Source organism: Pinus tabuliformis, chromosome 8 (assembly GCF_031772625.1).
Source record: "Pinus tabuliformis cultivar Carrire ecotype Pingquan chromosome 8, CPIR1, whole genome shotgun sequence".
Classification (NCBI taxonomy): domain Eukaryota; kingdom Viridiplantae; phylum Streptophyta; class Pinopsida; order Pinales; family Pinaceae; genus Pinus; species Pinus tabuliformis.
Window position 1 is genome coordinate 325,592,335 of NC_142294.1, and position 72,089 is coordinate 325,664,423.

Here is a 72,089-nt window from a genome sequence, read left to right on the forward strand (position 1 = left end):
GGAGGAACTAGTAGAGGTCTAATAGTGGATTAGTGCATAAGTGCATCAACCAGTACCACACTAGTTAACTAAATATTCACTCACAAATAATTCATGCATGTCAGTTTAGAGGAAGACCCAGTTGATACTAGAGTGCAAGGACAATGTACTATCAGTTCTATAATTTTCCGAGTTGTATAGATGGTGCATGCAATCAGTTGAATACCTAAGTCTGGATTGCGAAATTATGGAGGAAGGATTTCCCAATTAAATATAGGTTGATTCTCTCAATAATTGCACAAGGAAGTAGGGGCTTGGCAGGCAGCATAATTGGCTAAGTGTTGGCTTGTGAGGCAGAGAGTTAGATAATACTTGTGCAGGGATTGTTTTATTGTGAACAAGAATTGTATTTTCTTCTCAGATATTCTAGTTAATGCAATATAGATAGTTAGGGATTTGAGCAGGTTCTTTTCCTAGAAACATATTATGTTATGTGCGATTTATATCCTTCCTTTTTCTGATTATTTTTTTCATCGATCATTTTTATTTTCCACTATAAAGAGTAGAGTATATTCTTTTATTATGTTTTAGTATATTACATGAGTTGTTGAATATACAGAAAAATATACATAGTATCGAAGTTGAAGACATTATAGAAGAGGAGATTTCGAGTTTGTTGTGCATGTGAAAATCGAATTTGCAGTTCATACTTCAAATTAGCAACATGTCTTTCTACAAGTTGCGACTTGAGTATACTTTGGAAGGTAGCTTGAACTACATAACGTGGAAGGACAAGATGGAAGCAGTGTTAGAAGACTGTGGCCTCAAGGAATTCATTGATCAAGACATTCCTAAGCCTTTAGCATCAGATGCTTAAGATCTGGTTGAATGGAGAAAGAGTGTGGAAAAGTCAAGGCAGATTATCCTTAAGGGTGTTCAAGACCACATTGTCTCAAGTCTCCGTGGAAAGGAAACTCCATACTCAATGTGGAAGGCATTGACGAAGCTGTTGCAGAATAGTAGTGACCATAGGAAGGTGGCACTGGAGGACAAACTCAAAAAGATCAAGATGGTGAAGGGCGACTCAATTCTAAAATACTTTACTAATTTCACTCATTGTCGTGATGAGCTTGGAAGTGTTAGGATTACTGTTGTCAAGGATGATATGGTGAGCCTAGCTCTTCTAGGACTCCCCAAGGGTTGGCATAGTTATCAAAACTATGTCAATTGGAGGGAGAAGTTTCCATATTGGGAACGACTGTGGTTGGATTTGGTATAGAAAGAGATTCGGAGGAGCACCAAAGATGGATCCTCATCAAAGACTGATGATGAGGAAAATTATGCCTTAGCAGGTAAGGAAAAGAAAGGGAAGGGGAGGGCGTCACATTCCAAATTGGATTCTTTTCATGTAGGCAAGAAGAAGGACATGTCAAAAGTCAAGTGCTTTCATTGTCACAAGCTAGGACATTTTGCTGCAAATTTTCCGCTCAAGAAGTCCAAGAATAAGTCCTCAGAAGGAGAGGTAGGTGAGGCTCTTGCCTCACAATTCAAATTGGACTTTACCCTCATCGCATTCATGGTATCATAAATGATGGGTAGTGTATGGTAGCTAGATAGTGGAGCTTCTTTCCACATGAATAATAACAAGGAGGCCTTCAGTGACTTGGAGGAGAAGGATCTCCATATGCATATCGAGATGGGTGATGACGGGAGGTATAGTGCTACCGGTTTGGGTGCAGTTACCTTTCAAAGGGAGTCGGGTACTCCCCTCAATTTGCAAGATGTTATGTATGTTCCTGGTTTGAAGAAGAACTTGATATTTGTTTCCATGTTAGAGGATAGAGGTATGATGTGATATTTAGTAAGGGAAAGGCGTTCCTTCATCACATAGCCACAGGACTGGTAAAGAGGATAGGGATTTGGGTGAATAATCTCTATAAATTGGAGATAGAAGATTGTGTTTCCTTGAGCACGAAAGCAAAGAAAGTGCAGAGTTGAGACATCGGTGAGTTGTGGCACAGGTGGTTGGGTCACTTGAATCATGGCGCTTTAAAAATCATGCAACAAATTTCTACCGATCTTCCCAAAGTCACACTAGAGAAAATTGACACATGCAAAGGGTGTACTTTGGGAAAATTCACCAAAGATTCCTTTCACAACAAAGACAGTCGAGCACAGGCGATCCTCATCGAGTCCATTCAGATGTGTGTGGAGCATTTTCAATAGCATCCATGGCCAAGCACATGTATGATGTTATATTTGTTGATGATTTTTCTCGTAAATGTTGGATCTTTTTCATGCAGAAGAAAGATCAAACTTTTGCAATGTTTTGTGAATTTAACGCATTATTCAAGAAAGATACTGGCAGGAAGGTTAAAGCTCTCAAGAGTGATAACGGTGGAGAGTATGTGTCAAGTGAGTTTAAAAACTTTTGTGCAGTAGAAGGGATTAAATGGGATTTGACAGCACCCCATAACCCACAACATTATGGGGTGGCTGAAAGGAACAATAAAAGAGTTGTAGGGGTAGCACAAGCGATGTTGCATGATCAAGGCCTACCGCTACACTTGTGGGCTGAGGCATGCAACACAACTGCTTATTTGCGAAACAGAAGACCTCATCAGATTCTTGGGATGAGTACACCAAAGGGGGCTTTCTTAGGGAAGAGACCAGATGTGGTTCATTTCAGGATTTTTGGCTCATCGGTATATTTCCATGTGACCAAAGATGCACAAAAGAAGGTTGAACCAATAGCAGATATGGGGATATTTGTGGGGTACACTGATACACCTCACAACTATCGGGTGTACCCACTGACTAGCAGGATGACAGTGGTTCACATGGATGTCAAATTCGATGAAGAGAAGGCCATGCGATGTTACATTGAAAGGGTGCTTCAACTACATGCAGTTGAGGAGTTTTTGGCTCCTAAGGGGGAGCCTCAGATTGATGCAGAGAAGCCACATGCAGAGGATCCGGGAGTGGAGACATCCACTCAGGTAGAGTCTTCCAGAGATGGGAGAAAGCGCACCAAAGAGGTTGACATGTTATTGTAGGATGCAAGAGGTAATGTGGGAGCACGCACATCACAATGCAGGCAGAGGAGGTCACCTGAGAGGTACACTAGATACATGGCTCTTATGAGCGGATGTGTTGAGACAAAGCCATCTTCTTTTGAGGAGGCAATGCAACAACCGGTCTAGGTTGATGCGATGGTTGAGGAGTATGACTCCATTGTTCGTAATAGTGTTTGGGATGTGGTCCCAAGACTAGTAGACAAGTCAGTGGTGAGCTCTTGATGGATTTTCAAGGTAAAGCAAATGACAGATGGTAGTGTAGAGAAACATAAGGCCAAGTTCATGGCCTCAGACTTTTCTCAAGTAGAGGGGATTGATTACGATGATACATTTTCTCCTGTTGCAAGGTACTCATCAATCAAATCCATATTTCCACTGTCAGCGCAGATGGGTTGGAAGATACATAATATGGACGTAAATACAACCTTCTCTAATGGCATGATTAAGGAAGAGGTGTATACTGAGAAGCCTGAAGGTTTTGAGACCTTTGACCGTGAGTCGCATGTGTGTTGACTTAAGTGAGTGTTGTATGGGTTGAAGCAAGCACCCCATTCTTGGTACACCGAGATCAAGAGCTACTTCACTGGGTTAGGCTTCACCAAAAGTGAAGCAGATGCAAACATGTACCATATTGTGGTGGAAGGTAAATTGTTGATTATTGTTTTATGTGTCAACGATTTGATTCTGACAGTTGATGATAAGTTGATCAAGTCTTGCAAAGAGGATATTGAAGAGAGTTCAAAATGAAGGACTTGAGGCTCATGCACTACTTTATGGGCATGGAAGTATGGCAAGGTCATGGGGAACTTTTTGTCTCTCAAGGAAAGTATGCCAATGAGATACTAAAAAGGTTCCACATGGAGAGCAGTAAATACATGGAGACTCCTTTAGCAGGTAACTAGAGGAAGGAGGGTGCTACTTCTGGTGAAGGAGGGTGCTACTTCTGGTGAAGTAGTGAAAGCTACCATTTACAGGAAGCTTGTGGGTTTACTCATGTATTTGGTGAACACACAACCAGACATTTTCTATGCAGTTAACCATCTTATTCAAGCGATGCTTAGGTCAACCAAGATGTATTGGAAGGCGACCATGAATTTGTTGAGATACCCTAGACGCACTACTCAATATGGATTGTGGTACAGACGGATAGAGGGAGTGAAGCTTCAAGGCTTCACTGATGCAGATTGGACAGGGAGTCTATCCGACATGAAGAGCACATGAAGAGGGATCTTTAGTATTAGGTTAGCAGTTGCTTCTTGGTATAGTAGAAAACAGAGATCAGTTACACTCATTTGAATCAGCAGAGGTAGAGTACATGGTTGCTAGTCAAGCAGCTTGTGAGGCCATCTAGATGAGGAATATTATGGTTGGTTTTTTAGTCAGCAGATGGATCCAACTGTGATTTACTGTGACAATCAGAGTTGTATCAAACTCTATGAAAATTTAGTTTTTCATGCTCAGTCCATGCATATTGATATCTGGTATAGTCACCTTTGATATCGTGTGCAGAGACGAATTATGTTATTGGAGTACACTCCCACAAAAGAGTAGGATGTTGACATTTTAACAAAGTCATTGTCAAGATGTAAATTCTAGTTTCACAAAGACAGGATCGGGGTAGTTGATAATCTCTTTCTTATTGAGAGGGAGTGTTAAAGATAGCAACAAGAAATTTGAATTTAATTTGTCCTTGAATTAAATTGTAATTCTTTTCGCATAAAAACTTGTAATAGTTAACTAAGTTAAGTTGACTTGGTTAGCTTAGGAAATTTGAGATGGAAGTATATCTGAAGTCATGTAAGTGTGATCCCTAAATTTTATGGGTCTAGGTTGAGTCCTTTGGAGTTGTAATTAGATAACTCAGTCTAACTGAGTTATAGTCAGTTAAACTAGTTCTAACTCTTAAAGGAACTAATAGAGGTCTAGTAGTGAATTAGTGCACCAGTGCATCAACCAGTACCACACAATTTAATTAAAAATTCACTCACAAATAATTCATGCATGTCAATTCATAGGAATACCCAGTTGAGACTAGAGTGCAGGGACATTGTACTATCAGTTGTATAACTTTTTGAGTTGTACAGATGGTGTATGCAATCAGTTGAGGACCTAAGTTTAGATTGCGCAATTATGGAGGAAGGATTTTTCGAATTAAATATGGGTTGATTCTCTAAGGAATTGCACAAGGAAGTAGGGGTTTGGCAGGCAGCAAAATTGATTAAGTGTTCACTTGAGTTGGCTTGTGAGGCAGAGAGTTAAATCATAGTTGTGCAAGGATTGTTCTAGTGTGAACAAGCATTGTACTTTCTTCTCAAATCTTCTGGTTAATGCAATATAGATAGTCAGGGTTTGCGCAGTTGCTTTCCCCAAAGAAATATTGCGTTATGTGCGATTAATACTCCTATTTTTTATTAGTGATTTCATTGATATTTTTTATTTTTTTGTAAAGAATAGAATACATTATTGTCTTATGTATTAGTATATCACATGAGTCGTTGAATCTAAAAAAAACTACAAAAATTGTAAATGACATATTATGAAAAAAGTGAAACAATTACAAAATACAACCACAAAAAGTACATTAACAAAAATTTAATTATAAAACTATAAAATTATAGGCGTAGAAAAGTATTTCTTGATTAAAATTATCATAGCCTCAAATTATGTCTCTTCCTTAAAAAAAACTCTCTTACTTTTTTAACCTAGATTAATATTATAGCATTCACTATATCTACCATTATAATCTTTGTGCTTATACATCACTAGGGACATGAACAATTTACAAAATATCTACCACTCCAATCTTTGTGCTTGTACATCACTGGGGACATGAACGATTTACAAAGATTGCATTTCATTATATTACAAGAAGATATGAGACACACCAATGCATTTTATTATATTACCAGAAGATATGAGATACACGAAATACAAATAGATGAGAGAAGTTTTATAAGAAAAAACACTAAGAACACAAATTGATCCTTGTACTTCATCAAACTTTTCTTTCAACAAAAATATTTTTTTTGGGAAATACGATCACTTAAATTGATCTTTGATTTAAAACATTTTTTCCATAATATAATTTTAGTTTCACATTATGTGTTTGCGAAAGACTTTAAATTTTTAGAAATATAAACATTTTTTAATTTAAAAAATATTTACAACTCAGAAAATTTGATCTTTAAATATATATTTATTTTGAATTTCAAGCGAACCATATTGAGTCTTTTAGTTATTTATTTGGTTTCAATTTAGTGTTATTATTATATAGATAAAATAAAATCTATATGGAAAAAAAGTCAGTTTTTTATTATAAATATTATGTTTGTTTTATTGTAAATATTATAAGTTTGTTGAGAATTTTATTAAAAATATATTTTTAGTTGTTATTATTTAATAAAAAGGTATGATAAAAATTATTAAAGTTATATTTTATAAATGGAAATTTGTAATTATTGAGTTATAGTTTTATGATAAAATTTATTGAAGTTACATTTTATAAATGGAGATTTGTAATTTTTGAGCAGAGAGAGTCATTTTAAAGTCTAGTATGATGTGTAATTATTGAGGAGATAAAATTATTTTACAGCCCAATATGATGTATAAGGATATCTCTTTGTCATCAAAATTGAAATTTTATTATTTCAACTAAAAAAAATAACTATACAAAACATTTAAATAATATCTATTTATTAAAAAAAAACATAGATTTAAAACTTAAATCCTTTAAAAAAGAAAAAATAACTATACAAAACATTTAAATAATATCTATTTATACAAAAAAAAATTTAGATTTGAAACTTAAATCCTTTAACTCAATTCATAAATCAGTATTTAAATTAAATCTACACTACCCTTTTCCTATATTTAATCAATTCAATTTCTCACTGATCTAATCAATTCATAAATCAGTATTTAAATTAAATCTACACTACCCTTTTCCTATATTTAATCAATTCAATTTCTCACTAATCTAATCTCATCTATATTGATTATATGAAATTCTTTATTTGACACTTCTAGTGCGTCTTGATTCGTGATTCATGGTTGGTGAGAAACCTTCACCATCATAACTAAGCACTTGGTTTCGTCTCTTCACCTTCTCATGCCCTTGTCCCTTCGGTTCCCGCCTCTTCACGGCATTGTCTCTTCACCTTCCTGTCCCTTCGGGTATTTTTTTTCAATTATATAGTCGGTAAGCCACTGGGTACTTGTCGTTAACAGCGAGCTCGTTTAAGTTCATGATCCAGATCCTGTTCAATTTTTGAGTTTGGGCAGATGGGAAGAAAAAACCGCCGCAGGAGACCGAAACAGTCACCGGTTGAGCAAACCAATATCCCAGAGTCTTCTGGACGTCCCGTACCAGAAACCAATGTTCCCAACCGTCCGGAAATAGGGGTTGAGCAAACCAATATCCCAGAGTCTTCTGGACGTCCCGTACTAGAAACCAATGTTGCCGACCGTCCGGAAACTGATGCCTCTGCTGACGCTGCTGGATCCAGAAAGGAAAGTGGACCAGAGTCCAGCGGAGCTCGCTGTGCTCCGGTTCCTTCGAAGAAACTCGAAACAACCGAATCAGGAAAGAATGCTCCGGTTCCTCTGAATAGGCCTGTCGATGGAAAAAGGGAACCAATGAGAGAAGTCATCCTTCTTGCAAATCATTTCCCTGTGAGCTTCGATGAAAGCATAGAAATATCGCAGTACGACTTGGACATGAAGTTGGCAAATCGTAATGTAACTATAGAAAATAGAGAACTTTGTGTGAGGATCTTCAGTAAACTGCTCACACGTTTCCCGCTGCCCCCTGAAACGTCTGTAGTTCACGATGGGAAAAAGAACATGTACAGTTCACGACGTTTAGAGCATCTGAGACCATTTTACGAAGTCAACCTTGAGGATGGAGCAGAGAGGCCAAACACCCAATACAATGTCACCGTCCAATATACGAGCACAAACGATGGAAGCTTTCTGCGTAATTTCTTAAATGTCCGGAATCCGCATGGCGTGAATTTCAAGGAATTCCAGGCCTTTTTGCAGGGTTTGGAAATTGTGATTAGAGAGCACCCTAGTAAAAATAAACTTTTGCTGGGCAGAAGCCTTTACACGCAAGTACCAGACGAGAGAGTCACGAAAGTGGGCAGTGGAGCCATTACACTTAAAGGATTTTATCAAAGTCTGAGACCCACAGCTAACGGTTTGGCATTGGTAGTGGACTCGTCTGTCGGAATTTTTTATGATCATACGATTTCAGTGATAGAATACTTACAACAATCTGATACAGTAGCTTGCAATAATAAGTCACAACCTCTTTCTGAAGCAGAGGTAAGGTACGCCGAGAAAGCTTTGAAGGGGCTCAAAGTCACAGTTACCCACAGACAGGGCCACAATCAGAAACACACTGTCAGATGTCTGAGTAGAGATATAACAAAAGATATCACATTTGAACGGAATAGCGACGGAACTAATGGACCCGGGCACATGGTTAGAATAGTAGATTACTTTCGGCAAAAGTATCAGTGTCGTATTCAGTACGAGCTATGGCCTTGCCTGGACCTTGGTAAATCTCCTGACAGACCAAATTATGTTCCGATGGAATTATGTCGGCTTTGTGTAGGCCAAAGAGTTCCTCGAGATAAGTTCAAACTCAAGGGAGGAAATTACCAGCAAGCTCCTCGGGAGAGGCTTCAAAAAATCAATGGATACATGGTGGGGCGCGACGGCCCTACGAGGTGAGTCTAATTGGTAGAATTTTTTATAATTGCGTTGTAGGTTTATCATGTTTATCCATGAGATACTTCTATGTTAGAATAAGTTTCTTTAATTTTTTATTTAATGATTAATAATTAGTAATTATAAATAGGTAATACATTTACTTATATTTTATAAATAATAAATATTTTAATGTGTAAAGAATTTTTTTAAGAAATTACATTAAAGATTTTGGTCACGTTTTAGAATTTAGGAAAAAGGTTAAATAGGGAGACAGGTAAATCTAACACCTATAAAATAACAGCTATATTTAAATAGGAGAGAGAAAAGGGAATGTTTAATAATATTTAGTTAATTTTTATTAATTTATTAGTGGTTTATATATATATATATATATATAACTTAATAACAGATAAGGGTTTTAATAATATTTGGCTCTTTTATTTAATTTATAAATATAAGTGAATATAATAATTAAAAATTAAAAATAATAACTAATCTTATTTTTATTGTATTATATTCAATTAAATTATAATATATTAATAAATAATATTTATATTATGTATATTTAAATATTAATAAATAATATTTATATTATATATATTTAAATATATAAAAATTATATAGTAATTAATATGGAAATATATATATATATATGTGTGGTCGATATATGTAATATTTAATAATATGTTAATTTTAAATATAAAAATAAAAATTTAATAATAATTATATTTATATATACAAAATAGATTTTTTTATAAGTAACAAAACATATATATTTTCAAAAGTAGGTATGTTGTTTATATTTTTAGTTAATTTTAAAAATTATTTACATTTATCAATTTCATTTTTTATTAATTTTTGTAATTAAATCAATTTAGATTCATTTGGATTTATCAAAAGTAGAGAGATCAAATTTTCTGATATGCAAATTTTTTTAGAGTGAAAAGAGATTTGATCCCTCGTAGTTTTTTGTAGATTCCCAAGTTAAATAAATCTAGGTTTGTTTAATTTCTCCCTTTAAATATATCAATACCATCTATATTATACCATCTTTGATATGTAAAGCTTGTTTTAGAGTGAAAAGAGATATGATCCCTCTTGACATTGAGATTTGATCCCTCTTGACACCTGGTAGATCCAGAATTAAAATGGATCTAGGCTAGTTTATTTTCTTCCTTTAAATAGGCTACATTCCACATAAATACCATAAATCAATATCATAGGTCAGTTTTATTTTTTATTATCATTTTATTTTTATTTTTTATTTATTTCTCTTTTATTTTGAAAATGTTTACATTATATCAATTTGTTTATTTATTTTTATTTTCTTTTCTTTTTATATAATTTGATTTGGTCAAAATGTTAGACATTAGACTTGCAATAATATTATATATAGATATTATGTTATATTTATATATTATTATTGTTGTCATGTCAATAAATACTCTCTAATTTAATATGAGAAAGATATTATAATATCTTATTTTATAAACCTTAATTGTTCCGTAATGTTTATATTATTATTATTATTATAATAGTGGATATATAATATTTAAATATAAAAAAAAATGTTATAATGCATCTTCCTATTTAATTTAAACCCATAATTTTTTCATAATATTAATATTTTAATACATAATACTATGTGCTATCAATTCTTCTTGATGGTTCCTTTCTGCTCCTATGAAGTGTTAAAGGCTAGGTTTTCCGAGCGTCAAGTGTTGGTGTTTTTAGGCATGCCAAGTCTAAGACGCTTCAAAGGGCGAAACACCTCGTTTTCTTTGACAGGTTTAAGTGCGCGGCTCTTCGTTTTTCATTTTCTTTTAGAAAATAATACAAAAATTTCTCTCTATTAATATCAATATTTAATTTTATTGGCAAATTTTCTATTATATGATTGGAGACAATTTTTTGGTGAGAAATATGAGTTTTTGTATTATTGATTTTTAATTTTAATTTTTTTAAAATTTATTTAAACAACTATTTTTAGTAGTAATAAGATAGATACTCCTGATTTTTTTTCAGAACTTTCCATACGAACTCCGAATCCGAACTGGAGTTCGAACTTCGTACTATGGTTTAAACCACTGAAATTAAGATTTAGTTTAAAAAATAAATTTGAAAAGTAATAAAATCTTGGAAATTAAGATTTAGTTCAACTTGTTTTGACGATGAATTACATTGATTGATTTGAAACGTGTGGATAAATGATATTCCATGTGATTTTTGTCAAATTTTTTTTTCCTAAATTAATATGGATGACAGAAGCAATTTTAAATTTATTAATGAAATTTGAAAAAGTAATAAATTCATTCTTGAAATTAATTATACTCTGTTTTGTTTTGGTAATGTATGATTTACGTTTTGTTTTGCGTGCGTTTCGCCTGGATTTTTGGCATTTGCAGTGGTCCCTTTATTGCCGGATTTCGGTTGAGAGTGGATCAGAGTATGACTAAGGTTACAGGTCGAGTACTAAAAGCTCCTAAGGTTAAGCTCAAGGTTAAGGTCAATGATAGGAAGCTCAAGGATATGGAGGTTGATCCAGGCCAGAATGAGCCAAGATGGAACTTTCGTTCTAACCTTGTTCTTGACGGGAAGCAGATTAAAAATTGGTGTGTCATGAACTTCGCCACTTCGGACACGGGAAAGATAAAAAATTTCACGGACTCTTTGGTTAAGAGATGCGGCGAGGTTGGAATCAAAATGAATGCGCAACCAATTCAGAATGCCGGTAATTATACCATGGACGATTTGAATAATGCCAAATCTCTTGAGGAAGAACTACGCAAGGCCAAAAAGATATGTGGAGAAAAACAGCCACTAATTGTGATATGTGTCATGGAGAAGAAGCATCCTGGTTACCACACTCTCAAGCTCATTGCCGAGACAAAGGTTGGATTGGTCACGCAGTGCTGTTTGTATAGTAACATTAAGGATCCCAAGAATTCCAAGGATAAATCGCCTTATTTGGCGAATCTGGCCCTGAAGATGAATGCCAAAATGGGTGGAATAAATTCTTCTCTTGCTGATAATATTTCAATCCAATTACCAGGGTTGAGTAATCCTCAGGTAATGTATATTGGTGCTGATGTGAACCATCCCAATCCTGGGGACAACGACAGTCCTTCGGTTGCAGCAGTAGTTGGAAGCGTCAATTGGCCCGACTGTAACCGCTACATTGCAAAAATTAGGTACCAGACACGCAGGAAAGAACAGATCGAACAATTGAAAGACATGTCAAAGGAATTGCTGGATGATTATCGTAATAACAACCAGAAGAGGCTGCCAGACAGTATACTCTATTTCAGAGACGGTGTCAGTGAGGGCCAATTTGATATGGTCCTCACCCAAGAACTCTCAGCCCTCAAAGCAGCAGCTGACAAGTTCGACAATTACAAACCACAAATTTCCATCATTGTAGCTCAGAAGAGACATCACACCAGACTTTTCCGTCAAAACCCGTCGGAGGAAAATACTAACATAAGCGCTGGAACGGTCGTGGACACAGATATTGTCCATCCGCATCAGTTTGATTTCTACCTGTGCAGCCATCACTCGGCTATTGGCACCAGCAGGCCTACGCATTACCACGTTCTGATGGACGAGAATAAATTCACCTCTGACGCGCTCCAAAAGTTGATCAACAATCTGTGCTACACATATCAACGATGTACAAGCCCGGTGTCACTAGTTCCGCCAGTGTATTATGCAGATCTTGCAGCCTATCGAGGTCGATGTTACCTTTACGGATTGTCCTTTACATCTTCATCTCCTCCCAATTATCCAACACTTCATGATCAGGTTAAAAAAACTATGTTCTTTTGCTGATATGGGATATGCCTGGTTTCTAGATTTCATTTGTGTCCGAGTGGGTGGGTCTGAGATATGAAGACACTTAGCTTTTCTGTGTGCAATCAAATAATATTCGTATATTTTATAATATTGGCTTAATTTATAAGTATTAATTTCCTATTTTATTTATTTCACTGCACAGCTCAAAATGGCAGAGATGTAATATGGCTGAAAATATATTATTTATTTCACTGCATCATTCAAAATGGCAGAGATGTTGAAAATATTTTATTTATTTCACTGCATCAAAATGGCAGAGATGTAATATGGCTGAAAATATTTTATTTATTTCACTGCATGATTCAAAATGGCAGAGATGTTGAAAATATTTTATTTATTTCACTGCATCAAAATGGCTGGCTGAAAATATTTTATTTATTTCACTGCATGATTCAAAATGGCAGAGATGTTAGAAAATATTTTATTTATTTCACTGCATCAAAATAGCAGAGATGTAATATGGCTGAAAATATTTTATTTATCTCACTGCATGATTCAAAATGGCAGAGATGTTGAAAATATTTTATTTATTTCACTGCATGATTTAAAATAGCAAAGATGTTGTAATATGATTGAAATTTTTTTATTTATTTCTCTGTATGATTTAGAATGGCAGAGATGTTGTAATATGATTAAAAATAGTAGAGATATTGTAATATAGTGCGGTGTAGTCTAAATATTTAATTAGTTAAAATAAAATAAAATATAAATATAAATAATTTTATGTTAAAATATAAATTTTATATTGTTATTTTTATTTTTATTAATTTTTGTTAGGTAAATTAGATAATAAAGGTAAATTTGACTTGGTCAAGTTATTCATGATTTTTGAGCTCCAAGTTTATGAGAATCTATAGTATTGACCCATGACATTTATGTGAAATATAGCCCATTTAATTCTTTTTAATTGGAGTGTTATTAAAATAACTTTACATAATATTTGTGAATATATAGAATTATTATAAAGTTAAATTTTAAACAATAATGTTTGATAATAAGTTTAAATAAGTTAGTTAAGCTTCAGAAATAGATAGACAATAGAACATTAGGGTTTGAAAATTAATTGTAGAAATTGAAGATTAGTTTACCATAAATGTAAAATAAGGTTAAGAAAAGAAAATCAATCTATGAGGTCAATAATATAGAAAGCAACATTAAAGAGCTACTAAAGTTAAAAAAAAAACTAAATTGGGTATCAAATTCGTCAAAGAGAAAATGAATAAGCTCATAGAGTAAGACCATGAGCATAATAAAAGAGACTTGAACCTCATATGTATGGTTTAAAATAAAATAAATATGAGGACAAGTTGACATTAGTCAAGGAAGAATTACAAAATAAATTACAAATTGTAAAAACTTGTTTCATGGATGAAAAGTGGCAATTAAAATTATAAAGATATGTTAATTTTCCTGTGTAAACTCTAATGGCAATAGATATGCCATACTCAATAAAAATATATATTTAAAATCATCATGAATTTTTATAAATGACGACTTTATTCCATAAGACCAAGTTGAACTAACTAATGAAGTTCCAAAGGTAGACAAAGCTAGGAAGAAAGGAAAATGGTAAATAATAGGAACAGAAAATATACTATTAGGGATAGAGACAAAAAAAAATGGGACACTTTGAATCCTTTCTTGGAACTATCATTGATTTCCATGGAGTAAAGGGCATATGTTGAGTCAGATCCCAAGTGAAATTAATAGTATATTGCTTCTTGAAATTTGCGAGCATGAAGAATATAAAGTCCCTAACATAGAAGGATTTCTCTTATGGCCAATATGGAACGGGAGGTCCTATCATAAAGGATTTAGAGACATAAATTGTTACATGTAAAAGAATATATTTTTTCACATTAGGCTACATAACATAACCACTTCTAGTAAATACATGTGGATGAAGATCTTAAATATTAATGCTAAGGAGATTTATATAACAATTTGTTATTTTGCACCTATTAACTCTACCTTTTATAAGAAAATCATTCTAGAAAATTGTCTTCCAAAGTATTAGAAGAATATATTCACAATTTAAGAAATGATGGCAATATCCTCTTTCTACATGAATTTAATGTTAGAAAAATGTAATGTCCCTAACCACCCCTAGCTTCAGTCACACTGCCAAATTCCACTATTAACACCATAATTTTTAATTCCTTTGTATTCTATCTCTAAATTTCCATTATTACAATCTATATGACCATAATGATTCTGCCATACATATGAACAAATGTGCAGGCCTAATAAGGTATCCTTAGGCACTGCTGCTCTAGATCTCTCAATAGTATGCCACCCCTAGCTGAGGCTATGACATGACAAGGGAAATTATGGTTGTACTCTCAACATAAAATCCACTAACACACAATTTGCTCACGTGACCAACCATCCCAATCATCAATTGTCTTTCCCCAACACACAAAGTCACTACTTTTGTATGCATACTTCTAACTTTGACCCTTGTCACAAGGTGAAGTATTTTCCAACTACTTGCACAATTTCCAAGTTTGGTTTTCATTTTACCTCATTTAAGGTCTATGTACTTTGTGTAATAATAAAATATTATTTTGTCTTAGCACTTGGATTTTCCCCACTTAGAACTTAATGTAGAGGCTACAACCACCGTCCAAAATTTTGGCTTGCATGCAAATTTCAAATCCTACCTTGGATCTTGCAATCAATCATTCCTTGGTCACTTGTTGGTAAGCTGATGATTTCAATATTCCCCTCCTTGATCTTAAGAGTTGTTCATCTTCTCATCTTTTTGCAGCATGTATCATCTTTGGGCATAGGGGTTGTTATTTGTCATGCCAAGGGGATGTTTTGCTTCAAGGGAAGGCATACACGCATCAGTTGTTATCATCATATAGACAGGTTTCACACTCACTTCCCACACTCTTGTCATGAAGGTTGTCACATCAACCAAAGTATGTTTATACATTATGGATGGTCTACGTAGTATCATTAAGTGTTGGTGTGCGGTCACAGTTAAGTCTTATCAATGTTTACATATGTTTCATTGATCTCACTCTTAGCAAATTTCCTAAGCATCTTAGCCTCATCCAGCCTCCCGGAATTGTGTACTTTTCTTATGCAACCATCAAGCTTCCTCCCTTGCCTACTGAAACCCTGTAATGTGTAGAGACCCCAACGGACACTTCTCTCTAGAAATGTGCAGAGCAGTCAGGCAGCCAACATTGCTCTCCATAAATGTCCAAAGTAGTCAACAGCCATCACTACTCTCAATAAATGCACAGAGTAATCCAGCTACCCTGCACTCAGAAACTTCGCAAAGGTGTCCTCCTAGGACCCCCATCCCACAACAATGTCTCATGCCTCAAAATTTCACAGAGGAAAAGGTGACATGTTGAGATCACTCCCAAGGAGTTGAGGAGAAGGACCAAGGGATCAAGTTATGGGAAAAGATCAGGACCTCATGCAAACTCCATCAGATGCATGATCACCTCGAGGGTAAGTATGGTAAGTAAAGAACACCTTTCGAAGTACACCTCTTAGTTGAGTTGCAAGACTTCTTGTCATTTTCATATCATCCTTTAGTAGCATGCATGTGTCAAAAAACAAAAGTCATTTCATATGTTTCCTCTACATGTCATGCTTCCTTTTCACTTTTTTGACCAACTGTTGTCTTCAGCATGTTACTCGTTATGTCATGCTTGCGACCTTGTTCTGGTGAGGTTGAAGGTATGTGTATGAGTTGTGTTCGCACTCACACATGATGTTGTAAGTAATGTCATGCAAGTATCAACACGGTCATCCAAAATTCTATCTGAATGCTGCACTTGTCACTCTCACCATTAGACAATCCCACAGTTAATTACACTGAGACATGTTATCTTTTTTGTTTGAGGTGTCTTGTCGTCGAGTCATGTTGAGTGTGTGTTCGCAAGGTCATGTATACACAAGTTCACTCGCTCACACATAGCTATTTTTTCCAAAATTCTGTCGACCAGACCACCCTCCATCAGTCGGACCTCCACTGAGTTGCACTGCACAGTCTCAATCCTCAGTGACCAAGCATTGTTGCCCAGAACTATGCAGAGCTTGAGGTTGCCTTCCAAGCAGTCTACACTGTGCAATTTTGCAATCAACCCAACTGAATGTCACCCTGAACAACACAGAAGTTACCTAGGAAGCTATCTCAGTCTGCTCTTCCTGCAAGCCTATCCATCAAGCCTCCTGTTGGTCAAATGGAGAATTTAACTAGGCATTGACCCTGGGCTTCACTCCCAAAAATTGCGCAGGAAAGAGGGGCAGGCACTCGTTTCCTATCACCACACTATCTCTGAAAATTACACAGTTTTATCAGTTAATTCCCCTGCCAGTTGGCTTGCTGCTGCTCTTGAAAATTGCACAATTTTCTTGGACTGTCCACCAGCTGCTCGAAACCATGTTCAGCCTGGAAACTGCAGAGACATGTCCTACATGACTACCTCCCAGATCTACATAGTTTTGGCTTGCAAGCTCCCACAACCCACTCCCGGCCTCCTCTAAAACTCTACGCAATTTTCACTACCATTACCTCCCGCTACCCACACTACCTTCCTTGAAAAAATATCACTGTTCTGCCTCCCAACTGAGCCAGATCCCACATATGTCACTACTATCCTAGACTTCTCAACCCAACCTCTCAGTGACCTCTGCGCAGTTTTTCCCGATAATGTCTTGAAGCCTCACATCTCGGCTTGACATGTGCTCTGCATTGTTTCATAGCCTTGTCCTCTCTCCTAGTCACCTGCACACAGAAATGAAAGACAATGCATCATGGTAGACTAGGGTATTTTCGAATTTGATGTCGTCTCGTCATGAGTGATTGCAAAAATAAGTACATGCATAAGACATGGCATGATGACGAACAGGATGAACAAGGAGTTCATGTTAGAATACTTGCTCGTTGTTGATGAACACACGAAACATACCAAGTAGAAAGAGAAGGAGACACATGCACATGCATGAACCATCAAGCGAACACCAAGACCATTGAAGACTCCATGCACTTTTCCATACGAAGGTGAAAGCTATGGTACACCACGAGCATACTCATCACTTAGTAGCACAACAACTTAACATAAACAACAAAGCTAGCATGTGCATAATAGCAGTGTCATGTTGAGTTGTGTCATGAGTTGCCTCAACAACATCACTACTTTGGGTCATAACTATGTAATCAATGTAATGTAACATGGAAGTCCAAGAGACCCATGGATGAAGTCAAAGATTCATGTACTTCAAAGAGTCATGTAAGTCAAATAGTCATGAGGGAAGTCAAACAATCACAAGGATTAGTTTCACCCTTGGCTATATATGCCCCTCATTTGTACATGCAAAGGACATTTTCACCTTGGTTCCTCCCACATATCCTTGAGAGTATGTAGTCTTTTCTTTAAGGAGCGAGCAGTGGCTCCAATGCCCCAATATCGAGGTTAGTGATGTATGGTGTATGGATGTGTCTTGGAGCCTTCGCTTAATTCAGAAGCATGTTAATAGGCCAACACGTTTTCACACATGTATTGTATTTGTTTGTAAGACTATTCTTTGGACGCTTGTAATGCATGTTTCTTTAACCTATATTAAGACAGTTGAACTATTTCAGTTATTTTAGTGCATATGTTGTTGGAAATGTGTTGTATCATTTGTTAACAATGTCTCACCCATGTGGACTATGTCATTGGACACTTGATAGATTCATTCTTGTAAAATTTTTATAACGACCTTCGCACTCACATGGACTATTCTGTTGGGTGTTGTACGTGCTATATGTTCACTTTGTGTTTGTGATTTCCACATCCGTGTGGACTACTCTGCTGGAAGTTGTGCATGTCTTGTTGTGTTGTGTGTCTCTAATAGAGTTGGCATTATTCCCTTTCGACTTGGGACTCACTCTCACCCTCTCCCTCTACAGTGAAATAACTTAGACACACGTTACACTAAGCATTCACCAGGCACACAAACCTCTTTGTTTGAAGACTTAGTATACCACTCTCATGTGCTAACAAGAAAGAGCTAAGGCATATCATTAAGATAATGGAAATCGGGCCATCATACTGGATGGGACTCCTACACCAAACAATGTGAGGTATAGTTGGGACTATCGGGGAGATCCCATGAATGTTGGCAGGTCCAACACCATCAACATTTCTGGCACTAGAAGGAGGTCCAGATGACAAGTTGAGTCTTCATAATCTATTTTGAATCTTTGAATACTTATCATGACTACCCACATAATTATTCCTCTGAAATGTATGTCTTATGGAAACGACTTTGAAATCTTAGAGGAGCTATGGAATTCCTTGTCACAACACACATATGAAGGTGTAGGCAGAATAGCCTGGCTTGAACATAGAATAGCCCTTATAGCTACATGTCACAAGTATAAAATCCATGAAAATTACATGACTTGCTCATTGTTCACATACACGCTTCGAGGGCACTCACTGCTATGGTGTGCCACGCTGCCTGAGAACTCTATTCACTCTCTCACTGAGTTGATTGTAGATATTGACCATGCATTCTGTCAATTTGACCATATCTCACTCAATAAAGAAATTATGGAATTAAGGAAAGCACGTGATGTATCCGTTGAGAAATTTCACACACGCTTTTGTAATCTTTCGTACTAATTTCTTGAAGATGAAATTGATTGGGAATTCCTCAATGGAAGATTTAACTATCTTCTTTACATCTTCAAAAATCTGAAATTTTTGGAATCATTCCGACCCCTCCCAACATACCCCGGTGTTAGAGCTACCAAATCTAAGACAAACTAGGTCGCTATCACAAGTGATTGTCCATCCTCTTCTCCTTAAACAGCTCTAACTTTGCAGTACGAGGTGGGAAAAGGTGTGCGTACATCTCTTGAACTATCACATCATCCCACCCCACCTGCTCTCAATGTCTACGCAGATTTGGCTTGCAAGCCTATTGCTTTTCATGTGGATTCATTCCCTTAACCTCTGTCCTAATGTTCCATTGATCCTCAGGATTGTACTGTCTTGTGTTCTTCCATTCTGAACTCTACACTTATTGTGAATGAGGATCAAGTTGTCGATAGAGTTGGTGTTGTGCAGCCAACCTGTGTTATCATTCATGATGAGTGTGTGTAGGAATATGAAGAAGAACCTGTGGTGAAGGATGACTCCCTTCCATCCACGCCTCATATACCTTATCCTGAAATCTCTTGTGATTCTGCCACTTTTTATTTTCCCTATGAAAACTCATCTCTAGATGTTTATACTTCTAATCATTCACAGGACACACCCGATGTCAGTTAATCATTACATCACAAAGAGGACATATCTTCCTCTTAAAATTTGTCACATCTGTCATCTGTCATTTTTTAAAACACAAAGGGTGAAATTCCTTGTTTCTCATCAACCCATCTACATGATTCATCAGATCATGAGGATGTCGATGAACATCCAAAAATTTCTTATCGTGGTTGTTGTGATATATGTACTTCCTCATTGGATCACTATGTTGATTCACTCACTATTAATCTTCCTAAGCCATTGGTCTCCGACGATATAACTATTGATGAAGTGGAAACCCCGCAGGCTATTAAGGCACTTCAACCTGAGCCCATGGTTATGTCAAGCCCTCGTTGTCCTGAGTTTCGTTCCACTTTTGATCAGAAAAAAAATAAAAAAAAAATTAAACACCCAAAGCTCCTCATCACTCATCTGTATGCACTGAAGATCAATCCAACACACAAATTTCGCTTCCTCCACTAGAATCACATGATCCCATCGCTTATGAAGCTAGATAAATCTTACACAATGAGCATGCTTACAAATCATAAGTTGTTTTTCTTTCTCATGTTCACTCGTATGTCACAGTCCAAATAGTGTGTATGTTTATTATCTGCATATAGTGCGTCGCAATGCCATGGTACGTCTGCAAAATGTTTGTTTTGTGCATTAGATCTTTTTTTTCTGTGGATGTTTTAGAACTTGGAGCGCGTTGGTCTTTGTTGATCTATCTTACTTGTTCACTGGTTTACATGTATATCTTTCTTGTCTACCATGCCTTCGCCAACATGGGCCAGCCAATGCGCTGGTGGCTACGTTGGAAATATCACTTCACGTGAGTAGGTCCATGCATTGTTTAGCATAGGAGTAGGAGTAGTGTTTGCTTTCTTACTTTTCTTTGCTTCTCGGTTTGCATGTTTGCTTTGCTTGCTTACTCAATTTGGTTTGCTTGCTTTCTTACTTGTTTTTCTCTCTCTTTACTTCTACTTTTTTATTTTTTCTTTCTTTTCTTGCTCATGTCTATAGGTTAGCCTTACATGAAACCGTGTTTGGCTCCCAAGACAAGTTGGGAAAATCTAAGAGTACTTGTACAACTATCAACATTTGGTTATATGTTTTCCTCTCTCTTTATGAAGAGATTGTTGTCTTTAGTTGACGATGCCTTAATGGAGAATATGTTCTGTTCAAAGTGAGTCTTGGTGAAAACACAATGCTCTCACTGTTAACTAGTACTACCTACTCTAATCGGTTCTTTTGGGTTAACCCTTGTCAGCTCAGTCAAGTACATTAAGGTGAGGGGGAAAACCTTAACAAGTATGTTAGAGGTATATATAACATACTTCTCTTAAGGAAAAACCTCTTCTGCTCTCAATAAGTCGGGATCCCTCTTCTGCCTCCGAAATAAATAAGTGCATATGCACAGTTCTTTGAAAAAATTTAAAAAAATGGAAAATGGAAAAAATAAAATAAGGCGAAAGAAGAGAAAGGTTTCCTGGGCAGAGAGGTGATGCAAGTAACTTTTCCTAGGTACTGACCAGGCTTGCTAGCAATGGAGTGATGCTTGTGTTCCTGCGTGACTCTGTCGGGGTACTATCCAAGCCTACTGGTAGCAGAGCAACACTAGATATGAAACTTAAACTATGACAGTTACATTACTTGTGCATCAATATACCCCTCATCCCCAATCAAAACAACCAGGTTGAATTGGCTTGGAATGTGTCTTGACCAATCAAGAGAATGGTAGGGACTACATCTTTCACACAAGCTAGTGTGGAAGCCATCACGATCAAATAATCAAACAATACTTCTGCAAGGGTTAGACTCACTTTTCGTGAAACAAGGTCCATATAGAGATTTGGATATCTACCAGTGTGTCGCCAATGTTGTAGCGGCTACAACTACCCTCCAAAATTTTGGCTCACATGCAAATTTCGGAGCCTACCTTGGATCTTGCGATTGATCGTTCCTTGGTCACTTGTTGGTAAGCTGATGATCTCAAGATTCCCCTCCTTAATCTTAAGAGTTGTTCATGTTCTCATCTTTTTGCAACATGTGTCATCTTTGGGCATAGGGGTTGTTGTTTGTCATCCAAAGGGGATGTTTTATTTTAAGGGAAAGAATTTATGCATGATTTGTTATCATCACATAGACATGTTTCATACTCCCTTCATGCACTCTTGTCATGAAGGTTGTTGCATCAAGCAGAGTATGTTTATAAATTCTGGATGGTCTACGTTGTATCACTAACTGTTAGTGTGCAATCATAGTCAATTATTATTAATGTTTACATGTGTTTCATTGATCTCACACTTGGACAATTTCCAAAGTAGCTTAGCCTCATCTAGCCTCCTAGAACTTTGCACTTTTCTTTTGCAACCATCAAGCTTCCTCCCTTGGTTGCTGAAACCCCACATTGCACAGAGATCCCAGCCAGTACTGCTCTCTAGAAATGTGCATAGAAATCAGGCATCTAACACTTCTCCATAAATGCACAAAGCAATCTAGTTTCCCTGCACTCAGAAACTACGCAGAGATGTCCTCCTAGGACCCCCATCCTGCAGCAGTGTCATGTGCCTCAAAATCACACAGTGTTATCCAAGTTGCCTTGTATGTCTTGTATTCATAAACTACACAGATGGGCCTCCCATGGCCTCATCCCGATAGCAATCACTGCACGTTGAAACTTAGTTGATCTATCTCTTAGTGACTACAGGAAAAGGTAACATGCTGAGGTCATTTTGAAGGAGTTGAGGAGAAGTACCAAGGGATCAAGTTATGGGAAAGATTAGGACCTCATGCAAACTTCATTGGATACATGATGACCTCGAGGGTAAGTATGGTAAGTAAATAACTCCTTTCAAAGTACACCTCTTAGTTGAATTGCAAGATTGCTTGTCATTGTCATATCATCTTGTCTTCAGTAACATTCATGTGTGTAAACACAAGTCGGTTCATGTGTTTCCTTTACATGTCTTGCTTCATTTTTTCTTGTTTCATGAACTATCATCTTCAACATGTTGATCGTTATGTCATGCTTGCGACCTTGTTTTGGTGATGTTGAAGGTTTGTGTATGAGTTGTGTTCTCTATGTAAACATCTATCGCACTCACGCATAATGTTGTAAGCATTGTCATGCAAGTGTCGACACATTCATCCACAATTCTATCTGAAGTGTTGCACTTGTCTCTTTCACCATTAAACAATCCCATAGTCAGTCACACTAAGACATGTTGTCTTGTTGGTTTGAGGTGTCTTGTCGTCGCGTCATGTTGAGTGTGTGTTTTCAAGGTCATGTATACATGAGTTAACTCACTCACACACTTAGCTATTTTTCTGAATAATGTCGACCGAACCACCCTCCATCAGTCGAACCTCCACTGAGTTGCACTGCGTATCCTTAGCCCTCAGTGACCAAGCATCGTTGCCCAAAACTGCACAAAGCTTAAGGCTTCCCTCTATGAAGTCTGCACTATGCAATTCTGGAATCAACCCAGTTGACTGTCACCCAAAATAGTGCAGAAGTTGCCCAGGAAGCTATCTTAGTCTGCTCTTCCCACAAGCCTATCCATCAAGCCTCCCGCTGGTCAACCAGAGAATTTGACTGGGGAGTGACCCCGGGCTTCACTCCTCCCAAAAATTGCGCAGAAGTTATCAGCTTGCCTACGTACACTAACTGAAGAAATTGCACATAAAAGAGGGACAATCACTCACTTCCTGTCACTGCAATGTCTCTAGAAATTGCGCAATTTTATTAGTCATTCCCCCCTGCCAGTCAGCCTGATGCTCCTCCTTAAAAATGCATAGTTTTCTTGGACTTTCCACTGGCTACCTAGTACCCCACTCAGCCGGGAAACTACACAGACATGTCTTGCATGATTGCCTTCCATATCTATGCATTTTTGGCCAGCAAGATCCTGGAGCCCGCTCTCGGCCTCCTCTGAAAATATACACAGTTTTCATTGTCAGTGCCTCCCGCAGCCCGCTCTACCTTCCGTAGAAAAAATGTGCAGTTCTTCCTCCCAGCTGAGCCAGGTCTTGCAGATGTCATTATTTTCCTGGACTGATCAACCTTGTCTCTCAGTGACCTCTGCGTAATTTTTCTCGACAATGTCCTGGAGCCTCGCATCTTAGCCTGACATGTGCTCTACGCTATTTCAGAGCCTTGTCCTCTCTCCTGGTCACCTGCACCTGGAAACGAAAGACAATGAATCATGGTAGACTAGGGGATTTCTTAATTTGATGTTGTCACACCATGAGTGATTGGTAGAAGACTTACTCATGGTTGGATGAGCACACAAAGCATACCAAGTAGCAAGCAAAGGAGACATGTGCACATGAATGAACCATCAAGTGAACACCAAGACCATTGAAGACTGCGCACTTTACCATGCAGAGGTGAAAGCTATGGTACACCATGAGCACATTCATCACTCAACAACACAACAACTCGACATCAACAACACAGGCAGCATGTGCATACCAGCAGTGTCATGTCAAGTTGTGTCATGAGTCGCCTCAACCACATCACTACTTTGGGTCATAACTATGTAATCAATGTAATGTAACGTGGAATTCCAAGAGACCCATGGATGAAGTCGAAGATTCATGTGAGTCGAAGATTCATGTAAGTCAAACAGTCATGAGGGAAGTTGAATAGTCACAAGGGTTAGTTTCACCCTTGGCTATATATTCCTCTCATTTGTACATGCAAAGGACTTTTTCACCTTAGCTCCTCCCACATAGCCTTGAGATTCTGTAATCTTTTCTTTGAGGAGTGAGCAAAGGCTTCAATGCCCCACTATCGGGGTTAGTGATGTATGGTGTACAGGTGTGTCTTGGAACTTTCGCTTAATTCAGAAGCTTGTTAACAGGCCAGCACGTTTTCACACATGTATTGTATTTGTTTTTAAGACTATTCTTTGGAGAGATATAATTCATGTTGCTTTAACTTGTATTAAGATAGTTGAACTATTTTGGTTGTTTTAGTGCATATGATGTTGGAAATGTGTTGTATCATTTGTTAAGGTTGTCTCGCCTGTGTGGACTATTCTGTCGGACATTCGACAAATTCATTCTTCTAAACTTGTTATGGTGACAGTCGCACTCATGTGGACTATTTCGTTTGGTGTTACATGCTATCTGTTCACTTTTTGTTTGTGACTGCCGCATCCATGTGGACTTCTCCACTGGAATTTGTCCATGTCCTACAGTGTTGTGTGTCTCTAACAGAGTTGTGACTATTCCCTTTCGACTTGAGACTCACTCTCATCCTCTCCCTCTGTAGTGAAAGAAATTAGATATAAGTTACACTAAGCACCCACAAGGCACACAAACCTCGCTATTTGGAGACTAAGTATGGCACTCTCATGTGCTGACAAGCATGAGCTAAGGTATATCTTTAAGATAGTGGCAATTAGGCCATCACACCGGATGGGATTCCTACAGCAAACGATGTGAGGTCTAGTTGGGACTTCATACCAAGGAGATCCTTTAAATGTTTGTGGGTCCAACACCATCAATAGAACCCCTCAGTCCCCTCTCATTTTCCTCTTATGGAGTCATAGCCCCCATATAGTTTTCATCCCTTTTGATGCATCCAATCATGTAATTATATTAATAATATGATTTACAACAACTACATTAGATATATAGCCCCTTGGCCATATCATCCATCTCACCAATCTATATAATCAATATGTACTTTTACACTACAGAATCAAGGGAATTATATCCTTTCTCACCCAACCAAATTTTTGTACTATCCTTAGTGCACATACTACATAAGGGTCAAACATAACAAAATTTCAAAATAGAAAAAGATATGCCTCCCTCATAGCATCTGCTAGTTCCAAAGTTATATCTTAAAGGTTATAACTACTCCACTGGACCTTTACTAGCCTTATAGATTTTTTTTGGATCCCCTTGACTTTCTAGTCCAATATGCACATAGGCTCTCCCTGAAAGTCCCCTTAAAGCTTCGTCTAGATCAATATTCCAATCAATAATGTAGTTATATTCATGTACATACCTTTTCAATAATGAAACATGAAACACACTATGCACATGCATGCATGTAAGCAATGCAAGTTCATATGCAATTAGGCCAATTATGTTGAGTATATGAATGGGTGCACAAAATCTAGTTACCAACTTGCTAAAAGTTCCCAATTTTAATGAGATTCTCTTTGGTATCTTTTTTTTTTAAAACAAGAGTGAGTATGTTTTGCATTAAATTTGTGCCTAGACACATTGTATACACAAGAAAGTTTACAATATGAGCATCATCCTACAATTCCCTAGGGATAAAGATTGTTGATAATGATATTTACTAGACTACACACTATATCATATTTCAAAACATTCCTAAAACCATATATATGACAAAAGCCAACTATACCAACCAAGATTCTGCATGCACTTATTTTCTCAAACCACACTTATCCACCAGGTCAAGATTAATATAACTATAATTAGATCCAGGATCAATCAAAATAGAAACAACTTGATCACAAAGCTTACCGTCCATCTCAATGATACATGCTTGACAATATCCCTGCTTGTTTTCCACAGCTGCATAAATCCGAGGAATGGTATGACCAACATTCCCAATTGTATGCGCCTCCTGAGCACTATAGATATGGGGTCTACCACTCTGATACTGCAAACAATCCCTCTTACAATGATCCTTGCCACATATCCAACACTGCAATGGTGCTCTACCATCACCTCTAGTTTGTTGCTCTCCATGTCCCTTCTAAAATGCATTGAACTTCTTGTAAGGGACTACAATTTATTTCTCACCTGCAACTTGAGGTTTTCCTCTCTTTGGCGGCCATTATCCTTTAACTTTCTCATTTCCTTTCAAGTCACGTTTAAGCTCCACTTTGTGCTTCAAATGATCATAGCAATGTTTCAGCTTTCTGATGGCCTCCTCCAAATATCTAGGCTCATCGAAATCATTCTAGTCTCTGTATGCTACTGGAAATCCATTGATGAATCTTTGAGCCTTGCCCTTCTCCTCCTCAAGGTAAGGAACATATCTCAACAGCTCCAAGAACCTACTAGTATACTCATCATCTATCATGGAACCCATCTGCAACTCATAAAACTCCTTAGCTCTGTCATCATAGTACCTTTCTGACAAATACTTCTTCTTAAAGAGCCTCTCAAACTCATTCCAAGTCAATTCATCCTCTCGAATACTTTTAACATTCTTCACATCCTCCCACCAGATATTTCTTTCCCTTTAAGACTAAAAGTGGTTATTTTTGCTTTCATGTTCTCTAAATAATCATACAATATGAAGAACTTCCTCATACCCAGCAACCATGCATCTTCATCCTATGATTTATTCATCTCTCCATCAAATGTAGGTGGCTTTGCTTTCTTAAAATCATATGGAAAATATCCCTTGTCACTCATCATGTAAGGATAATGACAATGACGGTCATAATGTCTATCAGAACTAGAACTAGAATAATACTTGTGTCTATCACCCCTCCTATCTAGAGTATCCAAGGACCTTCCATCTCTGATTATGTCCTCTTCATCCAACCTATATTCCCCATGAGACCTGCTGCCATATGCCCCATTAGTTCTATCCTCCTGCTCATGGATGATTCAAAGTGGTCCCTATCACTGCAATTCTGACAAATTCTGAACTATCATTGCATTTACCTCTAATTGTTTCTCCTGTGCATATATGATTATGTCATTATCTGCCTACAAATCCTTATTCCTGCCTTTAAACTTCTCAGTGTATCTGCCAAATCAAAAGAGTTCCTAACATCACGTTGCTCATCTGATCCATAGGGAGAGTTTCAGGAATTGTAGTCTGCCATCTTGCTATTCATCTTAGATATTCTCTCTGTAAGGTGCATCATGTCAGCTAAACCAAATCACAATAAACCAACATACCTTTGCATAATTCGAGGAGGATACCTCATCTGCAAGATCAACAAATCAACATAATACATGTATAACATAACCATGAAAACATATAGAAATATAACACATAAGCATATAAGCATATAACCATCATTATAGATAGAGTCCAATCATTAATCCATGACCATATCAACTATGCAGTACAGTGACCTCATGCATGACAGAAACCACCACATCACTTTACATTTGACCACATGTGAATACTAACGTGCATAAACAACATGTAAACACTCATGATGACACACTTCACAACAACAAAATCCTCTTTCACATGGCGACATCACTACAACCATGACCGACACCATGCATATGAAACAAGCATATGGACCACAAGGATGATTAACACACGTGTAGCTGACATGAATGCATGACCAACACACAACCCATACAGTCTGAGGGGTGAACCATGCTTTGATACCACTCTATAATGCCATCATCCCACATCTACCGAAGTAACCAGCCAATCGGGGTAAACATGTGATGCGAAGTTACTATGATATGATTTGACTCCCTATGTGTCAGTTAAGGAACTAGAATCGACAGAAACACACCATACTAGACCTTATGCACCTGCTACAGGACTCCTAGAACGCATCCCAATCATTCCATTTACCAGCCCCTGGGTCCCACTGAGATTTTAGATCACTAAAACCCTGGGCGCTCCCTTGATATGGGAAAGGGTATGTCTAAAAACCTATGGATGCATGCACAACATGGGTATGTATGTGTCTGGGCACTTTTCTCCACATACCTGTGCCTATGACTTTGAGATTTGTGCCACTTTTCAAGCCTAGAATCTAAGAAACTTCCCAGAAACCCCTGTAGCTTTCAAAATCCATAAATTACATGACCACAAGACTTATAAATCAAAATCGACTCTAGGACTAGGCTTGACCATCCCCAATTAGGACTGACATTCTATCAAACACTTGGCATCAATGCAATATTCAGGAAATGAATACAAGACAGAGCATAAATGACTGATATCTCATATGAGACTTAAGAGGATCACCACCCTCTTCCCTTAACTTTTTTTTACATAAATTAGGTCTTAGATCCATTATCCTTTCAGTTACAAGTAGATACATGAAATAATCATGACTATAACCAGTCACATAACCATGCTTATAACCAACATTAATCCATGTAAATAAAAATGAAATAACAACCATTAAAGCCACATATTAATAATTACAAAAGAAAGAGAACTTAGCTTTTATTAAACATACGCAAGAGCCAACCAGGTTCGAGACTTCCATGTACCAACCGACCATAGACATGGTTGAACCAAATATTTCTTCAGTAATTCACCCCCATGCCATATTCCAAGCATGAATGTGGAATCTCATGGATAAATCAACCTAAAAACAACTAAGGGAATCCATAGGTTAAACCACCTCCACCCTCACAAAACTGTGATCTCACCAAAACTGGCACCGAGATCACAAAACCAAACCGAGCTTGGAATTCCTTCGGACTTCATCACTATCCTTGAGAATTTTTCCATCTCCTTGTCTCTCAGGCTTTATTGCAATCCACACTAGATCATTAGGCCCTAAACTGAGACACCCGTCTGTTAGGATTTACTGCAATCCACACTGGATCACTAGGCCCTAAATTAAGACTCCACCCTCAGGCTTTACTGTGTATCCCATCAAAATCGGTCAAGGGATTCCTAGGCTTTTGGGAATTGTTCTGAGACCACCTCCGCCCCAGATTCCAAAACCATCTATCAATTCCAAAGCTCAAAACCGAGAAAACAATCCCATCACTCCATGGCTATCTAGAAAAAGGCAAGGCAAGGTTGAAAACCACTACCATAATCTGATAAAACCATGCCACTAACAACAAGAGAAGCATATACCAACATGCAAAGCCATGCATGTCAAAACTATCTAGGAAATCACAGATGCAATATGTTACCTGCAAGTATTACTGTTGAAGCTACTTGATCCTGCTCTTCCTGACTTGATGTTTGCTTCCCTTTCCTTTCCTTGTCCTTCCTTTGCTTGTTTTTTCCTTTCTTGCTCCAAGGCTAGAATGCTCCAAGAAAACTCTAAGTGTCCAAGAGTGTGAGAGAGAGAGAATAAAGAGAGAGCTCCAAAACTGAACTGAGCAAAAGCCATGAACTGATCCTCAGAAGCCTTTTTATTAATGAGGGCTCTGTTTTCTTCATTTTCCATTATTTTCCTTAAATTTCCTCCTCACATGCAACCACCATGCAACATGTGACCTTTCACCTTCATTTTCCCCTATTTTACTTCGTTTTCATAAATAAATATGCCAAAATGCCACTTTGCCTTTCCAAAGCCTTTGTCATTTCCTTTTCCAATTTCCCTTGGCCATAAACACATCCAGCGATGCCCACTAGGATATCTTTGCCCAACATTCAGCTTGGAATAAGTATCCCTTAACCATGCTCTTATTTTTCCTTTATTAACTTTTATTACATGAACTTTTAACGAGGGGTTGTTACATATTCCATACAAGATGAACACCTTCACTAACCACTCACACAACTAGATCAAAGATCACACTACCAATATTTTTATGTGGTTAAAATTGTCTAAGACGGAAATAGTCCATGGCCTTAGCCAATGCAGCCACTTGAGGCAATTTTATTAACGCAAAAGGGAAAAAAACTACATAAAATATTTCTCACAATCGATCATCTTCCATGGCCCTCCATGCTAGTTAAATAGAGATCATAGACCAATCAAGTTTTAAGCCACATAGAAATAGCCATTAGTATCAAGGAGAATATAAGTTGTTGGATCATTCTATGTATCAAACATATCATGACCAACAAATTCCAATGCAACTAATACATACTAAAGAAGCACATTAAAAAGCACACTTTTACCTAATAGGCACATTAGATCAAGTTGAACTTAACTGACTCCTAAGTGTCTAAATATCCTAATACCCCCCTTAAGAATAACTTAGTTGTGTGAGCGGTTGCTGGAGGTGTTTATTCTGTAAGGAATACCTTTTTAACACAAACATGGTATAAGAGAAAAGACCACAACGCCAGCTGTTAAAACCCTCTAAGAAGGAAATGATCCACGACCCCAACAAAAAAAACCACTTGAGAAAATTTTATTAATGCAAAAGAATTTTTTAACATAAAATAGTACTCACAATCAATCATTAATGATAACCCTCCATACTCTTCAAATACATATCATAAATCAATTAAATGTTAAACCATATATTAATAACGATTAATAATAATGAGAATTTTAGCCATCAAATTATTCTATATCTAAAACATATAATGAAACTAAAATTTAAATGCAACTAATACATAATTAAAAAAAAATACACTAAAAAACAAACATTTTTACTTAGAGACCAAATTAAAATTAACTAACACCAAATATTTAAATATCCTAACGCTCCTTATACTCCATGTACTCATGCTTCATGTCTTTCAGTAATTCATTTTATTTTGAATTTAGTGCATGTCAATACTCAAACAAAACTATGCCACAACACACGTTAACAACGTTATGAAATTACATGCGATAGATATAAGATATACTATCTATAAATGGATTTGTGTAAAACGCATAACTTTATGGGTATATGAGAATGATTTACATGCGTTTTAGTCTGTGTGGATTTAAATGAAAATATAAGCATTACTTTATGGGTATAATGAAAATGATTTACATGCGTTAAAGTGTGGCTTTACATGAGAAGTTGTGTAGTCTTAATGCATGGAATGATATAATGAGGATATAGAAAAAATGTTATAATGTATTGTATAATGTGGATTTGCATGAGAAAGTGGATATACATGAAAATGAAAATGATATATTGCAAATATATTAACTTGAAAAGAAAGCTCTAATGTGTGTTGGCATACATTAGCATAATATCAATTTAGATGAGAAGAATATTGTATTGTATGGGTATAATGATATATATTGACACATTATATATCATGCAAGTATCTTAACTAAGAATAATGATATATTGTAGAGTGGCATAATGTTGATTCCTATTAATTTATAAGAGAAAGATATTATTTGATAGATATAATAACAAGAATTTATATTTTTGTATTTCTATATATATTTTTATATGAAAAAATGGAATTTATATTTTTAAAAATGAATGATATTATAATTATATTTATTTTTACATGAGAAAATGGATTTACATCTTCCTGAAATGTAATGAATGATATTATGTATATTAACATGATGTTGATTACATAAGAGATGATATTAGTGTATGGACTATAATGGTAAAGATTTACACATCATGTGTTATTATGTTTGGATTTAAGTGTATGGATTATAATGGCAAGGACTTACACCTTATGTGTTATTATATTTGGATTTGCGTGAGATTGTGGATTAGTTTTAATACATGAGAACGCTATAATTCATGAGAAATTCGGTTCATCCCTATTTCCTTTTACTTTTAACTTTGCTTGAATGGAGGATCAATATAAAAAAATAGGGTTCTATTTTTATGACATAGGTAATTCATGTTTTGAAGACATTAATATTAGCTAGTTAATATTGATTGACAAGATATAACTCAGCATACTTTTGAATAAAAATGTATGCACTTTAACATCACTGCGCATTTTTTAGCATTGTTGGTTTAACATTATCTCAAAATATTATGTCAGTTAAAAAAAAAAAAAAAAAATCAAATATATATTTATTTTTTTTCTTATTTTCATGATAGTCTATAAGATTAAAAAAACACATCAGGGCTCATGAGGATGAGAGGTTAATTGATACTATTTATAGGAGAATTCTAGTAGGCTTTATTAGTCTTACTAAGTTAGAAGGATGACTACAAGTCTAGTAAAGGACCTTTCTTGATTGCCATATAAATTAGTTGTCTTAGGTTCATTATATAATTAAGAGTATGTATCCTTTAGAGACAACCTATACTTATAAAACTTGAGAGAGAGAGAAATGTATATATTATGAATAAAAATAAAATATAATTGAGAATTGAGACAAGGAATGAGAAATAATAAAATAACTCATTGTCTAATTATATCAATTTTTCTTAACCATAAATCTACATATCAAGTCATTAATTATATTGTAGTCATAACAAGTACATAAAATTAAAATTAACAATGAGATTAAGATATATGTTTGGAAAGTGTTAGTTGTTCTAAGTGACCATTTAACTTGTATTTGTATTACTGTTTTCAAAACCAAATTGAAATCTTCAACTCTTTAGGTGCATTGATTTCAATGTATAGTTGCTATATTTAGATTTTAAATTGCAGTAAGTTCAACATTAGAATTTATACGATCATTCTTACCATGCATGAATTCAAGAAACCAATTCTTAAGTTTCTTTTTTAGGTATGTATTTATTTTATTGTAGACTTATTTTGCATTGATTTTAGAATTTGTTATTGAGTTCTTTCTTTAAATGAATTGATTTCTATAGTAAGTAATTATCTTCTTCTTATAGTTCAGTGAGTGAGTGTTTTCTTCTCTATTATAACTTATAAGAACATCCTAAAAGACAATAAAGAATTAATGAGATGAATAAATCAAATATAGAAGACAAGAAGATTGGAGATGACATATTTTGAAAAAAAGTGAATCAATTGCAAAATACAACCCTAAGACAAAAGAGTGATCAAAGAAAACAACATACAAACCACAAAAAGGTGCATTGACAAATTGAAAAGTCTTTCTTGATTGAAACTATCAAACATGCCCTCAAAATTATGTCTTTTCCTAAGAAAACTCTTGTTTCTTTGACCTTATTAACATTGTAGCATTCGTTATATCTACACTTGTAATTTTTGTACTTATATATTACTTATGAACATGACCAATTTAAAAAGATTGCATTTCGTTATCTTACAAGAAGACATATGTGTTGCCAAATATAAATAAATGAAAAGAGTTTTATAACAAAAACACTAACAACACAAATTGATCCTTACAAATTGATCCTAGTACTTTGGCAAACTTTTCCGTATTCTTTGAAAATGTGATCACTTAAATTGATCTTTGATTTAAACATTCTTTTAATGAGAATATAGTTTTCTTTTCACATTATAAGATTGTGGAAAAAAATCTAAATTTTTAGAAATATAAATATTTTTTAATCTAGAAAAAAATTGATCATTAAATAAAGTCTTTTAATTATTTAATTTGGGTTGAATTAGGTAGTGCTCTTATTTGGGTTGAATTAGGTAGTGCAAATAAGATAAAAGAAAATTTATATTCAAATAAAGATGACAATTTTTTTGCTATATTTTTATTAAAAAATATTTTTAATTATCACGATAAAATTTATTAAAATTATTAATTTGAAATTATTTCTCTATAAAAACGTAGCATGGAACTAACTTACAACTCTAAAATTTGAATGGTAACCCACCACTTACTACAAATGTCTTTCTTACTTACATCCTGAGTGCTAAATTTAATCATATTTAACTTATGTGACTGTATATTGATTATGTCAAATGTCTTTCTTACTTACATCCTGAGTGCTAAATTTAATCATATTTAACTTATGTGACTGTATATTTAACTTATGTCTGTATATTGATTATGTGACTGTATATTTAACTTATGTGACTGTATATTGATTGTGTCATGATTTTTGATTGATGAGAAACCTTCACCATCATAGCTTAGCTAGGCAATTGGTTTATTGGCTTCCTCTCTTCACCTTCTCTTGTCATTGTCCCTTCGGTTTCTGTCTCTTCACCTCCCTGTTCTTCGGTTTATTTTTCAATTCCTCCTTGTTCTTCAGTTTTTTTTTTTCAATTATATAGTTGGTAAGCCACTTGTTACTTATCGTTAACAGCGAGCTCGTGTAAGTTCATGTTCATGATCCAGATCTTGTTCAATTTTTGAGTTTGGGCACACAGGTGTCCTTACAAATATGGAAGGCAGAGACAACTCGAGGGGGAGAGGGAGAGGGAGGGGGAGGGGCGGGCGTGAGAGGTCCTCCTAACCCGGTCGAGAGGGAGAGGGAGGGGGGGCGGGCGTGACGGTGGAGGTCCTCCTAACCCGCCACCGCCACCACAGTCGAGAGGGAGGGGGAGGGGGAGGGGCGGGCGTGAGGGTGGAGGTCCTCCTAACCCGCCACCGCCACCACAGTCTGCTAGACCTCCCGTACCAGCGCCACCACAGTCTGCTAGACGTCCCGTACCAGGAACCAATGCTCCCAACCCTCCGAACTCGAGGGAGAGGATTCCTCCTAACCCGCCACCGCCACCGCCACCACAGTCTGCTAGACCTCCCGTACCAGGAACCAACGCTCCATCTTATGCCTCTGCTGTCGTTGCTGGATCCAGAAAGGAAAGTGGACCAGAGTCCAGCAGAGCTCGCTGTGCTCCCGTGTGCACGGAAAAAAGAGAAGTAAACAAACCAGAAGGCAGCAGTGGTCCGGTTCCAGGAACCAATGCTCCCAACCCTCCGAACTCGAGGGAGAGGATTCCTCCTAACCCGCCACCGCCACCACAGTCTGCTAGACCTCCCGTACCAGGAACCAATGCTCCCAACCCTCCGAACTCGAGGGAGAGGATTCCTCCTAACCCGCCACCGCCACCACAGTCTGCTAGACGTCCCGTACCAGGAACCAATGCTCCCAACCCTCCGAACTCGAGGGAGAGGATTCCTCCTAACCCGCCACCGCCACCGCCACCACAGTCTGCTAGACCTCCCGTACCAGGAACCAATGCTCCATCTTATGCCTCTGCTGTCGTTGCTGGATCCAGAAAGGAAAGTGGACCAGAGTCCAGCAGAGCTCGCTGTGCTCCCGTGTGCACGGAAAAAAGAGAAGTAAACAAACCAGAAGGCAGCAGTGGTCCGGTTCCTATGGATAGACCCGGCATAGGAAGTGACTCTATCAAAAACGTCCGCCTTCTTGCAAATCATTTCCGTGTGAACTTCAACCCAGCAAAAGAAATTACGCATTACGACGTGGACATAGAGAGGGAAAACGGTAGAAGTATAAAAAATAGAGAATTTTGTGTGAGGATCTTCAAGAAACTGCACGATCAAACGTCTATAGTTTACGATGGGAAAAATAACGTGTACAGTTCACGACCTTTAGAGCATCTGCCATCTTACACAGTCGGACTTGGAGAAAGGGATGAAACCAAACAATACACGGTCACCATCAAACATACGGGCAGTAACAATGGAAAATTTCTGCATGCTTTCTTATTTGAAAATACTCAGCGTGGCGTGAATTTCAAGAACTTCCAGGAGTTTTTGCACGGTTTGGAACTTGTCATTAGACAGCACCCCAGTGAAAAGAAACTTTTAGTAGGCAGAAGCCTTTACGAGCGAGATAAAGAAAAATATAGGGATGTTGGCGACGGAACCAGTGTATGTGACGGATATTATCAAAGTCTGAGACCCACAGCGCGCGGTTTGGCGTTGGTAGTGGACTTCACTGTGGGAACTTTTTATAACCAGGTTCCAGTGATCGAATACTTGAAATCTCAGATAAAACGTCGTGAAAACTTACCACATGGTATCTCTCTCTCTGAAGAACAGAGAAAGGACACCGAGAAAGCTTTGAGGGGGCTCAAAATCGAAGTTACCCATAGGACCGGTTGCAGTCAGAAATACACTATCAGAGGTCTAACCCAAGATAACTCACGAAATATCAAATTCAATAGGAGAAACGACAATATTAATGAAGGCCAGCGCACGGTTACTATAGAGACATACTTCAAGGAAAAGTATAGGTTGGATATTAATTACAAGGAATTACCTTGTCTGGACCTTGGTCATAATCGTTATGTTCCAATGGAGTTCTGTAAGCTTTGTGAAGGCCAAAGAGTTCCTCGAGATAAGATCGACAAAAATTCAAACCTTTACGGCCGCACTCCAAGGACGAGGCGACAAAATATCGAAAATTACGTGAAGGGGAACGACGGACCCACAAAGTGAGTGTAATTTGGTAGAATTTCTTAATAATTAAGTCCGTAAGAATGTTTATTTTAGAATGAGATGTCTACAATATTATTAATAATTTTTTAATTATTTCAAAAATAGAGATTTAATTTATATTTTTTTAAAAAATAGTTATATTATTATTATTAATTCTATTTTTTTCAAAAATAATTATATTATCATTATTATTACATGTGAGATTTTTTGATTCATAATTGTAGATAAATGTCTTTTGGAATAATTACATCATTAGGATTTGATCAACCTTTAAATCAATTAATGTGTTTCATTCTTTTATTTTGTTGTTAGAGAATGAATCACATTAGTTGGTTCAAATGTCTACCAAATCTTAATGGTGTGATTATCTGAAAAACATTTATCTACAGTTATATTATTTTTATTTTTTAATTTAATTTCAAAAAATGTAATTACACTAGTTTCATTGAATTTTTATAATTTTATATTATGATTTTATTATATTTTTTTACAAATTTATGTTTGTATATATTTTATATTAGTATAATTATATAAATTAAAAGATTAAAAGATTTAGTTTAAAAAACATAAAAATTAACTTAATTTACCAATCATTTAATATATATATATATTAAAAAACATGTAACAACATAAATAAAATAAAATAACAATTTACCTCTTAACACAACTGAAATTACCAAGATAAAATATTCTATTTTTTTTAAGAAATTATACCTTATTTATTAAACTAATAACAAAAAGAAAAATAAAATAAATAAATTAGAAGTATCAACATTAAAAATAATACTAAAACTATTATTGTTTTCCAATTAAAATTCATAATTTTATAAAAAAGCTCATATATATTACTTTTTTTTAATTACATAATATTAATAGCTAAAATATATAGAATATCATGAATAGAGTTTTTAATTTAAAATTTAAAATTATTTATAGATTCAAAATTTGGAAGTCATATTTTAACATACACATATGATGATATAAGATGAGCATCGTTAAGATTAGAACTAACTCTCATGAACTTCTGAGTGAAACCGGGGTGGTCTACTCCCAAGGTTCCTTGGGATGATATAATTTGTCCTTTCCAATACTAAGAAAGTGAAGGATGAAAAATACTTTCTTTTAGATTGTAAAGTGAAGATTGAAAAATATTTTCTTTTAGATTGTGGGGCCCTTATTCTCATTTCTCTAACATTTGTCACAATTACAATCTTTTTGACTTACTAAATCAGCTCAACTACCAAAAAAATAAAATCCTAAACAAGTACAATTAGATTTTCTTTATAATCAAATAGACCACATTAATCCTAGTAGACATTAATCATCATCATCAATAATTATTAAATTAACAACTTAAAAAATAAATTAAAATAAAAATTTCAATGTTAATAATAATATAGTATAATTAGCATATACATCTGAGGACAAAATGGCCATTAAATTGTCCATCTAAAATAAAAATAAAAAATTAAATTAAATTAAAATTCTCAACGTTAATAATATAATAACTAAAATAAAATAACATATTTTTTAATTGTTGTCGTCTTCTTTTTGGGGCTTAAAGTTCATAATGTGAATGTGTATATATATTACTTCTTTTGAATGTGCAAATATACTTTTTCACTGCCCACTGACTCCATAACTTTTGAAATTTATTAGGCTGTGTTTTGTTTTGGTGATGTTTGATTGATATATATATGCGCGCGTTTCGCCTGGATTTTTGGCATTTGCAGGGGTAACTTTGTTAAGGAATTTGAGTTGGAAGTGGATGGCAGTATGGCTGAGGTTACAGGGCGAGTACTAAAAACTCCGAAGGTTACGCTCAAGGATCGTCCGCCCAAGGATCGTACGCCCAACGATCGTACGCCCAAGGATAAGGAGGTTGATCTAGACCAGAAAAATCCAAGATGGAACTTTTCTAATAACTGTGTTTTTGAAGGGAAGCCGATTGAAAACTGGTGTGTCATGAACTTCGCTAATTCGAAACAGCAAGACAGTAAGATCGGAGAATTCACATCGGCCTTGGTTAGCAGATGCGGAGAGCTTGGAATCCAAATGAATAACGAACCTCTTCAGGAAACTGAATTTTATACAATGGACGATTTCAATAATGTCACATTTCTTCAGCAAAAGCTATCGGAGGTACTTAAGAAAGCCAATAAAGAAAATCCGATTGTGATATGTGTCATGAAGTACAAGCATCCAGGTTACCACACTCTCAAGCGCATTGCCGAGACAAAGATTGGATTGGTCACGCAGTGCTGTTTGTATAATAACATAACCAAGAAACGTTCATCGCAGCTTTCGCAGCTTTTGGCGAATCTGGCCCTGAAGATGAATGCCAAAATGGGTGGAAGCAATTCTGCTTGCAAGTTACCACCGTTGGGTAACTCTGATGATCATCGTGTAATGTACATTGGTGCTGATGTGAACCATCCCAATCCTGGGGACAACGACAGTCCTTCGGTTGCAGCAGTAGTTGGAAGCGTCAATTGGCCCGACTGTAACCGCTACATTGCAAAAATTAGGTACCAGACACGCAGGAAAGAACAGATCGAACAATTGAAAGACATGTCAAAGGAATTGCTGGATGATTATCGTAATAACAACCAGAAGAGGCTGCCAGACAGTATACTCTATTTCAGAGACGGTGTCAGTGAGGGCCAATTTGATATGGTCCTCACCCAAGAACTCTCAGCCCTCAAAGCAGCAGCTGACAAGTTCGACGATTACAAACCACAAATTTCCATCATTGTAGCTCAGAAGAGACATCACACCAGACTTTTCCGTCAAAACCCGTCGGAGGAAAATATTAACATAAGCGCTGGAACGGTCGTGGACACAGATATTGTCCATCCGCATCAGTTTGATTTCTACCTGTGCAGCCATCACTCGGCTATTGGCACCAGCAGGCCTACGCATTACCATGTTCTGATGGACGAGAATGAATTCACCTCTGACAAGCTCCAAAGGTTGATCAACAATCTGTGCTACACATATCAACGATGTACAAGCCCGGTGTCACTAGTTCCGCCAGTGTATTATGCAGATCTTGCAGCCTATCGAGGTCGATGTTACCTTTACGGATTGTCCTTTACATCTTCATCTCCTCCCAATTATCCAACACTTCATGATCAGGTTAAAAAAACTATGTTCTTTTGCTGATATGGGATATGCCTGGTTTCTAGATTTCATTTGTGTCCGAGTGGGTGCGTCTGAGATATGAAGACACTTGCTTTTCTGTGTGCAATCAAATAATATTCGTATATTTTTTAATATTGGCTTAATTTATAAGTATTAATTTCCTATTTTATTTATTTCACTGCACGGCTCAAAATGGCAGAGATGTAATATGGCTGAAAATATTTTATTTATTTCACTGCATGATTCAAAATGGCAGAGATGTCGAAAATATTTTATTTATTTCACTGCATCAAAATGGCAGAGATGTAATATGGCTGAAAATATTTTATTTATTTCACTGCATGATTCAAAATGTCTGAGATGTTGAAAATATTTTATTTATTTCACTGCATGATTCAAAATGCCAGAGATGTTGTAATATGATTGAAAATATTTTATTTATTTTATTGTATGATTTAGAATGGCAAAGATGTTGTAATATGATTAAAAATAGTAGAGATATTGTAATATAATGAGTGTCGTCTAAATATTTAATTAGTTAAAATAAAATAAACTATAAATATAAATAATTTTATGTTAAAATATAAATTTTATATTGTTATTTTTACTTTTATTAATTTTTGTTAGGTAAATTAGATAATAAAGTTAAATTTGACTTGGTCAAGTTATTCATGATTTTTGAGCTCCAAGTTTATGAGAATCTATAGTATTGACCCATGACATTTATGTGAAATATAGCCCATTTAATTCTTTTTAATTGGAGTGTTATTAAAATAACTTTACATAATATTTGTGAATATATAGAATTATTATAAAGTTAAATTTTAAACAATAATGTTTGATAATAAGTTTAAATAAGTTAAGCTTCAGAAATAGATAGACAATAGAACATTAGGGTTTGAAAATTAATTGTAGAAATTGAAGATTAGTTTACCATAAATGTAAAATCAAGGTTAAGAAAAGAAGATCAATAATATAGAAAGCAACATTAAAGAGCTACTAAAGTTAAAAAAAGTAAATTGGATATCAAATTCATCAAAGAGAAAATGAATAAGCTCATAGAGTAAGACCATGAGCATAATAAAAGAGACTTGAACCTCATATATATGGTTTAAAACAAAATAAATATGAGGACAAGTTGACATTAGTCAAGGAAGAATTACAAAATAAATTACAAACTGTAAAAACTTGTTTCATGGATGAAATGTGGCAATTAAAACTAATTGAGAATAAAGATATGTTAATTTTCCTGAGTGTAAACTCTAATGGCAATAGATATGCCATACTCAATAAAAATCTATATTTAAAATCATCATGAATATTTTTAAATGAAGACTTTATTCCATAAGACCAAGTTGAACTAACTAATGAAGTTCCAAAGGTAGACAAAGCTAGGAAGAAAGGAAAATGGTAAATAATAGGAACATAAAAGATACTATTAGGGATAGAGACAAAAAAAAATGGGACACTTTGAATCCTCTCTTGGAACTATCATTGATTTCCATGGAGCAAAGGGCATATGTTGAGTCAAATCCCAAGTGAAATTAATAATATATTGCTTCTTGAAATTTGCGAGCATGAAGAATATAAAGTCCCTAACATAGAAGGATTTCTCTTATGGCCAATATGGAACGGGAGGTCCTATCATAAAGGATTTAGAGACATAAATTGCTACATGTAAAAGAATATATTTTTTCACATTAGGCTTCATAACATAAACACTTCTAGTAAATACATGTGGATGAATATCTTAAATATTAATGCTAAGGAGATTTATATAACAATTTGTTATTTTGCACCTATTAACTCTACCTTTTATAAGAAAATCATTCTAGAAAATTGTCTTCCAAAGTCTTAGAAGAATATATTCACAATTTAAGAAATGATGGCAATATCCTCTTTCTACAAGAATTTAATGTTAGAAAAATGTAATGTGCCTAACCACCCCTAGCTTCAGTCACACTGCCAAATTCCACAATTAACACCATAATTTTTAATTCCTTTGTATTCTATCTCTAAATTTCCATTATTACAATCTATATGACCATAATGATTATGCCATACATATGAACAAATGTGCAGGCCTAATAAGGTATCCTTAGGCATTGCTGCTCTAGATCTCTCAATAGTATGCCACCCCTAGCTGAGGCTATGACATGACAAGGGAAATTATGGTTGTACTCTCAACATAAAATCCACTAACACACAATTTGCTCACGTGACCAACCATCCCAATCATCAATTGTCTTTCCCCAACACACAAAGTCACTACTTTTGTATGCATACTTCTAACTTTGACCCTTGTCACAAGGTGAAGTATTTTCCAACTACTTGCACAATTTCCAAGTTTGGTTTTCATTTTACCTCATTTAAGGTCTATGTACTTTGTGTAATAATAAAATATTATTTTGTCTTAGCACTTGGATTTTCCCCACTTAGAACTTGATGTAGAGGCTACAACCACCCTCCAAAATTTTGGCTTGCATGCAAATTTCAAATCCTACCTTGGATCTTGCGATCAATCATTCCTTGGTCACTTGTTGGTAAGCTGATGATCTCAATATTCCCCTCCTTGATCTTAAGAGTTGTTCATCTTCTCATCTTTTTGCAGCATGTGTCATCTTTGGGCATAGGGGTTGTTATTTGTCATGCCAAGGGGATGTTTTGCTTCAAGGGAAGACACACACACATCAGTTGTTATCATCATATAGATAGGTTTCACACTCACTTCTCACACTCTTGTCATGAAGGTTGTCACATCAACCAAAGTATGTTTATACATTATGGATGGTCTACGTAGTATCATTAAGTGTTGGTGTGCGGTCACAGTTAAGTCTTATCAATGTTTACATATGTTTCATTGATCTCACTCTTAGCAAATTTCCTAAGCATCTTAGCCTCATCCTGCCTCCCGGAATTGTGTACTTTTCTTATGCAACCATCAAGCTTCCTCCCTTGCCTACTGAAACCCTACAGTGTGCAGAGACCCCAACAGACACTTCTCTCTAGAAATGTGCAGAGCAGTCAGGCAGCCAACATTGCTCTCCATAAATGTCCAAAGTAGTCAGCAGCCAACATTACTCTCAATAAATGCACAGAGTAATCCAACTATCCTGCACTCAGAAACTGCGCAAAGGTGTCCTCCTAGGACCCCCATCCCACAGCAATGTCTCATGCCTCAAAATTTCACAGTGTTGTCCAAGCTACCATGTTTGTCTTGCATTCGGAAACTACGCAGATGGGCCTCCCATGGCCTCATGCCAGCAGCAGTCGCTGCCCGTTGAAACCACACTGATCTATCTCTCAATAACTACAGGAAAAGGTGACATGCTAAGATCACTCCCAAGGAGTTGAGGAGAAGGACCAAGGGATCAAGTTATGGGAAAAGATCGGGACCTCATGCAAACTCCATCAGATGCATGATCACCTTGAGGGTAAGTATGGTAAGTAAAGAACACCTTTCGAAGTACACCTCTTAGTTGAGTTGCAAGACTTCTTGTCATTTTGATATCATCCTTTAGTAGCATGCATGTGTCAAAAAACAAAAGTCATTTCATATGTTTCCTCTACATGTCATGCTTCCTTTTCACTTTTTTGACCAACTGTTGTCTTCAGCATGTTAATCATTATGTCATGCTTACGACCTTGTTCTGGTGAAGTTGAAGGTATGTGTATGAGTTTTGTTCACTATGTAAACATCTATCGTACTCACACATGATGTTGTAAGTAATGTCATGCAAGTATCAACACGGTCATCTGAAATTCTATCCTAACGCTGCACTTGTCACTTTCACCATTAGACAATCCCACAGTTAATCACACTGAGACATGTTATCTTTTTTGTTTGAGGTGTCTTGTCGTCGAGTCATGTTGAGTGTGTGTTCGCAAGGTCATGTATACACAAGTTCACTCGCTCACACACTTAGCTATTTTTTCCAAAATTCTGTCGACCAGACCACCCTCCATCAGTCGGACCTCCACTGAGTTGCACTACATAGTCTCAGCCCTCAGTGATCAAGCATTGGTGCCCAAAACTATGCAGAGCTTGAGGTTTCCTTCCAAGCAGTCTACACTGTGCAATTTTGCAATCAACCCAACTGAATGTCACCCAGAACAACACAGAAGTTACCTAGGAAGCTATCTCAGTCTGCTCTTCCTGCAAGCCTATCCATCAAGCCTCCTGTTGGTCAACTGTAGAATTTAACTAGGCAGTGACCCCAGGCTTCACTCCCAAAAATTGCGCAGCCAAGAGGGGCAGGCACCCGTTTCCTATCACTACACTATCTCTGAAAATTACACAGTTTTATCAGTTAGTTCCCCTACCAGTTGGCTTGCTGCTGCTCTTGAAAATTGCACAATTTTCTTGGACTGTCCACCAGCTGCCCGAAACCATGTTCAGCCTGGAAACTGCAGAGACATGTCCTGCATGACTACCTCCCAGATCTACATAGTTTTGGCCTGCAAGCTCCCACAGCCCACTCTCGGCCTCCTCTAAAACTCTGCGCAATTTTCACTGCCATTACCTCCCGCTGCCCAGACTACCTTCCTTGAAAAATATCACTATTCTGCCTCCCAACTGAGCCAGATCCCACAGATGTCACTACTATCCTAGACTTCTCAACCCAACCTCCCAGTGACCTCTGCGCAGTTTTTACCAATAATGTCTTGAAGCCTCACATCTCGGCTTGACATGTGCTCTGCATTGTTTCATAGCCTTGTCCTCTCTCCCGGTCACCTGCACACAGAAATGAAAGACAATGCATCATGGTAGACTAGGGTATTTTCGAATTTGATGTCGTCTCGTCATGAGTGATTGAAAAAATAAGTACATGCATAAGACATGGCATGATGACGAACAGGATGAACAAGGAGTTCATGTTAGAAGACTTGCTCGTTGTTGATGAACACACCAAACATACCAAGTAGAAAGAGAAGGAGACACATGCACATGCATGAACCATCAAGCGAACACCAAGACCATTGAAGACTCCATGCACTTTTCCATACGGAGGTGAAAGCTATGGTACACCACGAGCACACTGATCACTTAGTAGCACAACAACTTAACATAAACAACAAAGCTAGCATGTGCATAATAGCAGTGTCATATTGAGTTGTGTCATGAGTTGCCTCAACCACATCACTACTTTGGGTCATAACTATGTAATCAATGTAATGTAACATGGAAGTCCAAGAGACCCATGGATGAAGTCAAAGATTCATGTAATTCAAAGAGTCATGTAAGTCAAACAGTCATGAGGGAAGTCAAACAATCACAAGGATTAGTTTCACCCTTGGCTATATATGCCCCTCATTTGTACATGCAAAGGACGTTTTCACCTCGGTTCCTCCCACATATCCTTGAGAGTATGTAGTCTTTTCTTTAAGGAGCGAGCAGTGGCTCCAATGCCCCAATACCGGGGTTAGTGATGTATGGTGTATGGATGTGTCTTGGAGCCTTCGCTTAATTCAGAAGCATGTTAATAGGCCAACACGTTTTCACACATGTATTGTATTCGTTTGTAAGACTATTCTTTGGACGCTTCTAATGCATGTTTCTTTAACCTATATTAAGACAGTTGAACTATTTCGGTTATTTTAGTGCATATGTTGTTGGAAATGTGTTGTATCATTTGTTAACAATGTCTCACCCATGTGGACTATGTCATTGGACACTTGATAGATTCATTCTTGTAAAAATTTTATAACGACCTTCGCACTCACATGGACTATTATGTTGGGTGTTGTACGTGCTATATGTTCACTTTGTGTTTGTGATTTCCACATCCGTGTGGACTACTCTGCTGGAAGTTGTGCATGTCTTGTTGTGTTGTGTGTCTCTAATAGAGTTGGCATTATTCCCTTTCGACTTGGGACTCACTCTCACCCTCTCCCTCTACAGTGAAATAACTTAGACACAAGTTACACTAAGCATTCACCAGGCACACGAACCTCTTTGTTTGAAGACTTAGTATACCACTCTCATGTGCTAACAAGAAAGAGCTAAGGCATATCATTAAGATAATGGAAATCGGGCCATCATACTGGATGGGACTCTTACACCAAACAATGTGAGGTATAGTTGGGATTATCGGGGAGATCCCATGAATGTTGGTAGGTCCAACACCATCAACATTTCTGGCACTAGAAGGAGGTCTAGATGACAAGTTGAGTCTTCATAATCTATTTTGAATCTTTGAATACTTATCATGACTACCCACATAATTATTCCTCTGAAATGCATGTCTTATGGAAACGACTTTGAAATCTCAGAGGAGCTATGGAATTCCTTGTCACAACACACATATGAAGGTGTAGGCAGAATGGCCTGGCTTGAACATAGAATAGCCCTTATAGCTACATGTCACAAGTATAAAATCCATGAAAATTACATGACCTGCTCATTGTTCACATACACGCTTCGAGGGCACTCACTGCTATGGTGTGCCACGCTGCCCGAGAACTCTATTCACTCTCTCACTGAGTTGATTGTAGATATTGACCATGCATTCTGTCAATTTGACCATATCTCACTCAATAAAGAAATTATGGAATTACGGAAAGCACGTGATGTATCCGTTGAGAAATTTGACACACGCTTTTGTAATCTTTCGTACTAATTTCTTGAAGATGAAATTGATTGGGAATTCCTCAATGGAAGATTTAACTATCTTCTTTACATCTTCAAAAATCTAAAATTTTTGGAATCATTCGAACCCCTCCCAACATACCGCGGTGTTAGAGCTACCAAATCTAAGACAAACTAGGTCGCTATCACAAGTGATTGTCCGTCCTCTTCTCCTTAAACAGCTCTAGCTTTGCAGTACGAGGTGGGAAAAGGTGTGCGTACATCTCTTGAACTATCACATCATCCCACCCCACCTGCTCTCAATGTCTACGCAGATTTGGCTTGCAAGCCTATTGCTTGTCATGTGGATTCATTCCCTTAACCTCTGTCCTAATGTTCCATTGATCCTCAGGATTGTACTGTCTTGTGTTCTTCCATTCTGAACTCTACACTTATTGTGAATAAGGATCAAGTTGTCGATAGAGTTGGTGTTGTGCAGCCAACCTGTGTTATCATTCATGATGAGTGTGTGTAGGAATATGAAGAAGAACCTGCGGTGAAGGATGACTCCCTTCCATCCACGCCTCATATGCCTTATCCTGAAATCTCTTGTGATTCTGACACTTTTGATTTTCCCTATGAAAACTCATCTCTGGATGTTTATACTTCTAATCATTCACAGGACAAACCCGATGTCAGTCAATCATTACATCACAAAGAGGACATATCTTCCTCTTAAAATTTGTCACATCTGTCATCTGTCATTTTTAAAACACAAAGGGTGAAATTCCTTGTTTCTCATCAACCCCTCTACATGATTCATCAGATCATGAGGATGTCGATGAACATCCAAAAATTTCTTATCGTGGTTGTTGTGATATATGTACTTCCTCATTGGATCACTATGTTGATTCACTCACTATTAATCTTCCTAAGCCATTGGTCTCCGATGATATATCTATTGATGAAGTGGAAACCCCGCAGGCTATTAAGGCACTTCAACCTGAGCCCATGGTTATGTCAGGCCCTCGTTGTCCTGAGGTTCGTTCCACTTTTGATCAGAAAAAAAAATTAAACACCCAAAGCTCCTCATCACTCATTTGTATGCACTGAAGATCAATCCAACACACAGATATCGCTTCCTCCACTAGAATCACATGATCCCATCGCTTATGAAGCTGGATAAATCTTACACAATGAGCATGCTTATAAATCATAAGTTTTTTTTCTTTCTCATGTTCACTCGTATGTCACAGTCCAAATAGTGTGTATGTTTATTATCTGCATATAGTACGTCGCAATGCCATGATACGTCTGCAAAATGTTTGTTTTGTGCATTAGCTCTTTTTTTCTGTGGATGTTTTAGAACTTGGAGCATGTTGGTCTTTGTTGATCTATCTTTCTTGTTCACTGGTTTACATGTATATCTTTCTTGTCTACCATGCCTTTGCCAACATGGGCCAGCCAATGCGCTGGTGGCTACGTTGGAAATATCACTTCACGTGAGTAGGTCCATGCATTGTTTAGCATAGGAGTATGAGTAGTGTTTTCTTTCTTACTTTTCTTTGCTTCTCGGTTTGCATGTTTGCTTTGCTTGCTTTCTTACTTGTTTTTCTCTCTCTTTACTTCTACTTTTTTATTTTTTCTTTCTTTTCTTGCTCATGTCTATAGGTTAGCCTTACATGAAACCGTGTTTGGCTCCCAAGACAAGTTGGGAAAATCTAAGAGTACTTGTACAACTATCAACATTTGGTTATATGTTTTCCTCTCTCTTTATGAAGATATTGTTGTCTTCAGTTGACGATGCCTTAATGGAGAATATGTTCTGTTCAAAGTGAGTCTTGGTGAAAACACAACGCTCTCACGGTTAACTAGTACTACCTACTCTAATCGGTTCTTTTGGGTTAACCCTTGTCAGCTCAGTCAAGTACAGTAAGGTGAGGGGGAAAACCTTAACAAGTATGTCAGAGGTATATATAACATACTTCTCTTAAGGAAAAACCTCTTCTGCTCTCAATAAGTCAGGATCCCTCTTCTACCTCCGAAATAAATAAGTGCATTTGCACAGTTCTTTGAAAAAATTTAAAAAAATGGAAAATGGAAAAAATAAAATAAGGTGAAAGAAGAGAAAGGTTTCCTGGGCAGAGAGGTGATGCAAGTAACTTTTCCTAGGTACTGACCAGGCTTGCTAGCAATGGAGTGATGCTTGTGTTCCTGCGTGACTCTGTCGGGGTACTATCCAAGCCTACTGGTAGCAGAGCAACACTAGATATGAAACTTAAACTATGACAGTTACATTACTTGTGCATCAATATACCCCTCATCCCCAATCAAAACAACCAGGTTGAATTGGCTTGGAATGTGTCTTGACCGATCAAGAGAATGGTAGGGACTACATCTTTCACACAAGCTAGTGTGGAAGCCATCACGATCAAAGAATCAAACAATACTTCTGGAAGGGTTAGACTCACTTTTCATGAAACAAGGTCCATATAGAGATTTGGATATCTACCAGTGTGTCGCCAATGTTGTAGCGGCTACAACTACCCTCCAAAATTTTGGCTCACATGCAAATTTCAGAGCCTACCTTGGATCTTGCAATTGATCGTTCGTTGGTCACTTGTTGGTAAGCTGATGATCTCAAGATTCCCCTCCTTAATCTTAAGAGTTTTTCATGTTCTCATCGTTTTGCAACATGTGTCATCTTTGGGCATAGGGGTTGTTGTTTGTCATCCAAAGGGGATGTTTTATTTTAAGGGAAAGAATTTATGCATGATTTGTTATCATCACATAGACATGTTTCATACTCCCTTCATGCACTCTTGTCATGAAGGTTGTTGCATCAAGCAGAGTATGTTTATAAATTCTGGATGGTCTACGTTGTATCACTAATTGTTAGTGTGCAATCATAGTCAATTCTTATTAATGTTTACATGTGTTTCATTGATCTCACACTTGGCCAATTTCCCAAGTAGCTTAGCCTCATCTAGCCTCCTATAACTTTGCACTTTGCTTTTGCAACCATCAAGCTTCCTCCCTTGCTTGCTGAAACCCCACATTGCACAGAGATCCCAGCCAGTACTGCTCTCCAGAAATGTGTAGAGAAATCAGGCAGCTAACACTTCTCCATAAATTCACAAAGCAATCTAGTTTCCCTGCACTCAGAAACTACGCAGAGATGTCCTCCTAGGACCCCCATCCCGCAGCAGTGTCATGTGCCTCAAAATCACACAGTGTTATCCAAGCTGCCTTGTATGTCTTGCATTCATAAACTACACAGATGGGCCTCCCATGGCCTCATCCCGATAGCAATCACTGCACGTTGAAACTTAGTTGATCTATCTCTCAGTGACTACAGGAAAAGGTAACATGCTGAGGTCATTTTGAAGGAGTTGAGGAGAAGTACCAAGGGATCAAGTTATGGGAAAAGATTAGGACCTCATGCAAACTTCATTGGATACATGATGACCTCAAGGGTAAGTATGGTAAGTAAATAACACCTTTCAAAGTACACCTCTTAGTTGAATTGCAAGATTGCTTGTCATTGTCATATCATCTTGTCTTTAGTAACATTCATGTGTGAAAACACAAGTCGGTTCATGTGTTTCCTCTACATGTCTTGCTTCATTTTTACTTTTTTGATGAACTATCATCTTCAACATGGTAAGCTGATGATCTCAAGATTCCCCTCCTTAATCTTAAGAGTTGTTCATGTTCTCATCTTTTTGCAACATGTGTCATCTTTGGGCATAGGGGTTGTTGTTTGTCATCCAAAGGGGATGTTTTATTTTAAGGGAAAGCATTTATGCATGATTTGTTATCATCACATAGACATGTTTCATACTCCCTTCATGCACTCTTGTCATGAAGGTTGTTGCATCAAGCAGAGTATGTTTATAAATTCTGGATGGTCTACGTTGTTCACTAATTGTTAGTGTGCAATCATAGTCAATTCTTATTAATGTTTACATGTGTTTCATTGATCTCACACTTGGCCAATTTCCCAAGTAGCTTAGCCTCATCTAGCCTCCTATAACTTTGCACTTTGCTTTTGCAACCATCAAGCTTCCTCCCTTGCTTGCTGAAACCCCACATTGCACAGAGATCCCAGCCAGTAATGCTCTCTAGAAATGTGCAGAGAAATCAGGCAGCTAACACTTCTCCATAAATGCACAAAGCAATCTAGTTTCCCTGCACTCAGAAACTACGCAGAGATGTCCTCCTAGGACCCCCATCCCGCAGCAGTGTCATGTGCCTCAAAATCAAACAGTGTTATCCAAGCTTCCTTGTATGTCTTGCATTCATAAACTACACAGATGGGCCTCCCATGGCCTCATCCCGATAGCAATCACTGCACGTTGAAACTTAGTTGATCTATCTCTCAGTGACTACAGGAAAAGGTAACATGCTGAGGTCATTTTGAAGGAGTTGAGAAGTACCAAGGGATCAAGTTATGGGAAAAGATTAGGACCTCATGCAAACTTCATTGGATACATGATGACCTCGAGGGTAAGTATGGTAAGTAAATAACACCTTTCAAAGTACACCTCTTAGTTGAATTGCAAGATTGCTTGTCATTGTCATATCATATTGTCTTTAGTAACATTCATGTGTGAAAACACAAGTCGGTTCATGTGTTTCCTCTACATGTCTTGCTTCATTTTTGCTTGTTTGACGAACTATCATCTTCAACATGTTGATTGTTATGTCATGCTTGCGACCTTGTTTTGGTGATGTTGAAGGTTTGTGTATGAGTTGTGTTCTCTATGTAAACATCTATCACACTCACGCACAATGTTGTAAGCATTGTCATGCAAGTGTCGACAAATTCATCTGCAATTCTATTTGAAGTGTTGCACTTGTATCTTTCACCATTAAACAATCCCATAGTCAGTCACACTAAGACATGTTGTCTTGTTGGTTTGAGGTGTCTTGTCGTCGCGTCATGTTGAGTGTGTGTTTTCAAGGTCATGTATACATGAGTTAACTCACTCACACACTTAGCTATTTTTATGAAATTATGTCGATCGAACCACCCTCCATCAGTCGAACCTCCACTGAGTTGCATTGCGTAGCCTTAGCCCTCAGTGACCAAGCACCGTTGCCCAAAACTGCACAAAGCTTAAGGCTTCCCTCTATGAAGTCTACACTATGCAATTCTGGAATCAACCCAGTTGACTGTCACCCAGAATAGTGCAGAAGTTGCCCAAGAAGCTATCTTAGTCTGCTCTTCCCACAAGCCTATCCATCAAGCCTCCCGCTGGTCAACCAGAGAATTTGACTGGGCAGTGACCCTGGGCTTCACTCCTCCCAAAAATTGCGCAGAAGTTATCAGCTTGCCTACGTACACTAACTGAAGAAATTGCACATAAAAGAGGGACAATCACTCACTTCCTGTCACTGCATTGTCTCTAGAAATTGTGGAATTTTATTAGTAATTCCCCCTGCCAGTCGGATTGATGCTCCTCCTTAAAAATGCATAGTTTTCTTGGACTTTCCACTGGCTACCTAGTACCCCACTCAGCCCGGAAACTACGCAGACATGTCTTGCATGATTGCCTTCCATATCTATGCATTTTTGGCCAACAAGATCCCGGAGCCTTCTCTCGGCCTCCTCTGAAAATCTACACAGTTTTCATTGTCAGTGCCTCCCGTAGCCCGCTCTACCTTCCGTAGAAAAAATGTGCAGTTCTTCCTCCCAGCTGAGCCAGGTCTTGCAGATGTCATTATTTTCCTGGACTGCTCAACCTTGTCTCTCAGTGACATCTGCGTAATTTTTCTCGACAATGTCCTGGAGCCTCGCATCTTGGCCTGACATGTGCTCTACGCTATTTCAGAGCCTTGTCCTCTCTCTTGGTCACCTGCACCTGGAAATGAAAGACAATGAATCATGGTAGACTAGGGGATTTCTTAATTTGATGTTGTCACACCATGAGTGACTGGTAGAAGACTTGCTCATGGTTGGATGAACACACAAAGCATACCAAGTAGCAAGCAAAGGAGTGTGCACATGAATGAACCATCAAGTGAACACCAAGACCATTGAAGACTCTGCGCACTTTACCATGTAGAGGTGAAAGCTATGGTACACCACAGGCACATTCATCACTCAACAACACAACAGCTCGACATGAACAACACAGGCAGCATGTGCATACCAGCAGTGTCATGTCAAGTTGTGTCATGAGTCGCCTCAGCCACATCACTACTTTGGGTCATAACTATGTAATCAATGTAATGTAACGTGGAATTCCAAGAGACCCATAGATGAAGTCGAAGATTCATGTGAGTCGAAGATTCATGTAAGTCAAACAGTCATGAGGGAAGTTGAATAGTCACAAGGGTTAGTTTCACCCTTGGCTATATATTCCTCTCATTTGTACATGCAAAGGACTTTTTCACCTTAGCTCCTCCCACATAGCCTTGAGATTCTGTAATCTTTTCTTTGAGGAGTGAGCAAAGGCTCCAATGCCCCACTATCGGGGTTAGTGATGTATGGTGTACGGATGTGTCTTGGAACTTTTTCTTAATTCAGAAGCTTGTTAACAGGCCAGCACGTTTTCACACATGTATTGTATTTGTTTTTAAGACTATTCTTTGGACAAATATAATTCATGTTGCTTTAACTTGTATTAATATAGTTGAACTATTTTGGTTGTTTTAGTGCATATGATGTTGGAAATGTGTTGTATCAGTTGTTAAGGTTGTCTCGCCTGTGTGGACTATTCTGTCGGACATTCGACAAATTCATTCTTCTAAACTTGTTATGGTGACAGTCGCACTCATGTGGACTATTTCGTTTGGTGTTACATGCTATCTGTTCACTTTTTGTTTGTGACTGCCGCATCCATGTGGACTTCTCCACTGGAATTTGTGCATGTCCTACTGTGTTGTGTGTCTCTAACGGAGTTGTGACTATTCCCTTTCGACTTGAGACTCACTCTCACCCTCTCCCTCTGTAGTGAAAGAACTTAGATATAAGTTACACTAAGCACCCACAAGGCACACAAACCTCGCTATTTGGAGACTAAGTATGGCACTCTCATGTGCTGACAAGCATGAGCTAAGGCATATCTTTAAGATAGTGGCAATTAGGCCATAACACCGGATGGGACTCCTACACCAAACGATGTGAGGTCTAGTTGGGGCTTCATACCAAGGAGATCCTTTAAATGTTTGTGGGTCCAACACCATCAATAGAACCCCTCAGTCCCCTCTTATTTTCCTCTTATGGAGTCATAGCCCCCATATAGTTTTCATCCCTTTTTATGCATCCAATCATGTAATTATATTAATAATATGATTTACAACAACTACATTAGATATATAGCCCCTTGGACATATCATCCATCTCACCAATCTATATAATCAATATGTACTTGTACACTACAGAATCAAGGGAATTATATCCTTTCTCACCCAACCAAATTTTTGTACTATCCTTAGTGCACATACTACATAAGGGTCAAACATAACAAAATTTCAAAATAGAAAAAGATATGCCTCCCTCATAGCATCTGCTAGTTCCAAAGTTATATCTTAAAGGCTATAACTACTCCATTGGACCTTTACTAGCCTTATAGATTTTTTTTGGATCCCCTTGACTTTCTAGTCCAATATGCACATAGGCTCTCCCTGAAAGTCCCCTTAAAGCTTCGTCTAGATCAATATTCCAATCAATAATGTAGTTATATTCATGTACATACCTTTTCAATAATGAAACATGAAACACACTTTGCACATGCATGCATGTAAGCAATGCAAGTTCATATGCAATTAGGCCAATTATGTTGAGTATATGAATGGGTGCACAAAATCTAGTTACCAACTTGCTAAAAGTTCCCAATTTTAATGAGATTCTCTTTGGCCTCTTTTTTTTTCTTAACAAGAGTGAGTATGTTTTGCATTAAATTTGTGCCTAGATACATTGTATACACAAGAAAGTTTACAATATGAGCATCATCCTACAATTCCCTAGGGATAAAGATTGTTGATAATGATATTTACTAGACTACACACTATATCATATTTCAAAACATTCCTAAAACCATATATATGACAAAAGCTTCCTAACATAAGGAAAAATTTGTAGGGAAACACACTTCAAATACATTTTTATTCCTCCCTAATTTTTGGCCTATTAAGGACCATAAACTACTCTTCTTGAGTCCTAGTTGTAGTTGTGTCATCAATCTCATTGACCCAAGTTTTTAGAAGATTAGTTTGGTCTTAGAGATCCAATAATTGGCTACGTAAAGATTCTACCTCATCATCTTTCCTAGTCATGTTTTCTTTTATATACTAGTTTTCCTCCAACACTTGGATTATGGACATATTGTAGTCCTTTATTTTCAAATTTAAAACAAGCAAGTCCCGTTGAAGCACATCATCTTTTTTCTTCAACTAAGTGACTACCTCCATATAACCACAATTCATTCTCCCAACACCATTGCTACTTTCTATCATTCTTATGGGGGGACTCATTTTGACTCCAACTCATCCCGTAATTTCCAACTCATCCCAAAACTCGTTGTTTGATCTAGGTGGATATTGGTGGCCACCCGCATATTCCACCTAGACCTCGCAGTCAGTTTCATATGTTTCCTTAATTGTAGGATAGTTTACTATTTTTGGCAGTTTTTAAAGGTCCTGAACTTCCAGAGTCGTTTTGAGACCCTAAACAATGTTTTTTGGCAAAATAGCAATTGCTTATTGCTATGGAAATCGCATCAGTAGCTGTAGTCCTTAGAGAGATATTTCCAACAAGGTATCATACATGTCAAATGGAGATAATATGACCAAGTTACAACCCCAGGAAGTTGGCTTCCCAACTAACCCCAACGGGTCCCAAAAACTCTTGGTGTTACATATCCCTGGGTTAGGGTTTTGGTTGTTTACAGTTTTCTCTTATTCTTCAATAATAAAAAGGCCCTTGAGCCTCATTGTAACTCAATTTAGAGGCATGTAGCCACCACATCTCTTCTCAGAGATAAGTTATCATTGACCAAGATAGTATTCTTTCCATTCTATTTGTAAGCATACTTCAGTATTTGATATTAATGAAATGAAGTGTTATTTCTGCAGCATATTTGTGTTTATGTTTATTACTGTCATTTATTGTGTTCCTGTATAAATCTAGATAAGTGGTATTAGAGCGATCTACTCTTTCTCATTTTTTCTTTGTATGTCCCCAACAAGGTCATGGTATAAGGAGTTGGGGCTTGATCTGGTCAAACATTTGCAAGAGCAGCCTCGCAAACCTAGACATCCTCCCATGGCAGAAGAGAAGAAAGATGAGGGAGCAGGAGATCCTATCAAAATATTGCTCGAGGAGGCCCTCAAGAGACGAAGGAATGCAATGATGGAAAAAAATTTCTAGATCCTTCATCAGCTACCCAGGGGCGACACATCTGCTTCCAGTAGCTACTCTCGAAGCACCACACCCTTTAAGGTACAAGTTAACTTTGACATTCCCATATTTGAGGGTCAAATAGATGCAGATGTTGTAGATAAATGGTTAAATTTACTAGAAAAATATCTTTATGTTCATGATTTTTCCAGCTGAGAAAATATCACTTTCGCACTTCTCAAAGCCGCCCCCCACATCAAGGACTAGTGGGAAACCTACTATGAGTAGAAGGACAAGAGGCAACCCTAACTTTTTTTAGCCGCACCCATTTGGAATTCATTCCAGGATGCCATCAAGGAACACTACTACCCTTTCAGGAGCTATGAGGATAAATACATAAAGTGGACCACGCTGCAATCGGGAAGGGACCAAGACATGTCGAATTTTACCGATGTTTTTCATACTCTTCACACGAAGTTGGGTATCAAGGATTCTGAGATACATTTGGTACTCAAGTACCGCGGCTACCTACATAGGTACATCCAGGATGAGATGGAGTTCCTAGACATCTCCTCTATTAGCACAACGTACCGATATGTTGTCAAGATCGAGCAGAAGTTTAAACAAAAGAAGTGAGACTTTGGATCTGCAAATCTGAAGCAAGGGAAAGGTACCCCCAAACCGCAGAACCAGGGACAAAGCCAAGGAGAGGTTACCCAAGACAACCAGTTGAAGCCACAATAAAATAACACCACCATGAAGTCAAATATGGACACAGGAAAGTGGTGTGAGTTCCATAAGAGCCCCTCTCACAACACAAGTGAGTGTCAGGCCAAGCAGTTACTAGTGGTCGAGTTGAAGGCTTCCGAATTAGATGCATGTTCTAACCCTGAGTCAAAACCCAACAAGAGGAATGACAAAGGGAAGCCTATTATCTATGTGGAGCCCAGTGCCACTGTTACCACTATCAAGATCCAGAAAAATGAGCCTAAAGATCCAGAGGAGTGGGAGAGTCTTTTCCACTCACAAATGTGGGTGAAGGGTTCATCACTGCAATTCATTATCGACAGTGGTGTTATCACTCAGGTTGTCCTTAAGCTCCAGAAAGGATACGACCGAGGTAACCACAGACCAACTTTAGACTGCAGGTTCTAGCCAACCTGCAATCAGAGAGGGCTCTCTCTTTTAGATTTAGCTTTGTTTGAAAAAGGATTTTAGGCTAGGTCTCGAGTTCAGAGGGTTTTTGTTTTGTTTTTGGTGGGAAGATTGTTATTTTCAGACAGAGAGGCAAGGCATAGTCTGGAAGTTTCAAACCATTGGGCATGGAGTCAGGGATAAAAACTGCTGGTGCTTTTCCTTAATAACAGTGAGGGAAAATGGAGCAAGATAGCTGAGCATGAAACAATGTTCCAGGTTTAAGGGGTGGAGAGAAATGCTAAGTAATGAGAGGCACTTAAGAATCTCTCAATTATGCTTAACCAAGGAAAATGACAGGCGCTACCTAGGGGTAGTTAAGAATCCCTAGATAATTGGCAAACACAGGTGAATTGGGGTAAACATGAGCCAGAAGGAATTCATATTCATAACCAATTCAATCAGAGGAAAACATAAAAAAATAACAGAAATTGAGCATAGAGAGTATTTAAACTAATTCTAGGTTATTCTTTCTTTCTGCTATTTAGATAGTGATAACAATAAACAGAGGTAAGATGCACTTATTGCTTCAGGCTGCAACACAAGAATTCCATCTTCATATCTCCAAAACTTTCATTTACAACAGACAGTCTGTTATCCAAGCGTTCTGCAATCTTTGATTATAGAAACAGTGAGGTATACAGTGCGAGTCTCTAGTGAAAATTCTCAATCGACCAACCCTTAAAACTATACAGAGGGTGGTATATATAGGGAAAAACTATCTGCAGAGTTCTTTATTACATCTTGACCTAATTAGGTCATACAGAATAATTAATTTACCTACTCCTATCTGAAATAAATGCATAAAAATATCTCAGCTGGGGCGGCTGTATCAAAACTGAATAACTTATGTAGTCCTCGGTGGCTTGGTGCAGGTGCTTCTAAAATAAATGTGAATGGGTTTCTGCTTCTTCACTGTCCTGTGGCTTTGAATGCCTTAATTGTGATTTGAGGGTAAGGATGGGTTGATGATGCCTGATTTGACTTTCTGGGGGCTTCATTAATGTACAGGTGATTTGAGCCCCTAAAAAATATCTGCTGATACTCTTGGGCGTCCTTTCTTTCTTCTGATACTCTTTTGGCAAAATCTAGATTGCTATTCTGATGTGCTGCGGGTCTAATCACGCATTGATGGCCGCTGTTCGGCCCCTGTATCCTCTGCAACTGTCTTCTGATCCTCTCGATATGTTCTGCGAAGAAAACAGGTCATTTTTGCGCCTTTTCGGGCTTCCTGGGGCCGTATGATGGAAAGATTCCCTGAAGATTCAACAAGGATCATGATAATGTTTCAACATCCTGCCATTCACAGGGCCTTCTTCAACAGTGTTGTCTTCCATAGATCTGAGAAAATAAGTGTTGTTTCCCTGAACAACAGAAATTACAACTGGGCCTTTCCATAAAAAATCAAACTTGGCATGTTTATCCTTGTCTTCTCTTCTTGAATCCCACTTTAGAACTTTGTCACCAACATTGAAATCTTCAGCTTTTTCTCTCTTATCAAACATCTTTTTGAGCTTTTCTTGCACAACCTGAGCTCTGTCATAAACTTGTTCTCTGGTTTGCTGCAGATGGATGGTCTGGTTGATTCTTCTTTGAATGTCATTTGGTTCAGTCTGAATCTCTTGTAACAGCTTGATAGTAGGGATGCCCAGGGAGGAAGGAAACCTAGCCTCCATGCCATATACTAGCTCATAAGGGTTCATTCCAATGGATCTTTTTCTTGAAATTTTGTCTGCCCATAGGGCATTTACCAGTTTTTTGTGCCAATTCTTCTTGTTTTCTTCCATCACTTTCTTTATGATGTTGATGAGGCTTTTGTTAGATGATTCGGCCAAGCCATTGCCTTGAGGGTAATAGGCTGTGGAGTGGCCCAAGGTAATATGAAATATGTGGCAAAAATTGATCATCTTTTTGGACTTAAAGGCAGTGGCATTGTCAGTGATGATTTTCTCAGGGCAGCCAAATCTGGAAAGGATATTGCACTCAAGGAATTGGATAATGATGGTACCATTGGCTTGTCTACAGGGAATGGGTTCAACCCACTTAGTGAAATAGTCGGTGGCTGTTAGAATCCATTTGTGTTGGCCTGAGGAAGAGGGATGGATTTCTCCAATGAAGTCAAGACCCCATTGTTGAAAAGGTTTTTCGGTGGAGATGTGTTTAAGGGGAAGAGGCAACAATTTTCTCTTGCCCTCAAAAATTTGGCATTTGTGACATGATATGGAAAACTTTTTTACATCTGCGAAAAGAGTGGGCCAGTAGAAACCAGCCCTTAGAATTTTGTCAGCAGTGGACTTCCAATATAGATGTCCTCCACAGTCTCCTGCATGGAATTCTTTCATGACATTGTTAGTTTCATTCATGGTTAAACAATTAAGCAATATACCTTCATGATTTCTCCAAAATAATGCACCATCTATAACACAACTTTAAAGCCTTCATTTTCAAAAATCTTTTCTTGGTTCTGGACAATCTTGGGGGAGCACACAGGTTTAACAATACAAAGCATATATCAGCATACCATGGGGATTGTAAATAGATCTCACTGATCTATGGAGTCGCCAACTCCGGTTCATTGTCCAGCTGGTTTATGTCTAAGGCCTGAATGTTTGTTTCGGACATCAATTTAGCTAAACCTTGTCCCTTTATCAGCTTGGTTTGTTTTATTTCTATGTCATATTCAAGGATGTTTGTGATCCATTTACCTCTTTTGCCTTCTAATCCTTCTTGGGTCAATATGTCTTTAACGGCAGTGTGTGGGACATAGGCAATCACGTGTGAATATAAAATATACACCCTGAAATCCTTGATGGCCTTAACAAGTGCGTAGGCCTGTTTTTCCATTATTGGGTACTTCAAAGGGGCGTCTCTTAAGGCTCGGCTGAAAAAAGCAATTGGTTTTTCAGCTCCCTGTTCATCCTTTTGTAAAAGGACCGCGGCTATGGTGTGATCAGATGCAAATGAAAATATGATAAAATCTTTATCAAACTGTGGGCTAGTTAGGACAGGGGTTTGGGTTAAGGCTGTTTTGATACTCTCAAATGCGTGCTTGGTTTCAAGAGACCATTTTACCTTGGCATCCTTCTTTAACATGTTGCTCAACAATCTTATCAGCTCAGCTAGATTTCGAATAAATCTTCTCAAGAAGTTGATTTTCCCAAGGAATGCTTGTAGCTCTTTAATGTTTCTTGGAAATGGGATTTGGAGGATGACTTGTATTCTTTCAGGATCAATTCTGATCCCATCCTTTGATATGATGTGGCCAAGTAGCTTGCCTTCTTCGAGGCCAAACAAAGACTTCTTGGGGTTCAAGGAAATGCCATATTTCCTGCATGTTATGAAAATTTGCCTGAGATGCTTGAGGTGTTCTTCATCAAATTTTGAAAATGGGGTTAAGTCATCAAGGTAGACAACTAGGAAGTCATGTATTTCTTTTGCAAAAGCAATATCCATTGCTCGTTGAAAGGTAGCACCAGCGTTTTTAAGACCAAATGGCATCTTTACATATTTGAATGTTCCCCAGGGTGTAGTAAAAGCAGTTTTGTCTTAATCGTCTGGGTGAATAAGTATTTGGTTAAAACCTGAAAAACCATCTAGCAAAGAGATTCTAGATGATCCCACTACTCTCTGCAATATGTGGTCCATTTTAGGCAAAGGATAGTGGTCTTTTAAGGAGACTTGATTTAAATTTCTGAGATCTACACAAAGTCTGATTTCACCTGTCTTTTTTCTTGTAGGAACAAGATTGGACACCCAATCGGAGAATTTGATGGGTGTTATTATGCCTGCTTCAAACATCCTCTTTACTTCCTTCTCAATCGGGGGAAGAAGCATGGGGTTAATTCTTCTAAGTTTCTGCTCGAAGGGTTTCTGGTTTGGTTTTAAAGGGATGGTGTGTTGGATCACCGAGGTGTCATAAGATTTCAGATCCTCATAGCTCCAAGAAAATATGTCTTGGAATTCTTTGAATAAGTCAATGTATTTGGTCTTTTGATCGAGTGGTAAATTTTTGGACAGTTTGATCATTTTCGGATTTTCTGGTGTCCCGATGTTGTGTTCTTCTATTTCAGTGTTTATGGCTGCAATTTCGGTTTTCTGGGCACGTCATTAGCATCAAACATATCTTCTAATGGGGTTAGGCCAACAGGAAAAAAATTATCTTTCAAGTCAATGACCTCTGCCTCCATTTTATCTATCTCTTCTATCTGTGTTTGTTTCAGCTGTTCTATGTTTTCTTTGTCAAAAATAGTTGGTTTTGTGATTTGCTTGACTGTTGCAACTGTTATATCTTGCTGATTTTCAGTTGTTTGGTGTTCTGTATCTGTCATAGCATCCATGTCAATGTTAATATTTGAAAATTCATGCTCAAGGGTAAGGAAACTGTTAATTTGGGCATCATTTTTGAATACTTTCCAATCTCTAACGTTGTTTGGGACAATAGGCCTATGTTTTATTTCAGCCGTGAAATGATGGTTTGGGTCAAAAGGAAGCTTACATGTACCATCAAAGGTGGCTAGGTTGTGTGCATGAATGTTGTGATTTCTGGAAATCTTGTCAAGCTTGAATTCAGTGAATGCCTGGAGTATGGCTGTAGCAGCGGTTCTATAAGCTCTCATTCTGTTGTCGTTGGTGACAAAACTACCTTTAATCTGTTGTATAATTAGATCAGTCACCTAAGATAGACACTTTTACAACTCCTAGAGTTTTAAGCAGTTTAAGACCTAAAAGCAAAGCCTCATACTCTGCCATGTTATTTGTGCATTTGAAGTTCAATCTGTAGGCATGACCTACTGCATGGTTATTGTATGTGTTGTGAATCCAGACACCTGCCCCTACTCCTAACTTGTTGACAGAGCCATCAAACTCTAAGTACCATGTGATTTCTTGCTTGTGGTTCGTAGTAAGAGTTTGAGCTATCTCAAGATTGGGCAGATTTAAACTTTCTGTTTGAGGATATTCTTCTGGTAGGCTGGTTGCATCAGCTACTGTGACAGTTTTGTGGGTATGCGCAATCGATTTTTCATTGATGTGTGCTTGTTGCTCTAAAGGGAAGGGCTCATTATCAGTTCAAACATTTGTATCATGATTAAACAAAATAAATGAATCCATATCAGAGTGGATTGAGTAAATGGGAAAATTTCCAGGCCTGCTCTCACTACTCACCACATATTTCATCAGCGTTTCTCTGTACAGTCTCTTTGGTTTCCCAAAGACTGAAATAGTGGCGTACGAAAGGTCTAATTAAAGGGATCCTTGTAACTTTTCTCCCCATGATCTTGAGAGGAGCATACCATACTTTGGTGGAATGTCAGCCACCACTACATCCATGAGGATAGTCTTGTTCGGATATTGGACTAAGGAGACACACAAGTCTTTGATGAGGCCTAAACATTTCACTTGACTTGAGTCAAATGAGTACAGATATTTGTAAGGTCTTGTAATATCAAGATTTAGTTTTTCCATAACTGTTTTGGGCATAAGATTGTGCGATGCCCCTGAGTCAAACATAGCATTGTGCAAAACTTTGTCATGTATATGCAAACTGACATAAAAGGGTGGGATAGGTCCATGTGTTGATTTTCCGTTAACTTCTGGGCCAAATAGCAGCTCTGGGGTATCGTCTAAAACATTTACATCATCCTTGTTTTCTGGAATTTGAAGTGACTTTTGGATTTGCTGCCTATATACATCGTGTTTAGCCAGTTCTGAAAGAGGAATGGCTATCTTGAGTTTTCCTATCTCTGCCTCTACGTTAAATGGATTTTCTAGTGGAGTCTTGGTGTTGATAATGGCAGTTTTTTCTGCTTCCTTTGAATTCTCAGCGATTTGCTCTTGTTTATCAGCGTTATGGGAAGTTTTTGCTTGCGGTTGTACAGTTTCAGGAGTGCTTTTTGGGCTACTGCTTGAATTTTCTTTTGAGGAGTGGGGTGGCAAAGGCTGCTCAACCGAAGGCTGCGAATCTGTTATGTCTTCTACAGTCACTTGATGCGGGTTTGGAACAGGTATATCTGTTGGTTCTGTTGTGACAACCTTGCCTTTGATCTTGTTGGGTTGTTTGCTATCCTTTGTTTTACTAGGTTCGGAAATGTCAATGGTCCTAGTTCTCAGCTTATATTGTTTGTGTACTTCATACACAGCGGTATCATAACCTTGTTTAAAATCAAAAGACTCGCCAGATTTGGTCTGAAACTGATTGTAGTCATGTTCATTCTGGTCTTCTTGTGTCAGAAAAGTTTGATGCTCACCCTTTAGATCCATTAAGTTCATGTGATCGTCTTCTGTTTGATTACCAGAGGTGGATCCTTCTACATAGTTGTCTTGGAAAGGGGGTCTTATATCATGGTCTTGGTTAGGCCTACCAGCATTTGTGTTCTGTGTTTTTCTAAAATTTGGGTTCCTTATGGTATTAGACTGTTGTCCTTCCCATGATGCTTTTCTCTCAACATTTTCTACTCTTTCTCCCAGTCTTTGCAGGCCATTGATGATAGCATCAAGCTTCTGGTCAAAGGCTGAGGGTTCTTCCTTAAAGGTAGTTTTTCTTTCGGCTCTAGCTCTGTTTCTCTTAGCAATCAAATTGGCTTCTACGGTGACAGCAACATTTTGCATGTCCGCAAGGGTTTGAGGAGCTCTTTCTTTTAACTGGTATGCCATATCCGGGTCGAATCCATCGGGAAATTTGTACAAGGCCAGATCAGGTGGAGGCCTTAAATTCTGTGGTATTGCGTTATATACATTATTGAATCTTGCACAGTACTCCAAAACAGTCTCTTGAGGACCTCGTTTGATCGTATCATATTCAGCTAGTATGTGCAAGGGGTCTTTCTTTTTCTCCCATCTGTTGGTAAAGGATTGATAAAGCTCATCTGGGGTGGTTATAGAATTTGCCGCAAGTGATCTGAACCAAGTTCTTACATCACCTGTCAAACTCTGAACAAAAATTCTCATCCTAACACTATCATCGTCTATCTCATAGTTTTCAAAATAGTCTTGCATCTTTTTGGTGTGCTGAATGGCTGTGAAAGGACCGGTGTTGTCAAAATATGTGATTTTAGATTGGTAGTCTTGAGGTAAAGCCCCAACATTAGCAGGTAATTGCAGGGGTGCATATCTATTAGCCATATTTGCAGGTATAAGTGGAACAACGGGGATAAGTGGAACAATTGGAGTGACGGGGATCACAGGAGGAACTGGAACGCTGGAAACAACAATGGTGTCAGTATGTGCAGTGAATGAAGGAGTGGAAGGGGTACTACGGGATGTAGATGAAGAACTGATGGAAATAGGGGTTGAACGGAACAAGACCTTGACAGGAGTCGGAAAACAGCTAGGGTAAGTTGTTTCAGGGCTCAAATCATCAAAATTTTCCTGTCTTTCTTGCTTCCTAATGATTTTGGGGATTATGTTAGGGTTTTCAAAAACAGCTGGAGGGTTGGGATCTGGATTTGACCTTGTATATCGTGGATTTTTCTTGGGAGCCAGCTTCTGAATTGTTTTTTGGGTATTTTTCCTGGGATGTTTTTTGTAATCGACAAGGGACTAATTAAAATTTGGGACAACTTGTTTGTAACTTAAAACTAGCATGAAGATTGACTGAAGCAACATTTATTTACTCCTGTTAATGCAAAGCAAAAAACAGTCTCAAAGGCTTCCTGGCTGACATTCAGGCTTCATCTGTAGTTTTAAGAGATAAACAACAATTGGAAAGTTTGATTTATGGTCTCAGCAGAGCTTTCTTACCTTCTTCGTGAAACTTATCTGAGGAAGTTCCCAGTGGAGCTTTCCAACTTAATCAATAAAACTTTCTGAGGATTAGAGTCCCCAGCGGAGTCGCCATTATGTTATCACTCAGGTTTTCCTTAAGCTTCGGAAAGGATACGGCCGAGGTAATCACAGACCAACTTTGGACTGCAGGTTCTAGCCAACCTGCAATCAGAGAGGGCTCTCTCTTTTAGATTTAGCTTTGTTTGAAAAAAAGGATTTTAGGCTAGGTCTCGAGTTCAGAGGGTTTTTGTTTTGTTTTTTGGTGGGAAGATTGTTATTTTCAGACAGAGAGGCAAGGCATAGTCTGGAAGTTTCAAACCATTGGGCATGGAGTCAGGGATAAAAACTGCTGGTGCTTTTCCTTAATAATAATGAGGGAAAATGGAGCAAGATAGCTGAGCATGAAACAATGTTCCAGGTTTAAGGGGTGGAGAGAAATGCTAAGTAACGAGAGGCACTTAAGAATCTCCCAATTATGCTTAACCAGGGAAAATGACAGGCACTACCTAGGGGCACTTAAGAATCCCTAGATAATTGTCAAACACAGGTGAATTGGGGTAAACATGAGCCAGAAGGAATTCATATTCATAACCAATTCAATCAGAGGAAAAGATAAAAAAAAATAACAGAAATTGAGCATAGAGAGTATTTAAACTAATTCTAGGCTATTCTTTCTTTCTGCTATTTAGATAGTGATAACAATAAACAGAGGTAAGATGCACTTATTGCGTCAGGCTGCAGCACAAGAATTCCATCTTCATATCTCCAAAATTTTAATTTACAACAGACAATCTGTTATCCAAGCATTCTGCAATCTTTGATTATAGAAACAGTGAGGTATACAATGCGAGTCTCTAGTGAAAATTCTCAATCGACCAACCCTTAAAACTATACAGAGGGTGGTATATATACGACAAAACTATCTGCGGAGTTCTTTATTACATCTTGACCTAATTAGGTCATACAAAATAATTAATTTACCTACTCCTATCTGAAATAAATGCAAAAAAATATCTCAGGCTGCACTGGGGCGGCCGTATCAAAACTGAATAACTTATGTAGTCCTCGGTGGCTTGGTGCAGGTGCTTTTGAAATAAATGTGCATGGGTTTCTGCTTCTTCACTGTCCTGTGGATTTGAATGCCTTAATTGTGATTTGAGGGTAAGGATGGGCTGATGATGCCTGATTTGACTTTCTGAGGGCTTCATTAATGTACAGGTGCTTTGAGCTCCTAAAAAATATCTGCTGATACTCTTGGGCGTCCTTTCTTTCTTCTGATACTCTTTTGACAAAATCTGGACTGCTATTCTGATGTGCTGCGGGTCTAATCACGCATTGATGGCCGTTGTTCGGCCCCTGTATCCTCTGCAACTGTCTTCTGATCCTCTCGGTATGTTCTGCGAAGAAAACGGGTCATTTTTGCGCCTTTTCGGGCTTCCTGGGGCCGTATGATGGAAAGATTCCCTGAAGATTCTCCATTTCGGCCTAAAAAATCCTGCAAATCGCTCATCAAAAACTGCCTCAGAATTGGATTCTGGGGCTCCAAAGTGCGACTTTTGCTCCTTTGCGCCAAAAAAAGGTGCTGATGACGTCAGCATGATGTGACGTTGTACGGCGGGTGACGTCAGCAATGACGTCAGCATGATGACGTGGTGGGATGACATCAGCATGACGTCATCCTGTACGGTCGGTGACGTGGCAGGTACAGTGGCAGGGACATGTGGCAGTGACGTGGCAGGAGGCCACGCAGGCAGATGACTCGGCGACACGGTGGCAGGAGGCCACGCAGGTGGTTGACGTGTCGCGGTGATTGTGCAGAGGGTGACGTCACTGGGCAGGCGGGTGACGCAGGCAGGGGCGGTTTACGGTTTTGGGCGCACCGCCTTTGGGGGAGAGCGGTTTTGGGGGAGGGGGCTCCGCCACAGCCCAGGAGCTGACGCGTGGCAGGAGTACGGCGGTAATACCGCCCATCTCCCGGACGCTAAAGCTCGGGCGGTTCGGGGATGGGGCGGCCCGCCCACCGTTGATCTGCGGGACGGGTGATCCAACGGTCGGCGGCAAAGATAATACGGCGGGGAGTTACGGCGGGGGAATATTTAAAGAATATTCCTTTTTTAATAATGCGCGCGGGTGGGTTTAACTATGGGAAACGGGGTTCATGGGGGTTAATAATCGGTGGGGTTAATATTTAATGCCAAAACTTTGGGTTGGGGGTAAAACATGGGTTTTGAGCACGAGTTTTAGTAATTTGCGCCCGAAAACTTAGGATATAGGCAAAAAGTGGGTTTTTTGGGGGTTTTTAGGGCTAGGTGAGAGGTTATTAATCTGGCCAGATGTCATATTAATTCCTGTTATGACTCAGATGGGCTAAAAACAACCCCAGATGGACTATTTTTTCCCGGACTTTCTAAAAATATGGCTATATTGCCAGGGAGGGGATATTTACATAGGGGAATTTTATATACAAAGTTTTAATAGAGGAAGGGGAAGACTGCTAGGGAGTTATACAATACTGTTAATAGTTAATATGAAGGTGACCAGCAAGCGCTAAGGTCAGGGACCTTAGGCTAAATTTGGGGAAAAGAACTTGCAAAGAGATGAAGTCCTTGAGTGAAGCAGATCTTCACCAAGGCAAGTGATATGGATGATGATGAAACTAAGAGGCATCAGGCAGATCCTGACCTCTTTGGGAGTTAGCAAGGGACTTGGGGCATTAGAAGAAGGGGAAGTTAGTGATGTCCAGCCTTGATCTCTTTCTGAATGGAAACTGCCTGCAATGATCTGAAAAGATAAAACAGTTTGAAACACAAAATTGATCATCAATTATCATTCTGCAACCACAGCTACCTACCCATCCTACTTTCCTAACATTTTTTCTTCTTTTCTGATTTGGGTGCACTTAGACTTGCAGACCCAGAATTACAATTTTTTCTTTTGAATTTTTCCTATCTAAATCTACACTTATTTCTGCCAGGGCCCAGATTAAACAGTTGGGTCCCTTTGATTCTCTACCTATCTACAAAATCTGCCAAGGTTAAAATGTTTGGACAGATGCATTCTCTATATTCTACAACAGGAAATTGAAACCTAGGGAGACCAAGATTAGACTGTTTGGACCTCCCTTAAATGAAAATTCTTCAAAACTGGAACAACTCATCAAAATGGAATCTCAGCAGTGGCATTTGGACTGGCACACTCTCATGGCATCTTTTGGAAATATGGCACACTGCAGCTTGCCAAGTATGACATATTTGGCATGTAAAAATGTCAATCATGAAAGATGAAACCTGTTGCAACAGGAGGCTAACAAGTGGCAGCCAAAAGAACGTCATTTAAGTAGAGGTCGTGAAGCGGCCAGGCCTACTAATCATACCACACCTGTAACTGTATAGCATCGAATGGCTTCACCAAGGACGAGATCTCTGAGTCAATCAATAGTGTCGTCTTCCCTACAACATCAATTCCTTCACATATGAGGTATTGTGTGATGTTTCTCCTCTCGACGTTTATGGCGTATTATTAGGAAAACAATACTTGTGGAAGCAACATGTTTTATATGAGTCTAGACCTCGCTCTATAATTATTTATATGGGTAATACATTATACAGGATACCAGAGGTAGCCCCACCTACTACCACCTCTTTGATCTCTGCTAAGAAATGCAGCAAGATCATCTCCCAGACTAGGAAATTTATTTTCTTTCTGGTTCACTATCAAAGTAAGGGGAAGATCGTAGCCACATCCATGGCCCCTAGGAAGGGTTCCTCCACACAACAGAAGCAAGTGGATACGGTCATGAAAGAATACATGGACATCTTCTCCTCTCCCACAAGGGTACTTTTGCACTGTCAGGTCAAGCATTCATTCAATTTGACTCTTGGAGCACCTCTACCCAACAAGCTGATATATCATCATTCCATTGTGGAAAATGCCAAGTACAAGTAGCAACATGATCAACATTGAGTGCCACACAAGTTTCAAGTGGGTGACAAAGTTTGGTTGCATTTACAGAAAGAACGCCTTACTAGAGCCCATTTGAAGCTCAGACCATTCCAATATGGTCCTTACACCATCACCAAGGGCGTCGGTGACAATTCCTTTGAGCTCAGCATCCCCCCATTCCTTGGTATGCACCTAGTGTTCAATGTAGAAAGCCTTCGGCCATACTTTCCACCATTGTTGGACACATCTAACATTGCAAAAAAGCTCACACCAACAAAGCTCAACCCGGATTGAATGGAATAGTCCACAACTGATCAGATCATGGACACATAGATAAAGAACACTCGGCAACAGAGGATACAACTATATCGATTTTTCAAAGCAGGCCAACTCCTTCACTAAGGAAAATGGTTCACTAGGGACCAACATCAACAGAAATTTCCTCACCTCATGGAGGCTCTGCACACAATGGGGACCATTACTTCCTAAGGGGGGAGGAATGATCCAGGTGGATATTGATGGCCACCTGCCTATTCCACCTAGACCCCCCTGGTCAGTTTCATATGTTTCCTTAAATGTAGCACAATTTACTATTTTTGGCAGTTTTTCAGGTCCCGAACTTCTGGAGCTGTTTTGAGGCCCTAAACAACATTTTTTTGGCAAAATTTCTTCAAAGATTACCAATGCAATCATGTCAATTATTGTATTACTCGGAGATATCTTTCCAACAAGGTATCCTATGTGTCAAACAAAATAATATGACGAAGTTATTATCTAGGGAAGTTGATTGCCCAACTAACCCTAACGGGGCCCATAAAATCTTGGTGTTACATCTCCCCGGGTTAGGGTTTTGGTTGTGTAGGATTTTCTCTTATTGTTCAATAATAAAAAGGCCCTTCAGGTTCATTGTAACTCAGTTTAGAGGCATGTAGCTGCCACATCTCTTCTCGGATATAAGCTATCATTGTCAGAGATAGTCTTCTTTCCATTATGTTTGTAAGAATACTTCAATATTTGATATTAATGAAATGAAGTGCTATTTCTACTACATCTCTGTGTTTATGTTTCTTCCTGTCTTTTATTGCATTTCCTTTTATTGTGTTCTTGAGTCCCGGTTGTCTCATCACTCTCATTGAGCAAAGTTTTTAGATGATTAGTTTGGCCTTAGAGATCCAAAAATTGGCTACGTAAGGACTCCACCTCATCATCTTTCCTAGTCAGTTTTTTTTTTTTTTTTTTTCTTTTTTTTTTATATACTAGTTTTCCTCCAACACTTGGATTATGGACATCCTATAGTCCTTTATTTTCAAATTAAAAACAACCAAGTCTACTTGAAGCACATCATTTTTTTCTTAAGCTAAGTGACTACCTCCATATAACCAAAATTCATTCTCCCAACACCATTGCTACTCTCTATCATTCCTATGGGGGGCCTCCTCATTTTGACTCCAACTCATCCCATAATTTCCAAATCATCCCTAGACTCGTTTTCCTCCCAAAGAAGGCTAAGGCATTGTGCCCTATTGATTTATATTTCAACCAATGCTAAGGAGAAAGGCAATTATCCACCAAACCAAGTAAAGTGTTTTTTCTTCGAGCTAGATATAGGGAATCTGAAATAGAACTAGTTTGTAAAATCCAAAGATCTTAGACAAAGTTTAGCACCTGAAATAGAATAGACGAAATTGAGACACAAATAATCAAACTATTGTAGTTCCTTATTAGGCATTGTGATATAGGTATCTGTGAATTTAGTGGACGCTGATAGTTCCACACTAGGGTCGCCAATCTCAAACCTTCTACCAGTCTAATATGCTTACATGCTACAACAATATTATTAAGGGGACATTAAAATTGATGAGTCTATTCCCAATTAGAAAAAAATCACATCCTGCTAAGCTAGGAGAAAAGAACATGTATACCCACATTAATCCAGTAATACAAATTTCCATTCCACTCACAATCCTCAAGTGTGAACACTTCACAACATTAATATTGTGTCTCACAGGCATAAGTAGGACTCCCTTTGCCTAGCTTGGAGGCCACAATATATTCTAGAGTTTGCAACCAGTTATCTCATACATGGAACTTGAGAAGGATAAACCTCAATGTTTGTGGGTTCTGGATTACATTTTATGCCACTACCATTTTAACCCACATGCAAGAGAATTTGAGGCAATAGGGCCTTTCATAATAACTTTCCTATGAAATACCATCATGCTTCTGATAAGAGGATATGATATGTACTTTCTCTACATCCATCGGATGAAGGTTTGGCTTTGTAGTGAGGTTAATCTCACCTCAACTACATGATTGAAATAATTACAGAATGTTAGGACAAGATTCATGGTCCCTTCCACCTGTTGAAATATTTTCCCCATAGGTAAATTTTGGTTATGGAGACTTTGTCTTTGGAGTGAAATATTTATATGAAAATTGACCATATTATTCTTTATTACCATGTTAATTAATTTGACATTAAGGTAGATTAGACCAGCCCTGATCACCATTGGTTTCGAGTTTCATAGTTTTAAGCTTGCATGCATTATTAACACTTTTATCACCTTTAATTTTTTTATTTCTTAGGATATGAAAGAAATCTTTATGGGGGAATTCATCTAGCAGTACTTTCATTCTCTTGATAAGGTTTTTGAGATGACTTTATTTTTTCCATGTGTAAGTATGAAGATGTTGAATAATGATAAGAAAATCTCAAAGGATGATAATATTAGTCACTCGAATAGGTTTTTCCATGAACAGATCGTGCAATAAGACATGCATTTAGGCCTCATCGTTGGTCATAGTTCCCAACCCCCATGTATACCTTGTAACCAATTTTCCATTGGGCTATAGGTAACCCTTCCCCTTCCTGCCATGTAATGTCCCTTTTTGACTCCAAGGGAGATTGAGTCTTAGCTTATTTAGATCCCATAGGTTATTTACAGGAGGAATAAGGGATCATCATAATAAAATGGAACAATAATTAAATAAAATGGGTAAAAAAACACTTTCAGGTAAATTAAGTGATCCATGGTATTACCCACGGTATTTGAAGGAGGAAATTATTATAAAATGGGAGAAGGAGATTGAAGGGACATCATGGAAGAATTATTGAGAGATTTCTAAAGAGCTCTAAGAGTTGTTGAGTAAAAATGGAAAACCCTAATATTTACCAGCTTCGGTATTGAGAGACATACCCTGGATGTAAACTATTGGCTTTGGGATTAGAAGGCACTCCCTAGTCAACACTTGTATAGAGGTGAATCTTGTAGCCTAAAGAGAACAATTTCCTTTTGCATTTTTCAAGTTGAGATTATTTAACTAGTGCCACATTCATGGTTTGAAAGGAGATCATATGTAGTTGACAAAATCCAA

At 37.8% G+C, this 72,089-nt stretch overlaps 2 protein-coding genes across 2 annotated transcripts; both read left to right on the plus strand.

Moving 5' to 3' along the window:
- Window positions 1-7,337: 7,337 nt before the first annotated feature.
- LOC149235459 (protein argonaute 7-like) lies at window positions 7,338-12,599 on the plus strand. Its single transcript, XM_089368551.1, has 2 exons — window positions 7,338-8,788; window positions 11,177-12,599. Exons 1-2 carry the CDS (start codon window positions 7,338-7,340, stop codon window positions 12,597-12,599), a joined length of 2,874 nt encoding a protein of 957 aa, XP_089224677.1.
- A 22,133-nt stretch (window positions 12,600-34,732) lies between these two features.
- LOC149235460 (protein argonaute 7-like) lies at window positions 34,733-39,921 on the plus strand. Its single transcript, XM_089368552.1, has 3 exons — window positions 34,733-34,794; window positions 35,148-36,752; window positions 38,490-39,921. Exons 1-3 carry the CDS (start codon window positions 34,733-34,735, stop codon window positions 39,919-39,921), a joined length of 3,099 nt encoding a protein of 1,032 aa, XP_089224678.1.
- Window positions 39,922-72,089: the final 32,168 nt, after the last annotated feature.

Excerpts from the sequence above, each read along its gene's own strand:
- LOC149235459 (XM_089368551.1), top strand. The coding sequence starts at position 7,338 with ATGGGAAGAAAAAACCGCCGCAGGAGACCGAAACAGTCACCGGTTGAG. Across the intron at positions 8,789-11,176 it reads GGGCGCGACGGCCCTACGAG|TGGTCCCTTTATTGCCGGAT; the intron begins GTGAGTCTAATT and ends TGGCATTTGCAG.
- LOC149235460 (XM_089368552.1), top strand. The coding sequence starts at position 34,733 with ATGGAAGGCAGAGACAACTCGAGGGGGAGAGGGAGAGGGAGGGGGAGG. Across the intron at positions 34,795-35,147 it reads GGGAGGGGCGGGCGTGAGAG|AAAGGAAAGTGGACCAGAGT; the intron begins GTCCTCCTAACC and ends TGCTGGATCCAG. Across the intron at positions 36,753-38,489 it reads GGGAACGACGGACCCACAAA|GGGTAACTTTGTTAAGGAAT; the intron begins GTGAGTGTAATT and ends TGGCATTTGCAG.